Source organism: Dendrobates tinctorius, unplaced genomic scaffold (genome assembly GCF_039654945.1).
Source record: "Dendrobates tinctorius isolate UK_male_01 unplaced genomic scaffold, ASM3965494v1 ptg000095l, whole genome shotgun sequence".
Classification (NCBI taxonomy): domain Eukaryota; kingdom Metazoa; phylum Chordata; class Amphibia; order Anura; family Dendrobatidae; genus Dendrobates; species Dendrobates tinctorius.
The window spans coordinates 11839266-11911354 of NW_027361763.1; the positions used below are offsets into that span (position 1 = coordinate 11839266).

Sequence of the window (72089 nt, forward strand, 5' to 3'; positions counted from 1 at the left end):
AGTATCGCAGCTAGAAAGATTGCACCTCAGTCAATCTATCGCATCATCAAGAACTTCAAGGAGAGAGGTTCCCTTGTTGCCAAAAAGGCTCCAGGGCGACCAAGAAAGACCAGCAAGCGCCAGGACCGTCTCTTAAAAATGTTTCAGCTGCGGGATCGGGCTACCAGCAGTGCAGAGCTTGCTCAGGAATGGCAGCAGGCAGGTGTGAGTGCATCTGCACGCACTGTGAGGCGGAGACTCTTGGAGCAAGGCCTGGTCTCAAGGAGGGCAGCAAAGAAGCCACTTGTCTTCAGGAAAAACATCATGGACAGACTGATATTCTGCAAGAGGTACAGGGAGTGGACTGCTGAGGACTGGGGTAAAGTCATTTTCTCTGATGAATCCCCTTTTCGATTGTTTGGGACATCTGGAAAACGGCTTATTCGGAGAAGACCAGGTGAGCGCTACCACCAGTCTTGTCTCACGCCAACTGTCAAGCATCCTAAAGCCATTCATGTGTGGGGTTGCTTCTCAGCCAAGGGAATGGGCTCTCTCTGTCTTGCCTAAAAACACAGCCATGAATAAAGAATGGTACCAGAATGTCCTCCAAGAGCAACTTCTCCCAACCATCCAAGAGCAGTTTGGCGATCAACAATGCCTTTTTCAACATGGAGCACCTTGCCATAAAGCAAAGGTGATAACTAAATGGCTCAGGGAACAAAACATAGAGATTTTGGGACCATGGCCTGGAAACTCCAGATCTTAATCCCATTGAGAACTTGTGGTCAATCATCAAGAGACGGGTGGACAAACAAAAACCTTCAAATTCAGACAAAATAAAAGCATTGATTTTGCAAGAATGGACTGCTATCAGTCAGGATTTGATCCAGAAGTTGATTGAGAGCATGCCAGGGAGAATTGCTGAGGTCCTGAAGAAGAAGGGTCAACACTGCAAATTTTGACTTGCTGCATTAACTCATTCTAACTGTCAATATAACCTTTTGTTACTCATAATATGATTGCAATTATATTTCTGTATGTGATAAAAACATCTGACAAACATAAAAACCAGAGGCCAGCAGATCATGTGATAATATATTTGTGTCATCCTCTAAACTTTTGGCCATGACTGTATATGCAAAATATGTCAGACCTGTCTTTACCGCTGGCTGACAGATGATCAAACTTGTTACCTGTACTGGGAAGGTTATAGTAAATCCATCTATTGTCCTCACACAATACCAAGGTTAGACTGTCATCACATCAAGTGACCCTCATCCATATGCAGTAACAGGTATTGACAATACACTTTCCTCCATATTTACAACCTGCCAAACATCACTATCCATCTTGTACAATGTGTATGCGAGACCTGGACAGTCACGATACTCTGATTCTGAAAAGCTCCTGTTTGCACGATATTTTGCACATACAAACAACTTGGCTGAGAGTTTACTAGGAGAAGACCCTGACAGATGGGTCATGCCCATGAGTTGATGGTAAGCTCAGGAAAGACTGATGTGGCCACTACTAGTATTGGCTTCAACCAGTCAGAGAACCAACAGGTAGACAACATGGAAATGGTTACAGATTTCCTCAAACCCATTGAGCAGTAAAGCGTCAACAAGTTTTGGCTTGCCCCAATCAGGAGAACAAAGCCATTGTGAAACAGTGAAATATGTACAACCATTAATAAAATCATTCAAATGTACATACGTCTATGTACCGCACAGGCCTGAAGAAATATGCAAAGTCAGAAAAGTGTCCACCCTCCTGGAGCCTCTCTGCACGAGGCCTGCGGAGTCACCATCAACAGGGTGACTATTAAGCCCCATCCCGAATCCACTCAGTCAGGGTCTGAGCTGAGGCGTGTGCAGGTTCGCAGCCCAGCTGCACCCAAAGTGCTCCATCACAGTCAAAGAGGTACCCGATTTGTTGGAACCAGGCCCATTTGTTGCACGCCTGGAAGCCAGTGGCTGTACGGTCGAGGGATGGATCAGGACCATGCCTCAAAGGGGTTCCATTTCCCCCCTGTGCTGGGGGGGGAGAAATGCGCGTCGGAGGCAAACCCTTTTTCGGATGGACTCTGGGAGAGGGGCGGCGGGGCTTCTGGCCCCTCTCTGGCCCACAGAACATGCGGCATTAGTTGCTGGGAGATCAGGAACCCCCAGCTATCTCTGGCTGGATAAAATTTGGGGGTACATCTGTGTAGTTTTTAGATTTCAGCATTCGGGGACAAGAGGGAGCCCTTAATACGGAAGTGTATCGAAAAGCATCCGCTAGCAATTCTTTATTGCATTTTGATAGTGCCCATCCTTATTATACAAAACAATCTTTGCCATTTAGCCAGTTCTTAAGACTCATAAGAATCAATAGCAGCCCTATTGGCTTTAAGAGACAATCACTTGATTTGTATCATAGGTTTTTACAGAGAGCATATCCCAGATCTGTTTTAGATACTGTGGGACACCCTCACACCCAGGGCTGTGGGGTACTCTGTACCGGGCCCGATGAGCTTCAATGGGAGATGTCACAGCAGCTGTAACCCGGCCCGTGGCCCTGGGCACCCATTGTAAAAGGGGTTGTTTCAGTGTGCTTATGGTGATGAAAGTTTATAAGTGAATCGTGACGCCACCTGTGGTGTTCAGCAATGAAGATATAAGCCGACGCTGCAGTCAGATCCTTTGGGACAGATGGTGTGGTGCAGCAGTGATGTTATAGCCCTCCACAGGCAGGGCTGTAGTCCCAGGGCAGAGTACGTGAAGTGACACGTAGATGGTGTAGTGTCGGGCGCAGGGGATGTAGCAGTGCTGGGCGGGTTGGCGCAGGAATAAGTGGAGGACACCAGGGCATGTAGTTCCAAAGCTTTACACAGTCTGTTGTAGAAACAGGTGCCTGCCTCCGTGCCGTGTCCTCTGGGTCAGGGACTCAGTCAACCTCCAGGCCAGATGGAATACTCCTTTCCAACACTCCGCCAACATGTGCCTTTCTGAACGTCTCCTCTTAAAGCGCCTTTTAAACGAAGTACTCCTAGTACTGAGTTACACTGGAGTTCCTCCTGTCCGATCTTCTTATGAACTCTACTTGTATGGCAGACAGCTGTAGCCTGCTTCAGGGACTTCTTGCTACTAAGTCCCGGCTCACTATCCAGTTGCTGTTGTGCCCCCAAGTCTTGTGTGGGAATAAAGCGGTCACTACTTCTATTGCAGGACCATTAGTATCCATACAACTTTGGGGACCGGGCCCCGGCCTTGCGCTTGGAACTTCTAGGAAGGGTTCTCTTCTAACCCACGTCCTCTGTTCCCTTTTACTCCTCACGTTCTGTACTAGTCTTTCTTTCTATGGAAGATCAGGCTTTCAGTCTATGTTGCTCTCTTTCTCTCTTCCTTTCCTGTGCCAGCAGACCCAGGTCACTGGGATCTGCTGCAGCACTTCCATCCATTTATCCCTCTCTCGAGGAAGGAGTGAGAGGAAGATCCCTAAACAACTGACACCTCAACTCTTCCCGTTCTTTTAGGTAAACTCAACTCCACCCACTTCCCAGCACGTTTCGTGTTCCAAGCAGGGAGCCACCAAGGGGTGCTATGCTACACTTCAAGCAGGGAGCAGCCGAAGGTGCTTTTCTACACTACTGTATAGTGTGGGGTGCGGGTGTTGGAGTGTGGTCAGGAGTCCCCGCGTTACCTGGATGGTGGGGCACCACACCTCAGGAGAAGGTGCAGTACCTCTGTGGCAACTGAGCCTCAGGGGAGCCACAACTGCCTTAGATAGAACGGTTAATCATACACAAGTCAGTCCAGCGAGTGATTCCAGTATTGAAACAATGGGGAAAAGAAAAGGGAAAAAAAGGTGTGTTCACTTTCAAGTATGGCCCCATGGATAGGTGTATACACTCAGTGATAAAGAAGTGGCTCATTTTTGAAAAAGATGCAGACTTGTCAGAAACAGCAGCCAGGTGTCAGTTGATTGCATGTAGGTTAAGTACCAACTTGAGGGATGTTCTGGTACATAATCCTATGAAGAGTGAATGAAATAATTGGTTACAAACAGGTGTCTCTAAAGGCAATTTCAAATGTGGGCACTGTTCTTTCTGCTCCATCTCATGGGGTGCTCCTTACAAATTGGATCGATATCACATCGGGTTTGTGATTAGTAGGACCAATTGTTTAGTTTGTTTTGCCCCTGCAAGTTTTTCTATATTGGCAAAACAATATGGCCACTTTGTCAGATTCCGAGAACATTTTAATTCTATCCGTTAAGGAAAATGGGTGCCACGATTGATCCAACATATGATAGAGCATCATGGGGGGAATCCAGAGGCATTACTTTTTGTGGGGTTGGAGCATGTTGTCTTACCTGATCAGGGAGGTGATTGCCATAAGCTTCTTCTCAAAAGCTATTCCTGCATTTGTTCTTTTCTGTCTGTCTGCAGTGGTGTTATTCACTGTTTTGCACTCATTTTAAATAGTTTTTATTTTGTTTAATGTGATATACCTTTCCTTACCCAGGTGCTTGTGGATTGATTTGCTCACATTATGGTGATCAGGGAAAGGCGGAGGTATTTTGACCTGGTGCAGGTATATACCTCGTCACTTCCCTTTCTCCCATAGGACCCGTAGAAGCGCATTTGTGCGAAACGATCGTTGTCCTGCTCATTCCACATGAAACGCTCCTGTCCTTTTCCAACTGCCTCAATAAGGTGGATTTTTAAAGGGTCGGCGAGTGCGGATTGCACTGTGCATCCTCCATATCTACGATGTTAGCAGGAGTTTCCTTTTTCTTAAAGTTGTATGGAGGAGTTTTACTTAGTTTTTCCCCATAAAGGAAGCCCTCCAAGTATATAGACGCGATTCAGCTAAACCGGATGTTAGGTACCTGTTGTCTGTTAATTTGCTGCAAAAATTCTCTAATTTTGCTGGAGGTATGTTTGGATGAGTTTGAAACCTTTGTTTAGAGCAGCCTTTTTATTGGCTTTCTTTGTAGCTCTAAGAAATGGGGAATTGATGTGCCTAAACAAGAATGAGGTCTCGGGACTAAGCGCTAATGACATTAATATTAACAAACATTGTATATTTTCATAATAAGATCAAAAACCAGTCAGGGAAAGGTTCATGCGACAAACAATGCGCTGGATGATAAAACCATCTATCCTGTGTATAATATGTCTAAGTTGTTATCTGTAAGGCCAGGAAGCAACGATCCTTTATTCATTCATAAAAAAGGAAGCTTGGCTACAAAGTTTCAATATAATGCAATCCTTAAGAGTTTGAGTAAGTTGGGTCTGTCAGATTTGAAGTTTTCATCTCGCTCTTTTTGAGTTGTTGCAGCTACTGAAGCTGCGAGATTGGGATTGAGCGATGTGCGGCAGCGACCGGAGTCATGTGTGAGTGTCTCTATGTGTCCCCCAGGATGCGCTCAGAAGCGTATTAGATCTGCTGGAGTGCCTTGTGGTCACAGCAGTGTGCCTGTGACTCACAAGGCGGAATAAAAGTAAGTTGAATCTGGTAGAGTAATTTTTGACCAAGGAGTTTATTCAGGAAAACCAAGTATGGGCTTTTATTTTTTAAAATGATTGCAGGAAGGTAGTGAGGTCCAGTCTGTTTCCTCCAGCCCGGGTCTTATAAGTGGCCTGTGGCCACAGATTGGAAAAAGGAAAAAAAAACCCGCAGGAAGAGTTTTTGGGTGTGTCTGTTCTGGCTTGCACAGACACAGAGCAGTGGTCTGCAGAGCATTCCCTGTGTGAGGTAACACAGGGCCAAAAAGTCTGGCACCCCGTGCATACCCGGGAAGCGTGGTAGGTCACAGCAACTGGCCACAGACTGTTTTGTTGCTTCCTGGCTGCGGTCCGGAGGATACAGCGTGTTGTGCACTGTGTGAGTTTATTGGACATTAAACACACTTTTGTTTTTGAACTTGCTTGGGTCACTGCATAGTGTGGACACCGCTGCTTTACAGCAAGAATATGATCAAACGTCTAGCAAAATGGGGCTTGTGATGGAGCAGCCGCCATCTTAGATATGGGGCCTCATGTCTGAGCTTGGCATCCATTTTGGTCTGAGTTCAAGAATTACAGGCAGCTAATTGCTCCTATACCCCCCCAGGTGCTGTATGCATAGTGAATAAAGCAGGATTTAGTGCTCCAATGCTAATTAGAAAGGCTGATTAGTATGATAATTAGATAAGGCCCAAAACATAACTTCAAAGCTTAGGCAAAGAGCAGCGCCAGCATGGTGCAGGAAAATGCCTGAGGGCTTCAATTAGAATGTACCTGTCAGCCAGACACAGGAATACCCATCAATTGTGTTTACCAGTCGCTTTGGCTCCATCCTAGGATCATGGATTATGAACTCATCTTTCGAGTTATGGACACATGAAAATATCCGAGTGAACCTGAGGGAATCGTGCATCTGGCAATGCGACTCCCGAGTCGGTGAGGGCGCTGAGACCGGAGATAAAGAGATTGGCCCCCTAGAATGACCCATTGGGGCCATGTTTGCCCTCCACACGACAGGCAAAACAAACCGCATTCACTGGTACCTCTCATGTCCTGATCCAATCATGCTGTAGAAAGTAACCCCCTTTCTTAGATATTGTGAATAAATTCTGCAGAGAGCTAAAGGGTGGAGATTATTAGCCCACCCTCTGACACAGGAGGAGGAACCTAGCGTGTTTAAGAACTAGCAGCCCCTGGCAGAGACATTCACAAAGAAGAACCAGACGATGATGATCTAAGAAGGAACTGGGGACAGACCGGCCAAGGGAGAGCAGCGACCCCGTGCTTTGGGGGTCTGTCCAGCAACTAAGATTCTTGTACCTGTGGACTGCAGAGCTCCCCCTGCACCCACATGCACCCTACAATCTGGTAAATTGACCTCCAGCTTAATATCTCTAAGTCTTGTACCCTTATTGTTATATCTTTTCTCTGACTGCAAATCTACTGTATATTTCTGTAATTATCTAGTGCACCCTTAAGGCAATTAAACTATAAAATTAATCTGGGCTGATGCTTTTACTCTGATCACAAATCTTAGAACACCCAGCGGGTAACAGGACATTCTCCCCGGCGGCCATTTGCTCTAGGTGCAGTTCCCTTACTGACCTGAGGGAAAAAGGGTGCACCGGAGAGCTGTGTCTGTGTTACGTCACAGTGGTGATGTGGGAGGAACGGGTCCGTGTGTGTTCCTCCACAGGGCTCATAGATATAAGCTGTATTTAAGACCTAATCTTATTTAAGTTACATATCCATTTTTAGGTCCACATGTTATCTGGATTATGGGCCGTTCTTATATTCATTGGGCCCAGAAGAGGGCATCCAAGAGATCTTAATCTGAGAATTTGTGAAAACCTTGGATCTTTGAGTAATGGAGGGATTTATCCTTGATTAAAAATGTTAGTCCTCCAACAGCCAGCATACGATTTTCTGAAATAGTTCCTAGGCTGTCCTGGTCTGGAAGGAATGTAGTTTTTTTTCCTTCAAAAAATCTACACTGAAAAAGGATTAAATTGAGTGATGGAAAAAATTTACAAGGAGTATACGTGGTTTTTCTTACAGGGACATGGATCTCGAAGGAAAGGATTTTCTAGAGGTATTTTTAGATCTGATATGGTTCATTTATAGAACATGGGATTGGATATTTTAAATTTGAGTTTGCAGAATTTGGTTGAGAAGTGGCTCTCGTGTTTTTTTTTTTTTTTTTTTTTTTTAAAGGGGGGGGGGGTGGGGGGGCAGGGGGGCAGGTCCAATAATTTTGGCCCTGGCTGCTGGATAATCGCCCAGCTCTTGCTGGGTGGATTTGGTCGTTGTGCAATATGATAAATATTTTTTAAGTTATTTATAGTAACTCTAAATAAAATACATCACAGCCTATTCTTATGCCATATTTGGGTGTATTGAGTATTTATTTTCGCTTTTAGAATGTGCGAGTCTTGTGCTACCATGAATGGCTTCAACATCCCCATCGATACCTGCCAGTCAACAGCATCCAAACACCTGTTGCTTACTTCATCTTTTGGAATTACTCAGTGGTCACCCTCAACCACTCACAGAGATGACATACTTAAGAACTTATCTTCACCTGACTGCTCCCCACCTAACATCACAACTTCTCCCCCCATCTGACCATCTACTTGTAAAGGGAGTACAGAAACTCTGGTTCATGGTGTATATTTGTATAATTGTGTACAGATTGTTTACTTGTAATGTGTACAGAATCTGCCATGTAGATATGTATATAAGCATAGTGTAGACGTTAGGTCACTAGATGGGGTATTATTGGTGTACTTAGTGTAGGCATACATTTAAATTGTTAACTGTAGGAGGGGTTAGTTGGGTTTAAGGCAGGGATAGTTTCTGGTTAAGTCGGTCAGGGCTAGGTAGCCCATGGTGCTCAGGTGGGCTAAATGCCCAAGCTACTCAGCACCCTGCGACTTTCAAGGAGGAACCCAGCCATCCAGAGTCAGTGGGACAGCATAGCCTCAGAAGGGCAAAGACAGCATCTACAGGAACTTGGGGTCAGAGGAAGAGTCACCACAGGGCAGGTCGCTCGTCATGTGGCAGATCATTGCTTGGGCTGATGCCCCCAGAACTGGGGCAAAACGGCTGAGGCAACACCCGTATGCAGTGAGGCTGACCAGGGAGGATGCCGGGGAGCCATTGGAAATGGTTCAACCCAGGAATGATCAGTGTGACAGGGAGAGGAGTGCAGGGAAAGATGAAGTAACATACAAGCTGTTGAAAATGTTGTAACTGATCTGGATGTGCCGCAGTCATGAAAGTAAAGTTCTACGTTTTGAATTGCACCTGGACTGACTGTTTATTCAGAAACTGCCGGAGGTAACCATAAAGAATGGAGAACAGCCCCTGATGCAGGGGACAGAGGCAAGTAAGGCCAGGTTCAGATTGTGTTAGGGCAGTCGGTTCAACGTTTGAATGAAATGAACTGTGGATGGATGTAATGGATGCGTTAAACGCAGCACCCAAATGCAATCTGAACCCAGCCTAAGCTGACAGTAAAGCATGATTTATATGTATTGGAAGACCAGGGCACACAAGACCAGATGAACTCCGCTACGACTACCGCCCTGGCTGACCTCTACATAGTCACTTTCTCATCCCTGTCCTCACCTGCCACCCATGTCCAGCAACTAGCGGACCCCCGCAGAAACCTTGCACATGGACTATTCCATCACTGGCCTCTATATCCTCACAGCACAATACAGACACTGCTTTCTATAATGCCATTCTCACATCAGCTATTGAATTGGTCGCCTCTCACGCATGGCAGAGTGCAACAAATCAATAGACAACTCTTGCACAAAAACCTCACTAAAATGCTCCAGAAAGTGTCCAGGTTTGCAGAGCGGTGCTGGAAGAAAAACGCACTCAAGGTGACGACTTCACCGCATTAAAAAAAAAAAAAAAAAAGCCACACATTCAAATCTGCCCTCACCTCTGCTAAACAAGAATACCCTTGTATCCTTTATCCCAAAACCCCAAAAATCTATTCAACACCCTTAACTCATTCCTTGGCCCCCTCAACTCTGCAGAAGACTACTGCAAGTGTCAAATATAAGATTTATTAAACAAGACAAGTCTTCAAGCTCTTTGGAGAACTTCTCTCCAAATTACTAATCCCCACTTGACCACATGCCTCTCGACTTCATCAACCATGCTTGTCCCAGCCCCAACCTCTCTTCACTCTCATGTACAGCACCATGGAACCCATGGTGCTTAATAAATAAATAATAACCTCCAACTTATTAACTTCGGGTATCTTCCCTTCTGCTTTCAAACATGCCACAATCTCGATAAACGAGCTGACAGGCAGCAGGGACAGCGACAGAGCGGAGGACGGCGGGGAGGCTGCCGGTGTGCGAGGAGCCGCCACATACATGGTGATAGGATCCGGGGCTAGGATGACCGCTCTGATGGCGACATGCAGAGGACACCCTGAGACAAGACAACCTATTTCTTTTTGATATACTATTATTAATTTGCCAAACAAGATGGCAGAAGGTGCCTGACTACGAACTAGTGCTGAGAAGATCCCTGAGGATCAGGAACAGGATTCCGGCTCTGCTTCAAGTGCTGGCGGAGGAAGTGGCATGACCCTTAAGGAGATCGGGCTAGTAAGTGCCTGTGGTATTATTGTAGGAAATATCATCGGCTCTGGGCTCTTTGTGTCTCCAAAGGGAGTACTAAAGAATGCTGGTTCGGTGGGTATGGCCCTTATTGTGTGGATCTTCACCGGAGTGATCACTGCAGTGGTTTCCCTATGTTATGCAGAGCTTGGAGTCACCATACCCAAATCTGGGGGAGACTTCATATGTTAAGGATATCTTTGGTGGACTAGCAGGTTTCCTCCAGCTTTGGATTGCCGTACTAGTAATTTATCCTACTAACCAGGCAGTCATTGCATTGACCTTTTCAAACTACGTACTGCAGCCCCTCATCCCAACATGTTTTGCACCTGAATCAGGACTGCGTCTATTGGCAGCTGTCTGTCTACTGCTGCTCGCCTGGGTGAACTGTGCCAGTGTACAATGGGCCACTCGAGTTCCAGACATGTTTACAGCTGGGAAGCTGCGTGAATTGGGACTGATCATAATTATGGGAATTGTCCAGATCTGCAAAGGGGAATATTTCTGGCTGGAAACAAAGAATGCTTTCGAGAATTTCCAGGAGCCGGACATTGGTCTCATTGCACTGGCGTTCCTTCAAGGATCTTTTGCATATGGTGGCTGGAACCCTCTTTACTATGTCACAGAGGAGCTAGTGAATCCCTACAAGAACCTCCCACATGCCTTCTTCAGCTCTATTCCACTTGTCACCTTTATGTTTTTGCTAACATTGCCTATGTGACAGCCATGTCCCCTCAAGAGCTACTGGCTTCCAATGCCGTGGCTGACATTTAGTGAAGAATTGCTAGGTCTCATGGCCTGGATAATGCCATTATCTGCTGCTTTGTACACATTTGGAGGAGGAGTCAATGGATCTCTATTTACTTCTTCCAGGTTATTTTTTGCTGGGGCAAGAGAGGGTCATTTACCAATTGTCCTAGCCATGATCCACATTAAAACGATGCACCCCAATCCCAGCACTTCTATTCACGTGTCTCTCCACTCTACTCATGTTGGTAACTAGTGACATGTATACTCTGATCAATGATGTTGGCTTCATCAACTACCTGTTCTATGGTGTTACCGTGGCGGGGCAGATTGGCTGCTTCCATCTGAGGACAGACATCCCTCGGCCAATAAAGGTTAACCTCATATTTCCAGTTATCTACCTCCTCCTTCTGGGCTTCTCTGCTGGTCTTCAGCTTGTATTCTGACCCTGTTGTCTGCGGAATAGGCCTGGCCATCATGCTTACTGGTGTCCCTGTGTACTTTCTTGGAGTCCATTGGCAAAACAAGCCTCAATGTTTCAATAACTTTGTTGACGCAATGACACGAGCGGGCCAGAAGCTGTGTGTGCTGGTTTATCCTCAGATGGACAGTGAAGATGAGGGTGAGGAGACAAAAGAGCAGAAAGCTCCAATCTATAAGCCAGGGTCTGAAGATGGTGCTCATGCCTGAGCTTCGTTACTCCTCCATTGAGAATTCACTCCAATCCCGCTGCCCCTAAAATCCCATGCTGTCAGGACCACATTATACAGCCCTGCAGAGATCGATGGAACCTGTGTGTATTTGTGAATGTGTATGTGCGTGTGTGCCTCAGTGTGCACAGACTATGCTGGTTATTAGATTTCCTGTCTCCATTGCCCTCAGGTATTTGTGGCGTCCCAGGGTGTAAATCACTCAGTTTAAAGTCAGTGCTACGTTATTGTCTGTACTCGTAAGACCTGCAGTCGTGCATTGTTTCTCTGTAGCTCTGTCTTTTACTGTACTATGGAACTGTTCCTTATCACCACTATATACAGTGCCCTTATTTGCTATACTAGTTTTCCTGATGGGCAGAAGGAAATGCAACACTGCTGTGTCTGGTGGCCTAATGTCTATGCACCTTTGAGTGGAACTTTGAACCCCAAGTGTGTGTCTCTCATGATTCCCAGCAAACGTGCATCTAAAACCTAAATTGGGCTGAAAAATGGCAAATGAGGTTTAACACAGATAAGTGTAAGGTTATGCACATGGGAAGGAGAAACAGATGCTACAATTACTTACTAAATGGGAAACTGCTGGGGAAATCAGACATGGAAAAAGACTTAGGCATCTTAGTCAATAAGAAGCTAAATTGGAGAGCCCAGTGTCAGGCAGCTGCCACCAAAGCAAATAGGGTCATGGGATGCATTAGAAGAGGTCTGGGGACACGAGCTGAAAACATAATTCTCCCTCTGTACAAACCACTTGTCAGACCACACTTGGAGGATTGTGCGCAATTTTGGACGCCGGTGCTCAAGAAAGACATTACTGAACTTGAAAGGGTTCAAAGGTGGGCTTCTAAAATGATAAATGGAGTTGGTTCACTACAATACCCAGAAAGGTTATCAAAATTAGGTCTATTTACTCTAGAAACGAGAAGACTTAGGGGAGACCTAATATATATGTACAAGTATATCAGAGGGCAATACAGAGATCTCTCCAATGAACTGTTTTTTCCAAACGAAGAGAGTGCCCCCTTGTTCTTGTCACAGTCCTTGGTACAAAGACAATTTCTGCACCAGTATAGAAGAGGGTTCTTCACAGTAAGAGCAGTGAGGCTCTGGAATTCTCTTCCTGAGGAAGTGGTGATGGCCAACTCACTGAATGAATTTAAGAAAGGAATGGATGCTTTTCTTGTGAGTAACAGTATAGGTGGTTACGAATAACAGATTATAGGTAGATGGTTGACCCAGCTTAGGGGGAAGGAATTTTTTTCCCTATGGAGAAAATTGGCTTCTACTCTGTGGGTTTTTGCCTTCCCCAGGATCAACAATGCAGAACAGCTGCACTAAAAATAGACTGAACTAGACGGACATAAGGTCTTCCTTCAACCTTCAAAACTATGTTAAATATTACAGATTGCTTCTCATGATTGGCCACAACGGACTTTTATACCAGATCAAGGTACCTGAAAAGCTTGTTAGCCCACCGCGTTCACACTCCTTCCTTGAATCTGCTGCTTAGAAAAGAGCATTTCACATGGCATTACTAAAATAATATTCAGTGCTAAATGAAGGATTACACCTGACAATCGAGGCACACAAAAAAAAAAAAAAAAATGACTCCTTGAATGGTCTGCACCCCACATGTGGACTTTATGGTACACGGCATTCCAACAGTGCAACCTGCTACAAAGGACAGTATTCTATATTGTGGTCTCAGGTTTCCTTTCCCTGTCCATACCAAGGCATGTCAGACCTTATTTCAGTTTAAAGCTGCAGTTAACCAGAGCCCCTTGAGGGCACTCCAGTCTCCTACTACCCAAATGTCCTAGGTACAATCCAGGAGCTCTGAATAATTAAATGCCAGGTGTTTTAATTCTCCAGAAAACTCTACATGTTATATATAATTTTTTTTTTCTTATTTAGGATCTATTGTCTCTGAATGAATGCCCCCTGACGAAGGAAACGCTGAAATGCGCTTTGGGGTGGGTGCAGGCTTCAGGGCATCGTGGTCATTATTACCCGGGTAAGATTTTGGCTGAGATGGCTCTATGACCCTTATGGTGTGCTGGTCGCGCTATTGGGTAAACGCTGTATTATACATTTGTTATATGCATGATTACTTAATTGATCTGTACCTTGCAGCGTTTTTTACTTATACAGATAGATCTCTAAATATTAGACCATTCTGATGCCCTGTATTGCTTGTACCTTTTGGGTATTTTTCTGACGCACATATGCACTTTGTCTCCCCCATGTTACTGTTCTTTTTCCTCTAACAATAAAGTTTATATTTTTCCCTAAAAAAATATTGGGCTTTCTTTGATCGCTTTTTCCCTTTCCTTTTTGAATTAGTTATGTTTGCGATTAGCCCTTAATTTGGTCCTAAACTAGCACCAATATGTGTTATGAATATATGACTATTAACTGTATTATAATGGTGCATTATATATTGCGAAGTATTTGTTTCACGTCTGAATGTAATAAAATGGATCTTGTGCCTTGGGGGGGGGAAAAAAAAAAAAAAAAAAAAAAAAACACACCCTGAAGAAACTGTACCTGGACCCGATCACAACATCCAGCCATAGTCCCTCATTACTGTTCCAGTTCACCTCCAAACTCCTTGAACAGCAAGTCCATGCTGAACTGTCCTCCGACCTCGCATATAACTCAATTATGGCATCTACAGTCCAGATTTTTTCCCACTACTCCACCAAAACTGCTCTGACCAAAATTACTTACGACTAGTGTTGAGCATTCCGATATCGCAAATATCGGATATCGGCCGATAATCGCGGTATCGGAATTCCGATACCGAGTACCGATATTTTTACAATGTCGAATACCGGAATCGGAAGTTCCCATAATGCTATCAGCCAGTTGTGTTAGCCATGTTAACTAATGGCATGGCTGTGATTGGCTGCTGAAATGATGTCGTCATGATGCGCTGTCTACAAGTTCCATCGGGCTATGCCTGCTACAATGACAGTGATTAACACATTAGCCAATGATGAGACAGTAGTAGTCCCATCATCCAGCTAATGTGTTGAATGTAAAAAAAATAAAATACATACTACATTCGTACAACATACATACTACATTCATACGGCATATATACATACTACATCATACATACTACATTCATACAGCATACATACTACATATATACTACATTCATACAACACACTACATACTACATACAATACATTCAGTACATACTCACCATCACTTGGTCACTTTGATCCCGAAGCCAGTGTCATCTCACTGTAAAAAATATTAACAACAACCAATATACTCCCTGATCCACAGAAATCCACAAGTGTCCCACGACGATCTCCTGCAGTGCATCACTGAGAGGTTACTATAGTTCACTGGTCTCACTTTATGGCAAAAGCTGCGTGGGAACTTTCTCACACAGCAATGCCAGAAGTGAGACTAGGGACTATTCTTTTTACAGTGGCTGAGGAATACAGTGCAGAAGAATACCTACCTCCAGTCATTGTATTCCTGGTGCCCCTAGAGAGTGGTTGCATCAGCTGATGCTGCTGTTCTCCACGGGAGAGCATTGTGGGACACTCGTGGATTTCTGCAGATCAGGGAGTATATCAGTGGTTTGTTAATTTAATATTTTTTTATAGATGACACTGGCTTCAGGGATCAAAGTGACAAGTGTTATGAATGGGTCACCGAGGAGGAAAAAACCTAAACATGCTAAACCCAGAAAAACCAGAGAGGTTGGTAACTATGCAGATTGCAGATCCCTGATCCTAACCTCACAACTAGCAGCAGCAGTGGAGTGTTCCTACGATGAACCTAGACGCCTCGTCATGGCCAGAGGACTAAAGCCTAAAGCAAGAAAAGGGTAAAACTAACTGCCCCAGAGCAGACCCCAAAGGAGTAGACAGCCCCCACACATGTATTGACGGTGAAACAAGATGAAAACACAGGCAGGAAAATAGGCTGAGCAAACCATGGGGCCCAAACTAACTAGAAAGGAGAGGAAAGGAAAGACACTGTCTGCAATCTGCCCAAAACACTACAAAATAATGTCCAACACTTCTGATAACAAAGTTAAACCTGAAGTCACTAGACTTCTCCCACTATATCAGCACTCTGAAATATTCTGAGACAGAGCAAAAAGAGGCCAATCTAATAAGGGACAAAAGCAAATTGGCAAATACAGATAAATAAGAGTGGAAATTCAGCACAGCCCCAGCCGGGGCTGGCTGACCACACAAAAAACTGAATAGAACAACAAAATCAAGTGTGAAAAGTAGCAGAGAAACTTAGCTTGAGCTCACTGGAACAGAGCTGAGAACCAAAACCTGGCAGAAGAAATCCCCAGCACCAGAGTAGGGCGTTGGCTGTCTTAAATCCAATCTGAGATTCCTGAGGTCCAATTGCCATCCTCATTATCAGGTGGCAGATCTCTACTGATTAATATCAGCCTCACTACCTCCTGTTACCACCAGAGGGAGCTAGGAACGAGAGCTCAACTGGTAGACCAGAAAGTGAATTCACAAGTGATGGTGAGTATGTACTGTTATATGTACTGTATGTCTATATGTATGTATTGTATGAATGTATTGTATGTAGCATGTATATAGGTTGTAAGAATGTAGTATATATAGTATGTACTATGTATATTTTGTTTTTGTTTTTTTACATTCAACACATTAGCCGGATGATGGGACTACTACTGTCCCATCATTGGCTAATGTGTCAGTCACTGTCATTGTAGCAGGCATCGCCCGATGGGACTTGAAGTCCCATCGGACGATGCCTGCACACACACACACACACACCCCCGGCAGCCCCGCACGGACACGAACAGTGTCCACCCACACTCTCCCCCCCCCCCCCTCCCCAACTGGATGTGCAAGTAAAGAAAGGGTTTATTTTCATTCCGATGTTTATGCCCCATTGACTTGCATGGGTTTCCGGTATCGGAATCAGCAATACCCGATACTTTTTGGGTATCAGTCCGATCCTTCACGATATCAGATGGTATCACTCAACACTACTTACAACTTACTGCCAGAGCCACACTCAAGAAGTAGGACTTTTTCATGTGCAAGAAGTAGAGGCGTTTATTTATAGTAACAATGTGACTATACAATGTGTGTTGTAATCAAGGTAACGTTTTGACCCAATCAGGGGTCTTTCTCAAACCTCACTGCTGGTGTTTTTGTAGGTGCACCCAATTACTGGAGAGAAGGTGGTTGCAAAAGTACAATAAAGGGTATACAAAAATCCAACACTTATAATGGTGGCGCAATGTTAACCTACAAGCTGACCTTGTAGTAGAAAAGAGTAAACCAGAACAAATAAGCCAGGCCAAAAGACAGAAGTCACAGGTAGGGCTGTAGGGAGAATAGGGAAGAAGACTGTGTACCTGACTGTCTTTCATGCATTACTCTCATTCCTGAACAGTATACTAAGGGCAGTAGGAGGAGAATCTGCCGGTGTACAGAAGGAAGGTCCCGCCTGGGGCTGTGCAGTTGGCGCAATATAGATTAAAATGCTGCCGTAGTGGGGTAAAAGAGCACGTTTGTAGAGGTAAAGAGAAACACATACCAAGACATGCCTTATTTATATAACAGGGCGTTCGCCGTCTGTGGTGGAGTGTGCCTGCATTGGTGGCCAGCGGGTTAAAATTGTATACGAACTAGAAAACAGGGGTGGGGAACGAGGGATGGAAGGGGGCACATGCGCTGGAAGGAGGACTGAAAAGAGGCTTGAGCAGCAGAGGACTACGTGGGCGCGTGCACAGTATAAGGAAGTGGGACGCCTCCCAGGGCTGCGGGGTACTCAGTACCGGGCCAGTCTCTCAGATGGGAATGTCACAGCAGCAGTGACCCGGTCTGTGGCCCTGGGCGCCCAATGTATAAAGGGGAATTGAATGGTGGAATGTAGTGGATTAAATGAATAGTTCGTGACGCCACCTGTGGTGTTCGGCAAGGGAGATGTTAAGCCGACGCTGCATGCAGATCCTCTGGGACTGGTGGTATGGCGCAGCAAAGATGTTATAGCTCCCCACAGGTGGAGCTGTAGTCCCAGGGCAGTGTAGATATAGAGGCAAAGGGAAGGCGTAGGTGAGGCAATGTCGGGCACCAGGATGTAGCAGTGCTGAGTGTGTTGGCGCAGGAATAAGTGGAGGACACCAGAGCATGTATTTCCAAAGCTTTACTCACAGTGCAAACACGTGCCTGCCTCCATGCTGTGTCTTCCGGATCAGGGACTCAATCAACCAGGCCAGATGGGATACTCCTTTCCAACACTCCGCCAACATAGGCCTTTCTGAACATCTCCTCTTATGGCGCCTATATATGAAGTACTCCCAGTACCAAGTTACAATGGAGTTCCTCCTGTCCAATGTTCTTATGACAGCTGTAGCCTGCTTTGGGGACTCCTTGCTTCCTTGTCCCGGCTCACTTTTCAGTTGCTGTTGTGCGCCCAAGTCTGATGTGGGAATGAAGTATTGTTAACTTCTACTCCTCCGGTGTCTTCTGCAGGATCATTAGTATCCATACAACCTCAGGGACTGGACCCCAGCCTTGCGCCCAGAACTTCTAGGAAGGTTCACCTCCAACCCACGTCCTCTGTTCTCCTTTACTCCTCATGTCCCGTACTAATCCTCTCTTTCTATGGAACAATCTGGTTTCCTTTCTATGTCTCTTTCCTGTGCCAGCAGACCCAGGTCACTGTGGCCTGCTGCAGCACTTCCTTCATCCATCCCTCTCCCAGGGATCTTCTGTCCTTCTGCATCCTCACTCACTCCCAGTGACTGAATCCCTAAACTCATCCCGCTCTGTGTAACAAACTAACTCTACCCACCTCCCAGCACGTTTCGTGTTCCAAACAGGGAGCCACCAATGGGTGTTTTGCTACACTACTTTGTGGTGTGGGGTGCAGGTGTTGGAGCGTGGTTGGGAGTCTCCACCTTATACTGGATGGTGGGGTACCACACCTCAAGAGGAGGTGCAGTACCTCTGTGGCAACTGAGCCTCAGGGGCGCCACAGAAGCAGTATAGAGAAGAGTGTGCCGTGGACACTTGCACAGTAGGGGGCACTGGGTCATCTGCATTGTTGGCTGTGTGTGCACATGCATTGAAGATGAAGTGACTTACAGCCATTGTCTTCAAATACAACAAGGCGCAATGTTATGGAGAGGGATTAAAAAAAAAACAATCGATCATAAAATTGGAGAAGAAAGTTGCCCTACCATTATAAGTGTTCGATTTTGTATACCCTTTGTTGTACTTTTGCAACTGCCTTCTCTCCAGTATTAGCTGCATCTACAACAAATGCATGTGTATAGCACCTATTTATGTCTATGTATATATTTCTGTTTATTTTGACCCCACCACCCTTGGAAATTAATTTTCTGTATAATTTTTTCTTTGCAGTCAGGTTTGAGAAAGACCCCTGATTGGGTCGAAACATTACCTTGATTACACTATTCAGTTTGCTGTGGTGACTATAAATAAACTAGTCTACATCTTGCATATGAAAATGTCCTACTTTGAGTGCGGCGGTTTATTCTCATCTATGACTACTGGATCCACTCCAGGTTCAGCCTGCACCTACTACAGAGCACACGTCATTTACTCTTACTATTGCCTTGTGTTGACGTCTGCACCTGTGCCCTAAATGTCTTCTGAAACCTTTGCGTTTGACAAATCTGAAGCCTCTAGAATCCTCTGTAAGGTAACCAACCCGGGTGACTTCCTAAAGACTCCAGCCCTTGAAGTTGAGACAAAAGACTACGAGAGAGAACGAACGAAAGAGGTTGACATCGTATGACTTACACTCTAACGCTAGCCGAATATCACAAGTTGAGCAGGATTCCACGTGGTTTGAGGTGCCATCTAAAACCTACACTATTCTGACAAATCTGAGAATTGTGAGAAATTCAAAAGAATCCTCAACAAGTGCACGCTGGATATTATTTTACTTACTGTTGATTTTCTCCAAACAGCCATCACAGAATCTGAAGCAAGACTCCCCTCCATTGAAGAACAATCATCAACATCTTTATCAACAGATTGGAGCAACTTGAAAGCAAAAACTGACAAAGCTATTGAAAATACTGCAAGTACTTGCAGGAGAAAAAAAAAATAATAAGTTCCAAAGAGACTGAGGACTACTCCCAAGGTCAAGTCTACTGAAGGAACGACTCTACAACTTCAGGTACCAGACAAGGAAACACTGGATCTCGACGTCAAGGATCATACAGCACCGACAGCTCTACAAACAACTTTACACAAGGGCTTTTTTTTATCCAGGCGACAGAATACAAGACCCAACTCCCGATCAGGAGGGCCTCCTGCAAACAGATCCTATGATGTAAGGCCCTCATCGCCTACACCCTGAACACTGCTGATCTGTCAGTTCTCCAAAGAGGCCGATACTTCTGCCCCACCCCCCAGGACAAATTCAAGTTGTCCCAGGACCTACAGAAATTCTACCGCAACCTATATGTCAAAACCCATTTTGGACTGCAACAAGATGCAACAAGGAATAGGGTCCTCACGTCTGTGGCAGATCCTACTTCTGATATAACTTTCACAACTGGGTGGATCAAGGAAATGCTGTAGATATAGTATATCTTGACTTCAGCAAAGCATTTGACAAAGTCTCTCATACAATCCTTATTGAAAAAATGATTAAGTATGAAATGGACAAGGCAACTGTTAGGTGGATTCATAACTGGCTTAGTGATCGGACCCAAAGAGTGGTCGTAAATGGCTGCACATCCAGTTGGAAGAATGTCTCAAGTGGGGTACCACAGGGCTCTGTCCTGGGCCCTGTATTGTTCAACATCTTTATCAACGATTTAGATGAAGGAATTGAGGGTAAACTGATTAAATTTGCTGATGACACAAAGCTAGGAGGGATAGCTAATACTAGAGAAGAGAGAGAGAGGATTCAAAAAGATTTAAATAAACTGGAGAAGTGGGCAGCAACTAACAGAATGGTTTTTAACAGGGAGAAATGCAAAGTACTACATCTGGGCAATAAAAATGGAAAAAGCATATATAGAATGGGAGGAATAGGGCTAAGTGACAGCACATGTGAAAAAGACTTGGGTATACTAATAGATCACAGACTGAATATGAGTCAACAGTGTGATGCAGCAGCAAAAAAGGCAAATGCAATTCTAGGATGTATTAACAGAAGCATACAGTCTAGATCACGTGAAGTCATTATTTCCCTCTACTCCTCTTTGGTCAGACCTCATCTGGAATATTGTGTCCAGTTTTGGGCACCACATTTTAAAAAAGACATCAACAAACTGGAGCAAGTTCAGAAAAGAGCGACCAGAATGGTGACCGGTCTGCAAACCCTGTCTTATGAGGAAAGGTTGCAGGATTTGGGAATGTTTAGTTTGCAAAAGAGAAGACTGAGAGGAGACTTAATAGCTGTCTACAAATATCTAAAGGGCTGTCACATTGTAGAAGGATCAACTTTATTCTCATTTGCACAAGGAAAGACTAGAAGCAATGGGATGAAACTGAATGGGAGGAGACAGATTAGATATTAGAAAAAACTTTTTGACAGTTAGAGTGATCAATGAGTGGAACAAGCTGCCACGAGAAGTGGTGAGTTCTCCTTCAATGGAAGTCTTCAAACAGAGGCTGGACAGACATCTGACTGGGATGATTTAGCGAATCCTGCTTTGAGCAGGGGGTTGGACCAGATGGCCCAGGAGGTCCCTTTCAACTCTACGATTCTATGATTCTATGATTCTATGATAACTAGGTCTACATAATACCAGCAGTTTCAGTCCTCCACTAAGCTATCACACCACAGAGGCATACATTGATCTAATACCGAGGGACACCAATTCAATAACGCCATATGGGACACAACCCAACACATAGCAACATTACTCCTGTTGAAAAACAGGCCCTTGAATCCCTTAGAAACAAAAGGATCATTATAAAAACAGTTGACAAGTGTGGGGGCCATAGTCATACAAAATATCTGACTACACATCGGAAACTTTGAAGCAATTGTCTAACATCTATTTAAACAATCCCCCACGACCCCACCCCTGCCATCAAAACTAAAATTGATAGTATTCTTACCAAATATCTGTCCCTTAATACCATAGACTCCAAAACCGTGACCTTTATAACCAACACCCTGTGATGCCAGTCCAGTACACATTACCCCAAATCCATAAATCCCTCAATAACCCACCTGGTAGACCTATTGTCGCTTCAACCGATTCCATTCTAGCCCCCATATCCATCTTCCTTGAGAAACTACTTACTCCCCTTACCCGGAATATGAAATCTTTCATTTTGGACACCGGTCATTTTATTGAAATTTTTAAACAATTCCCCAGAGTTTCACCAGAGGGCATTCTAGTAGTCATCTTACACGTCAAAAGTCTGTACACCTCTATCAAACATGACCTGGGTATAGAAGCAGTCAGTAACCTCCTTGAACTATCCACCCTCACCAGCAATTGGAAACATATGTCTAGATATACTATCCTTAATTCTACATGAGAATTTCTTCTTATTCGGTGATCAATTCTATTTGCAGACCCAGGGCACCGCAATGGGTGCCAACGTAGCCCCAGCTAATACTTTTATATGGACACCTTTGAGCGCTCCTATATCTACAAAATCGCCTTATCACACAGTAAATGTTGGGTTCATTATATAGATGACATTTTCACCAAACCCACAGATTCCAATAGCCTACTTCACTATACCAGTTGCCATCCTCTTTCCATCAAAACAGTCTTCACAGGTCACAATTCAAATGTGTCACACGGCTAGTCTCCATCCCTAACATCTTACCTTGTCGCTTAAACTAAATGTCCAACAATTTCCTTGCTAAACAATATCCTAGAACTCTCCTTGAAAGAAAATGAAGGCCCTCGAACCCACTCCCCATCAGACTCCCAAATCAAAACCTGAACGCGTTCCCTTTATCCATACCCACCACCCAGTCACGACAAAAATTTATGATATTTGCCAACATTGGCCCATCCTCACACGCTCATACCCACATATTGAAGCCTTCAAGACCCCTCCTCTGATATGTAAAAAGACCCAACAATATAAGGGACCAAGTCATCAACGCTGACTTAGGCAGCTTATCTAGACTTCCCAAACAGACCTTTCTCAGTAGAGAGAAGCGGCACACTCCCCTGCCTAGGATGTGCATGCTGTTCCAATGTCATTAAGGCCTCTTTCACACATCAGGTTTTCGCCGTCAGGCGCGATCCGGCGCTTTTGACAGAAACCGGATCCGGCGAAATGCAATGCCGGATCCGGTTTCCCCCCCATTGACTTGCATTTGCGCCGGATCGCCATGCGTTTCATCCGGTTTTCGCCGGATCCGGCAATGTGTCGCGATCCGGCGTCTGGAAAAAACGGCTACTGTAACGTTTTTTGTCTCCGGCGAAAAAGCCGGACACGCCGGATCCAGCGCGTCCGTGTTTTTCACACAATGAAAGCCTATGAGCGTCGCAATGCGCCGGATCCGGTTTTTTTGGTCTGAGCATGCTCAGTAGCTCTGCCCACAAGACATATATAAAAGCAAGACAGTGGGACCCACAGCCACACCCAACATGCCACCCAAGAAAGCAACCTAGCGCAGCAGGAGAAGGCAGGAGACCACTGCAGCACCATCAGCACCACCACCACCCCAAATGGAGCAGCAAATGGAACATGCTGAGGAGGGGAAGCCAGCAGCAGATGAGAGACGGTAATTATCAAATCCCCCATTCCTCCAAACTAGGGCTATTGAATATCAAGATATTCATTGGCCCTTTGTTTCTCTTTATTCAACAGCCGCCCAATAGATGCAGCAGCAGCAGCAATGGCAGCAGCTGGAACACCACCCACAGGCATGGAGTGTGGCCACCAGGAAGACAGCACATCATCTTCTGGGAGCCCTCCCTCGCATCGTCAGCGTTTGACGGTAAGTTTTTATTTCCAAAATCCATCATCTCTGTAATATATGTCTATTCATTGCCTTTTATTTCAAAACAGGATTCACAAGATGAAGAGGAGCTCCCAGAAGGAGGAAGGGGTGGACAGACACCTGGAGTGGGCTCACAATTGGTAAGTTTTTTGCATCAAATGCAGAAACACAACATCACACTACACACAACACATAGAAAACAATGTTCTGCAGACCACACACAGCAAACAAATGCCTACATCCAAAGACATAACATTTTTTGTTTTCTTCTCTAGTCTTCCCAATCTGGTGCTCGGCCAAGAGGTCCTCGCAGTGCCTCCCAGGGTCGTCGGCGACAGCAACGCGGCGGTCACCAGCGTGTAAGTATAAATATTTTTGCTTTGTTTTTTTGCACTTTTTATTTCATTTCTTTTGTGGAGGCTAATTATGTTATTTTTGTCTTTTTCTTTAACAGCCTTCACAGCGTGCTCCCGACTGACGGTGAGGATCGAGGACTCGATGTGGACCACCTCATCGATCTCGTCAGAGAAAGGGAGCCGCTCTGGAATATTGCTGACCGCCGCCACGCTGACCTTATCGTTACCCGACGACTCTGGGAGGAAATCTGTTCGCTCCTTGTGGGCCGCTGGGAGGACCTCGATGTTCGGGCCCAGATTAAAGAGCGTAAGTATATACAGTACCGGTTGCTTGATGTAAACCAGTGTTTCCCAAACTCCAGTCCTCGTGGTCCCCACGGATCATGTGTTCAGGATTTCTATTTACTATGGAAATCCTGAAAACATGACCCCTGGGGACCATGAGGACTTGAGTTTGTGAAACACTGATGTTGTATACTAACCACTCCTTTCTCGTTTCAGGGAACAGAATTGTGAATCGGTGGCGGTCTGTGAGGGATCGTTTCAAGAAGGAGTTCAATAAAGAGATGCGGGCCCCGAGTGGATCTGGAGGACGCAGGAGCAAGTACAAGTACGCACAAGCCCTGTCGTTCCTCCGGGAAACAATGGTCACTAGAAGGTAAATATTACACACCACATGTGAAAAAAAATGTTAGATGTAACTTTTTTTTTTTTTTTCAGCCAGGGCCATACCATGTCAGTATTTTAATTGTTTTTTTTCTCTTTATTCCACAGCACGGTGAGCAGCACTCGGGAGCCTGCACGATTGGACCCTTCTGAGGCGATCCCTGAGGAGACCGGCACCGAGGGACACTTCGGCCGCCCCGGTACATCTGCACCTTCCCACACATTCGACCCATCTGTCCCATCCACCAGCACAGGAGCATCGTGGCCGCCTACATTACATGAAGCTGCTGGTGAGGAGATCGCTTTCCCTTTACCCCACCCTTCTGCCCCTGCCACCTCTAGTACACCTGCGGGTACTGGGCGGCAGAGGGGTCAGGAAAAGAGTTATGCGCCAGAGTTCTTGCATCTGAATGCATCTTTCCAGAACTGTCTAAAAGTCTTGTCATAGCAAATCTCCGCAGGCTTTCAGCAGATCAACTCCAGCATTCTGGAGGTGAAGACACTTCTGCAAACCATGCATTCAGAAGCAAGATCTTCGCCAAACCACACCTTTTTCAGGTCTGTTGTGGAGCGCATGGAAACGCTCTCTCCTACCCAGCAGATGCATGTAATGCATTCGTGCCACGGTGCTCTACAGCAGGTTACCTCCCAACCTCCACCTCCCACCACTGTAGTTCCTCCACCTGCACCCCCTCCAGCCACTTTCCATCCTCCCCCTCCTATTACATCTGCACCCCCTCCAGCCACTTTCCATCCTCCCCCTTTTATTACATACCAGCAACCTCACCAGTACCAGCAACCTTCCCAGTACCAGCAACCTCCCCAGTACCAGCAACCTCCCCAGTACCAGCAACCTGCCCCGTACCAAACTCCTTCCCCGTACAACTTTCCATCAACATCATCTGCTCCTACAGTCCCTGCCCAACCCTCCACTCCACCGCCCACCACCTCTTCTGCCTCCCACATGTCCACCCATTCTGCAGCTTTTTCCACACCATCACCTCTAACTGTTCCTTCCCCACCACGATCCCAGTCCTCTCTCCACACTCCCATTGTCGAAGTGTCCCGCAGCCCCTCCAGCAGTATTTCCACCCCACACCACACCGAGTTATAATGTTTTTTTGTAATAAAAATGCCCATTTGGTTGGTTTCAAACCTTTATTAAAAAAGTTTTTTTAACTTTAAAAACAGTTTACACAAAAAAAATATTTTAAATAAAAGTTAAATTATTGTTTACACTGGTTGTCTGTCATTTCTTTCTGCGGCGAAATATGTTTAAAAAAAAGTGTTAAATACAGGGTATTTAAAAGGTATTCAAAACCAGGTAAATAACTGTGGGTAAATTTTAGCTTTTTGCCACAGTTGTGTTCCTGGTTGTGTTTGAAGCAAAGTATTTCACCTGAAAAGTTGTGTTTATTGTTGGTGATTTCCTAACAATGTACACAACTTTTGTTAAAAGGTGAAATACTTTGCATAAAACACAACCAGGTACACACCTGTGGCCTAAAGCTAAAAATAGAGACCATGACAAGATAGCCAACTTTGGTTGGCAAAGGTATATACTGTTGGTCCAGAAGGTACACAAGTTTGGTTAGGGCACAAATCTTTCACACTCTGTCACCTCAAGGCAGAGTACACTGGCAGGATGACAAAGTATAGTGCAAAATTGTCCCTCATTACTGAAACCGTCACAGAACTTCTAGTGGTAATATTTCCAATGACAACATCCATCTTTGCCAGTAACTTGCTCTTCTCTCCAACCTGCACTTTCTCCTCTACAACCTGTCAAAGAAGGGCTGTAGGAACATGCTATATATAGTTTTCCAGTAGCCAATCCCGTTCGGAAGGCCACAAGGGTCAATTTTAAAAACCAGATCCGGCGTAATCCGTCGAAAAACGGATAGAAAAACGGATGAGACTGATCCGGTTTTGTCTGTCAAGAACAAGACGGATCCGGCAGAAAACCGGATCCGGCACATCAGGTTTTACAAAACATTTGCCGGATCCGGCATTCCGGCACGACGCCGGATCGCGCCTGACGCCGAAAACCTGATGTGTGAAAGTAGCCTAAGTGAAATTGTACACCCCCCACTCTGGTAAATGCTACAAAGTTAAAGGTTCTTCACGTGTGACTCCAATGTCATCTATTTAAGAAAATGCCTGTGTGGCTTACTATATATATAGGCGAAACACAACCTATCCGTGACCGAATCGCCAGCCATAAATCCTCAATCCGGTGCAAAAAATCATGGCTTCCCCTTTCCCATCACTTCATATCTGCAAATCATTCAGTTTCCCAACTACGCTTCCAAGTGAGAGAGTAGTTTGCAAGATCAAGACGGGGTGGCAATCACATAAAATTGCACAAAGAGTCCTACTGGATATATACCCTGTTCTGCCCATTCTGTGCAGCTAGATATTTTAAGTGCTGTTCCAACTATTGCCAGTAGGTGTCATAAGCCAACACTTAATGTGTTTTGAATTTTCTGTTCTCTAAATGGTTAATTGTTCAGAACCGCCCCTTCTTTCTGCCTGGTCAACAACATGTAACCATTTTTCCAGCAGTCGCAGGAGTAGCTCACACCTGCTCAGCTTTTTGCAAACCATTACTTATAAGAAGTGGATTCCAGTAAGATAATGCAATTTTGAGGTATGCATCTGTGTTAGTAGCCATAATGCAGCCCCCTATGATGTTTGCATTGCATGCTCAGCTCCTGTGATGTTATTTCACTGCATGTTTGTTATAAGCATCCTCTAGTTATGAATCTTCCGTTCAGTGAGTGTAAAGCTGGCAGCCAGTGTGTTAGTTACCTTTCTCCTTTGCTGCTGTGTATGTTATATTGTCCAGCTCTTATATAATACATAACAGCACCCTGTATCATTGCTACTGTTGTGATAATACCCTGCATTGCTATTACCTGCCAGTATTTGTGTATTGTATACTGTTTCAGTACTGACATGCTGCATTATATCCGTCTCGTAGTTTTTACCTGAATCATCCACATTTTGTACAACAATCTGCTGAATCTATAACTGTATAACAACCCCTGATCTCATCTACTGTTCTACTATACCATCTGTTATCTCTCATTGTTGTCCATATCATCCCAATAAATAGACTTAAGCACCCATACAGTCTTGTTTCTGGGAGTGGATGAAAGGTTAAGCCGTATGCTGGAATCCACACAGCGTCATACGTGGATGAAGGAAGAACACACCCTACAAATCGTAACACCAATGGGAATCAATAGGGAACTTGATTTGGAATTCAAATGATCTCCGGCAAAATCATAGCTAAAACTGTCTGCAACTGTTTGCGTGTGGTTATGCATGTGTTTATCACACAAGGCCCGGATTAATAGTCTGGCGAACCGGGCCGATGGCCCTTAAGACATCTTACTATGTGCGCGCTCTCCTTGCACGCGCTGACAAGAGCCGCTGTGGCACTTGACTGACAGTAGTGCTCGCCGCGGCGGCCCTCTGTCAGTGTGTGCAAGCAGGAGTGCGCGCACACAGGACCTTCAGTCACAAGTTTGAACGGGCCGCCCTGGCGTGCGCAGGGCTCTTCAGTCTGACGCTGGCCAGTACCAGCGCCACAGCAGATTTTTTTTCCCTGTGCTACTCACCACTAGCCCCAGCCAGGGATCCACTGCTCTGCAGAGGGAGGGGCATATGCCCCCCAGGCGGCTCCTCCAACACTGCAGCGACAGAAGACCGGCTGCTTCTTCCCCCGGGCCAGCACTGCGCCTTTAAATCTTGTGTGCTGGCGCGGCGGCATCACAGCCAGCAGACAGACATGGCCTGGCCCGTTTGCCAAAATAATATAATGCAGCAGCGCCCTGCACTGCTATCTGCTGGAGAGGAACATCAAAGGAAGGATCATGTGGGCCAGAGAAAAGTTGGGGGAATGTAAAAAAAAAAAATCCTCCCCTAATAAGTGTGTACATGTATTCCAATTCTGTATATTTATGTCTGTAGATATATACAAAAAAGTTATAAAATTCATAAGTCCAAATATGTATGTGACTGCATGTATATTTATCTGTGTATGTGTCTGTATACTGTATGTGTGTGCGTGTATGCATGTGAGCATGTCTATAAGTGTGTCTTATGCATGTTGCAAGCCTGTCTGTGGGTGTCTATCAGCATGTCTATGTACTTATCTAAGTGAGTGTGTGCAAGCATCTCTGTGTGCATGTCTGCATGCATGGCTATGAGCGTGTCTGCGAGGGCAAGTCCCACTATATACACAGCTTCACACTATATTCCTTACCACCGAATATATTGTGGAGCGGTGGATACATGTTGTAATTCTTAGTATCTGCGCTTATTATGTGAACACACACACACACACGAGGTGTCCCCGATGCTATCACATCGGGAGGGAAGAGTGCGTGTGTGTATGCCGCAGCCGCCTGCTCTCCCGGCTCCGTGCTGTCACAGCCGGCAGGAAAGAGGGTGCTGGAGATGTACGTGTGTATGTGAGCATGTACGTGTGATATATATCACTCTGATAAATTGTGAAAAAAGTGTCGGACTCTTTATTAGCCCATGTAGCAACATTTCAGATCCATAACATAGCCTTTTCTCTGCTGTGGAACTGAAATGTTGCCACATGGGCTAATAAAGAATCCACCCCTCCCCGCTTGCTCAGGGCCCCAGGCACTTGCAATATTTACCTCTTCCCGCTGCGGCGTCATCTGACTGATGTTTCAGGTCAGAGGGTGCAGTGACGTCATGTCTGTACTCCCTCTGCCTGAACAGTCACAGTGCAGAAAGCCGGAAGATGCTAACATTTAGGGGTCTGGAGCAAAGCAGCGGCCAGCGAGGAGAAAGCAGGATTTTTTTTTAATTTTTTTTTTTTTTTTTTTTTAAATGTTTTGAGCAATATATGGATCCCATCATATACTGGAGCATAATATGGGGCCCATTATGTATGGAGCATTACATAGGGCCCATTTTATATGGAGCATCATATAGGGCCCATTATATACTGTATGGAGCATCACATGGGGTCCATTATATGTGGAGCATTACATGGAGCCCATTCTGTTTGGAGCAATATATAGGGCCCATCATGTAAAGTACAGAGCATTATATGGAACTTATTCTGTATGGACCATTATATGGGGCCCATTCAGTATGGAGCAAGGTATGGGGCTTATTATACTGTATGGAGCACTATGTGGTATCCACAATGCTGTATGGAGCACTATGTGGTACTCATAATACTGTTTGGAGCATTATATGGGCCTCATTCTGTATGAAGCATTATATGGGGCTTATTCTGTATGGAGCAATATATGGGCCTCATTACACTGTATGGAGGACTATGTGGTACCCATAATACTGTATGGAGCATTATATGGGGCTCATTATTCTGTATGGAACATTATATTCGGCTCATACTGTATTTAGCATTATATGGGGCTCATTATTCTGTATGGAACATTATATGGAGCATTATATGGGGCTCATTATACTGTATGGAGCATTATATGGGGCTCATTCTGTATGGAATATATGGGGATCATACTGTATGGAGCTCATTATTCTGTATGGCGCATTATATGGGGCTCATTATTCTGTATGTAGGACTATACTGTCTGGTTTCTGAACTATTGATATCACTGATGTAATGTAAGAAGTGAAATCTTTGGCCTATATTTCTGTGCTGTATCTGTGCATTATGAATTGTGGTATGTGTTTAAGGGGTCACTGAGACTCTCACCTGGGTCCCACAAAAGCCTGAAGCCAGACCTGTATGCACTGCACTCTACCCACTTTTCCTGTCTTGTTGTCAAAGAGGCGACTTTGAACTTTGGGAGCATCAATATTGGTTTAGTATTTTCAATATTACTATTTCCAAATAAAAATAAAATGGAAAAGCTGTTTAAATGGATTATCCCGTGTAATCCCTTCTCCTCTGGATAGGGGATAACTTTCCAATAGCTGAAGATCCGACTCCCATGATCCTGAAAATCGAAGCTCTGTAGAGCACCATGTAAATACAGCTGCAGTCGATCATATGCACTGTGGTGCCATTCACATGTGGCTCTTCAAATATCTCCTTTTAGGAGAGTGAGGGGCACGACAAAGTATAGCAAAAATTCGCTGATCGGGGGTGAGGAGTGTTCTAGTTTGTGGGCTGGTGGGGTTTGTGTGGCAGGGCTGCTTTTTGTCCCAGTCCGGCCCTGTTATCACGACACATTTTACATAGACTAATGCATTGTAAGGGTATATGTTTAACATACTGACCTCTGCTACTTTTGTCTCAACTAACCCTGTTTAATAGCACAGGTGTCCCTTCCCATCTGATCCCTTCTCCAAGCCATGCAGGGCAAGTACCCGCCCCAGAACAAATTTTATTCATTATTTTTTTTTTTCATTTTCCATTCCCCATTTCTACTTTACATCTTATTCATTTTATTTCTATTTACTTATTTTTCATTTTCTCATTTTTTATTTTTTCATTATTTGTCTTATTTCCATTTAATTTCAAATTTTTGCAGCTTTTCATTTTTATTATTTTTTCAATTGCATCATTTTATTTTCTCATTTTTCCAGTTTTTCCTCTTTACATTTTTTCATTGGATTTACATTATTTTCTATATACTCATTTTTATTTATATTATTTTTATTTCGATTTCTCCATTTTTTCTCTATTTTTCATCCGCTCATTTTAATTTCATTTTCTTTTCCAATTCTCTTAATCGATGCAGTTTTTTCCATCCCTCTCCCCAACATTGCGCCTTGTTGGATTTTGCAGCCATTGCCCTCAGTCACTTAGTCTTCAGCGCATGCGCCCGTGGCACACACAGCCAACCATGCAGACGAAGGGGTCGGCCCTGTGCCTCATACTGCGCACGCACCCACGGCACCCTCGCTTCTCTATACCGCTTCCTTATACTGTGCACGCGCCCACTTAGTCCTGTGCTGCTCAAGCCTCCTTTCCGTCCTCCTTAAAGCACATGCGCCCCCTTCCAGCCCTCGCTCCACACCCCCATTTCCGGTTCGTATACTATTTTAACCCGCTGGCCACCAATGCAGGCACACTCCACCGCAGACGGCGAACGCCCTGTTATATACATAAGGTATATGTCTTAGGATGCGTTTCCCTTTACCTCTACAAACGTGCTCTTTTACCCCACTACGGCAGCATTTTAATCTATATTGCTCCAACACCACAGCCCCAGCCGGGACCTTCCTTCTGTACACCGGCAGATTCTCCTCGTACTGCCCTTCGGTACGCACTCATTCCTGAACAGTATACTGACTGTCTTTCATGTATTACTAAGTCTTGTTCCCTATTCTCCCTACATCCCTACCTGTGACTTCTGTCTTTTGGCCTGGCTTATTATTTGTTCTGGTTTACGCTTTTCTACTATAAGGTCAGATTGTAGGTTAACATTGCGCCACCATTATAAGTGTTCCATTTTTGTATACCCTTTATTGTACTTTTGCAACCACCTTCTCTCCAGTATTAGCTGCACCTACAAAAACACCTTCTCCCTCGGACGCATGGGCAGCATTATGTATATATTAAGAAAAACCAACAAAGCATTATTCGAATTTAAGGTCAATGAAGTATTAAATATACAAATACAATTAATAATAAAAGAGACAACCTTTATTTTAAAAAAATACCTTTTTTTAAATAGGGTAACAATAGTAACAGCACGTGTCCTCTGTGAGAAATAGTAAAATTACATATATAATAAAATAAAATATATAGCAGGCTGGCAATTAATCAATCCATGATATAAATATATACCAATTTATTCTTATATATATAAAACTTCTCATACAAATATGTAAAAAAAGGGGGGGAGGTAACAATGTAATCGCACAGTGTACATAATCAATAATCAACTGTGATTTTAATACAAAGTGCAAAGTGCATAAATGGTGTAACCATTACATACTATAACCAAGTAAGTGTAAAAAATGCAGTTAAAGCACTTATTGCAGAATGTGGCTTTTAGACAAAAAAAGTGCCAAGTGCAAATGTAAACCACCACCTAGTGTGGCCTTTGAATAGTCCCGACGCGCGTTTCGGAATGAATCCTTCGTCAGGGGTAGGATTCATTCTGAAACGCGCGTCGGGGCTGTGTTTCTCTGTGACCGGCAGGCTGTGCTTCAGGTATATATACTTCTCAATCCCCTTCCTATTATATTGATTCCATATACATATGCACATGGGCACTATTCAAAGGCCACACTAGGTTGTTGCTTACATTTGCACTTGGCACTTTTTTTTGTTTAAATGCCACATTCTGCAATAAGTGCTTTAACTGCATTTTTTACACTTACTTGGTTATAGTATGTAATGGTTACACCATTTATGCACTTTACATAACCAATAATCAACTGTGATTTTAATGCACACTGTGATTACATTGTTAACTCCCTCCTTTTTTATTTACATATTGGTATGAGAAGTTTTATAAATATATACCAATTTATTCATATATCATGGATTGATTAATTGCCAGCCTGCTATACATATTATATATGTAACTATTTTACTATTTCTCACACAGAGGACACGTACTGTGTTATTGTTACCCTATTTAAATAAAGGTATTTTTATAAAATAGAGGTTGTCTCTTATTAATTGTATTTGTATATTTAATACTTCTTCATTGACCTTAAATTCGAATAATGCTTTGTTGGTTTTTCTAAATGTCTTCGAATGGTCTACCATTCCTTTTAGCTGCTGCATATCATCTATGGAAATAACTATTAGGATACTTCTAGATTATATTATTTTCTAGAAAGATATATACAAATATTGCTAAATTCAGGCTATTTTGGTATTATGTATATATTGTATAGTTTTGTTAACTATATTTATATGTGTATAGCACTTATTTAGGTCTATGTATATATTTGTTTATTTTGACCACACCACCTTTAGAAATTAATTTTCTGTATAATTGTTTCTTTGCAGTGAGGTTTGAGAAAGACCCCTGATCGGGTCGAAACGTTACCTCGATTACACCATTTCGTTTGCTGTGGTGACTATAAACTCCTCTACTTCTTGCACATGAAAGTCCTACTTTGAATGCAGCTGTTTATTCTTATCTGTGACTCTACTGGATCCACTCCAGGTTCAGCCTGCACCTACTACAGAGCGCACGGCATTTATTACTTCCAGAGCCAGACAATTCAGGAATTGAAGTGCAAGAAAAGTAATATTTCTGGTGCATTCTAGGAAGTGTGAATAGTCGCCATGAGTCTGAAGATCTTTGGGAGTAGCTAGATTAAGGTGATGTAAAGATGCTCCACAGTTTGACCATTTCCTTAAAACCGATCCACAATTCAGTCATTTTGTGTAACATGGAGAATACCCATAGGGTGAGGTGCAATGTGTGCTATAGGTTTATAGACTTGTCAGAGGAATAGAAACTTTATGTGCCAGAAATGCAAGCTTGTGACTGTAAGGCCTGTGTCACACTTCAGCTTTCTGGCGTCAGTCAAAATCCGCCATTTGCACAAAAAATACACGATCGAACGGATTTGCCTGCCGGAACCGTCTTTTTCCCCATAGACTTTCATTAGCGGCTGATTAGAATGGATGGCCTTGCGTTTCGGTCGTTGGCTAGAATGGAAGCCTATGGGCGCCGGATCAGCGCTGTCCGTCAAATGACGGAATCCTGAGACTGATTCCGTTTAACACTGATTATACTCCTAATCTGTATTTAGTAGCCAATTGTCCAGACAGCCCCAAAACTATATAAAACCTGTCATGTGGCTTCATTCCTCAATGTGCCAGCAAGCATCCAGAGGAAGAAGACCGACAGCAACTCTCCTGCCATCCTGAAGCCTGCCAGCCACCAAGACTCCTGCCAGCCAGAAGCATGCCAGCCACCAAGAGTCCTGCCAGCCAGAGCGGGGTGTGCGCGCGCACAGGCGTATCTGGGGGGGCAGCCGAGGCAGTTGCCCTGGGTGCAGCTGGCAGGGGGGCTGCAGTCGGGGAGAAAGGTGCTTGAGGCAGCTGTCCCTCCCTAGGCGCTTTACGTCTCTAATTCTCTCGTGGTGCTGTCGTGGCGACTGAAAAAATGCTTAGCTACTTACCGGTAGCGGTGTTTTTCAGGAGCACACGACATCACCTTTCCATTCCCTCCCTATCTTCGTTTTCTCACGTATGGATCAGCACCTTTTCCTTGGGAGTTAGACCTTAGGCATGGGTGTGAGGAGTATTTAATTGGATTATATATGTTGCTACTAACCAGGGAGGTCCTCTCATGCTCTAATCCAACTGAAGAGAGGGAGAGGGTCGCCTTTTTGTGTCTGTAGGTTTCCGGTCCTCGAAGGGCGGATCCCCTCTCTCGTGGTTATGTCGTGTGCTCCTGAAAAACACAGCTACCGGTAAGTAGCTAAGCATTTTAGGTCCGCATGTTATCTGGACTGTGGGCCGTTCTTCTATTCATTGGGCCTAGAAGAGGGCATCCAAGAGATCTTACGCCGAGAATTTTCTTGACAAGGACAGTTTCCATATATTGTGGCATGGTGTGAGAAGCTGAGTGGGTGAATATCCTTAGCGAACTTAAAAATAAAAAAAAATAAAATAAAAAAAATTAAACGTATAAAAAAAGGGCCTTCATTTGGCCTAGTCCCAAATTTGGTTATTCTGCATATTGGTGATTAGAGTAAAGTAAAAACCTTGGATCTTTGGGTAATGAGGAGGGATTTTTCCTTGATTAAATGTTAGTTCCCCAACAGTCAGCATACCATTTTCTGAAATGGTTCCTAGGCTGTCCTGGTCTGGGAAGGATTGTAATTTTTTTTTTTTTAAGCAAAAAAACCATCAGAAAAAGGATTAAATAGAGCGATGGAAAAATTCCCAAGGAGTATACGTGGTTTCTTACAGGGACATGGATCTCGAAGGATTTTCTAGAGGTATTTTTAGATCTGATATGGTTAGTTTATAAAACACAGGATTGGATATTTTTAATTTGAGTTTGCAGAATTTGGTTGAGAAATGGCTCTCGTTTTTTGTTTTTTTTTAGGGGGGCAGGACCAATAATTTTGGCCTTGGCTGTTGGATAATCGCCCAGCTCTTGCTGGGTGGATTTGGTCGTTGGAAATTGGTTTGTGGATTTGTATGATTAAATAAATATCATATTGAACAGTTATTTATAGTAACTCTTAATAAAATACATCACAGCCTATTCTTATGCCATATTTGGGTGTATTGGGTATTTATTTTAGCTTTTAGAATGTGTGAGTCTTGTGCTACCATGAATGGCTTCAACATCCCCATCGATACCTGCCAGTCAACAGCATCCAAACACCTGTCGCTAAATTCATCTTCTGGAATTACTCAGTGGTCGTCCTCAACAACTCAGAGACGACATAAGACCTTATCTTCACCTGACTGCTCCCCATTTAACATCACAACTTCTCCCCCCATCTGACCATCTACTTGTAAGGAGAGTAAGACCGCGTCCGAGGGTCCGTCGCAGAAAGACGGCACATCGCTAACGCATGCAGATTATGACATGCGTTAGCGATGCACTCGTCTATAGCAGCCTATGGGTGTGGTAACGCATCCATTACATAGCGTTAATGCCGCTATGTAACGGATGCGTTAAACGCAGCACTCGAACGCAATCTGAACCCAGCCTAAGCCGACAGTGAAGCATGATTTATATGTATTGGAAGACCAGGGCACACAAGACCAGATGAACTCCGCTACGACTACCGCCCTGGCTGAACTCTACATACTCACGTTCTCATCCCTGTCCTCACCTGCCACCCATGTCCAGCAACTAGCGGACCCCAGCAGAAACCTTGCACAAGGACAGTTCCATCACTGGCCTCTATATCCTCACAGCACACTACAGACACTGCTTTCTATAATGCCATTCTCACATCAGCTATTGAATTGGTCGCCTCTCACACATGGCAGCGTGCAACAAATCAATAGACAACTCTTGCACAAAAAACTCACCAAAATGCTCCAGAAAGTGTCCAGGTTTGCAGAGCGGTGCTGGAAGAAAAACGCACTCAAGGTGACAACTTCACCACATTCAAAAAAAAAAAAAGCCACACATTCAAATCAGCCCCCACCTCTGTTAAACAAGACTACCCTTGTATCCTTTATCCCAAAAATCTATTCAAACGCCTTTAACTCGTTCCTTGGCCCCCTCAACTCTGCAGAAGACTACTGCATGTCACATATAAGATTTAACAAACAAGACAAGTTCTTTGAAGAACTTCTCTCCAAATGACTAATCCCCACTTGACCACATGCCTCTCGACTTCATCAACCATGCTTGTCCCAGCCCCAACCTCTCTTCATTCTCATGTACAGCACCATGGAACCAATGGTGCATTATAAATAAATATTAACCTCCAACTTATTAACTTCGGGTATCTTCCCTTCTGCTTTCAAACATGCCACAATCTCGATAAACGAGCTGACAGGCAGCGGGGACAGCGACAGAGCGGAGGACGACGGGGGAAGCTGTAGGTGTGCGAGGAGCCACCATATACATGGTGAAAGGATCCGGGGCTAGGATGACACCTCTGACGGAGACATGCAGAGGACACCCTGAGACAAGCAACCAGGAGCTGGTGAAAATCTATTTCTTTTTGATATACTGTTATTTTGCCAACCAAAATGGCAGAAGGTGCCCAACTACGAACTAGTGCTGAGAAGATCCCTGAGGATCAGGCACAGGATTCCAGCTCCACTTCAAGTGCTGGCAGAGGAGGTGGCATGGCCCTTAAGAAGGAGATCGGGCTAGTAAGTGCCTGTGGTATTATTGTAGGAAATATCGGCTCTGGGATCTTTGTGTCTCCAAAGGGAGTACTAGAGAATGCTGGTTCGGTGGGTATGGCCCTTATTGTGTGGAACTTCACCGGAGTGATCACTGCAGTGGGTGCCCTATGTTATGCAGAAATTGGAGTCACCATACCCAAATCTGGGGGAGACTTCATATGCCAAGGACATCTTTGGTGGACTAGCAGGTTTTCTCCAGCTCTGGATTGCCATACTAGTAATTTATCCTACTAACCAGGCAGTCATTGCGTTGACCTTTTCAAACTACGTAGTGCAGACCCTCTTCCCAACATGTTTTGCACCTGAACCAGGACTGCATCTATTGGCAGTTGTCTGTCTACTGCTGCTCACCTGGGTGAACTGTGCCAGTGTACAATGGGCCACTCGAGTTCAAGACATGTTTACAGCTGGAAAGCTGCTTGAATTGGGACTGATCATAATTATGGGAATTGTCCAGATCTGCAAATGGGAATATTTCTGGCTGGAAACAAAGAATGCTTTCGAGAATTTCCAGGAGCCGGACATTGGTCTCATAGCATTGGGGTTCCTTCAAGGATCTTTTGCATATGGTGGCTGGAACTTTCTTTAGTATGTCACAGAGGAGCTAGTGAATCCCTACAAGAACCTCCCACGTGCCTTCATCAGCTCTGTGCCACTTGTCACCTTTATGTTTTTGCTAACATTGCCTGTGTGACAGCCAAGTCCCCTCAAGAGCTATTGGCTTCCAAAGCCGTGGCTGACATTTGGTGAAAAATTGCTAGGTGTCATGGCCTGGATAATGGCATTATGTGTTGCTTTGTCCACATTTGGAGGAGTCAGTGGATCTCTATTTACTTCTTCCAGGTTATTTTTTGCTGGGGCAAGAGAGGGTCATTTACTAAGTGTCCTAGCCATGATCCACATTAAAACAATGCACCCCAATCCCAGCACTTCTATTCATGTGCCTCTCCACTCACGTTGTTAACTAGTGACATGTATACTCTGATCAATTATGTTGGCTTCATCACCTGTTCTATGGTGTTACCGCGGCAGGGCAGATGGGCTGCTTCCATCTGAGGACAGACATCCCTCGGCCAATAAAGGTTAACCTCATATTTCCAGTTATCTAACTCCTCCTTCTGGGCTTCTCTGCTGGTCTTCAGCTTGTATTCTGACCCTGTTGTCTGCGGAATAGGCCTGGCCATCATGCTTACTGGTGTCCCTGTGTACTTTCTTGGAGTCCATTGGCAAAACAAGCCTCAATGTTTCAATAACTTTGTTGACGCAATGACACAAGCGGGCCAGAAGCTGTGTGCGGTGGTTTATCCTCAGATGGACAATGAAGATGAGAGTGAGGAGACAAAAGAGCAGAAAGCTCCAATCTATAAGCCAGGGTCTGAAGATTGAGATGGTGCTCATGCCTGAGCTTCATTACTCCTCCATTGAGCATTCACTCCAATCCCGCTGCCCCTAAAATCCCATGCTGTCAGGACCACATTATACAGCCCTGCAGAGATTGATGGAACCTGTGTATTTGTAAATTTGTATATGCGTGTGCGCCTCAGTGTGCACAGACTATGCTGGTTATTAGATTTCCTGTCTCCATTGCCCTCAGGTATTTGTAGCGTCCCAGGGTGTAAATCACTCAGTGCTACGTTATTGTCTGTACTCGCAAGACCTGCAGTTGTGCGTTGTTTCTCTGTAGCTCTGTCTTAATGTACTATGGAACTGTTCCTTATCACCACTATATACAGTGCCCTTATTTGCTATACTAGTTTTCCTGATGGGCAGAAGGAAATGCAACACTGCTGTGTCTGGTGGCCTAATGTCTATGCACCTTCGAGAGGAACTCTGAACCCTAAGTGTGTGTCTCTCATGATTCCCAGCAAACGTGCATCTAAAACCTATTATAGATAACTTCTCTTGATTGGCCACAACGGACTTTTATACCAGATCAAGGTACCTGAAAAGCTTGTTGGCCCACGGCGTTCACACTCCTTCCATGAATCTGCTGCTTAGAAAAGAATATTTCACATGGCATTACTAAAATAATATTCAGTGCTAAACTATGGATTACACCTGACAATCATGAGGCCCACACAAAAATGACTCCTTGAACGGTCTGCACCCCACATGTGGACTTTATGGTACACGGCATTCCAACGGTGCAACCTGCTACAAAGGACGGTGTTCTACATTGTGGTCTCAGCTTTCCTTTCCCTGTCCGTACCCAGGCATTTTTAGACCTTATTTCATTTTAAAGCTGCGGATAACCAGAACCCCTTTAGGGCACTCCAGTCTCCTACTACCCAAATGTCCTAGGTACACTCCAGGAGCTCTAATTAAATGCCAGGTGTTTTAATTCTCCAGAAAACTCTACATGTCATATATAAATTTTTTTTATTTCAGGATCTATTGTCTCTGAACGCCCCCTGACGAAGGAAACGCCGAAACGCGCGTTGGGGTGGGTGCAGGCTTCAGGGCATAGTGGTCATTATTACCCGGGTAAGATTATTTTGGCTGAGATGGCTCTCTGACCCTTATGGTGTGCTGGTCGCTCTATTGGGTTAACGCTGTATTATATATTTGTTATATGCATGATTACTTAATTGATCTGTACCTTGCAGCGTTTTTTTAATTTTACTGATTGGTCTAATACTTAAAGATCTTTCTGATGCCCTGTATTGCTTGTACCTTTTGGGTATTTTTCTGACGCACATATGCACTTTGTCTCCCCCATGTTACTGTTCTTTTTACTCTGACAATAAAATTTATATTTTTCCCTAAAAAAAATATTGGGCTTTGATCGCTTTTTCCCTTTCCTTTTTGAATTAGTTATGTTTGCGATAAGCCCTTAATTTGATCCTATACTAGCACCAATATGTGTTATAAATATATGACTATTATCTGTCTATTATAATGGGGCATTATATATTGCCAAGTATTGGTTTCACGTCTCTGAACGTAATAAAACGGGTCTTTTGCCTTACAAAAAAAAAAAAAAACCACACCCTGAAGAAACTGTACCTCGACCCGATCACAACGTCCAGCCATGGTGCCTTTTTACTGTTCCAGTTCACCTCCAAACTCCTTGAACAGCAAGTCCATGCTGAACTGTCCTCCGACCTCGCATATAACTCACCAATTATGGCATCTACAGTCCAGCTTTTGTCCCCACTACTCCACCAAAATTGCTCTGACCAAAATTACTGACGACTTACTGCCAGAGCCGCACTCAAAAAGTAGGACATTCATGTGCAAGAAGTAGAGGCGTTTATTTATAGTCACAATGTGACTATACAATGTGTGTTGTAATCGAGGAACGTTTCGACACAATCAGGGGTCTTTCTCAAACCTCACGGCAAAGATACAATTATACAGAACACTTCCAAGGGTGGTGCGATCAAAACAAATATATACATAGACAGGTGCTCTACATGTATAAATATAGTGAACAAAATATACAAAATACACAATATATACATAATGCTGCCCATGTGTCCGAGGGAGAAGGTGTTTTTGTAGGTGCAGCTAATTACTGGAGAGAAGGTGGTTGCAAAAGTACAATAAAGGGTATACAAAAATCCAACACTTATAATGGTGACGCAATGTTAACCTACAAGCTGACCTTGTAGTGCAAAAGAGTAAACCAGAACAAATAATAAGCCAGGCCAAAAGACAGAAGTCATAAGTTCCCTTCTGATCCCTTCTCCTAGCCGTGCAGGGTAAGTACCCACCCCAGAACAATTTTCTTCATTTTTATTTTTCATTTTTTCATTTTCCATTCATTTTATACACATTAAATAAATGAGAAATGAAAAATAAGCAAATAGAAATAAAATGAATAATTATTTTTTCATTATTTGTCTTATTTCCATTTAATCTCACATTTTTGCAGCTTCTGTTTTATTATTTTCTCAATTGCATCATTTTTTCATTTTTCCAGTTCTTTTTCCTCTTTACATTTTCTTCATTGGTTTTACCTTATTTTCTATATACTCTTTATTTTATTTTTATTTCTATTTCTCCATTTTTTCATCCTCTCATTTTAATTTCATTTTCTTTTCCAATTCTCTTATCGATTCAGTTTTTTTCTATCCCTCTCCCCAACATTGCGCCTTGTTGGATTTTACAGCCATTGCCCTCAGTCACTTTGTCTTCAGCGCATGTGCCCGCGGCACACAGCCAACCATGCAGACGCAAGCAACGTCCCTGTGCCTCATACTGCGCATGCGTCCACGGCACACTCGCTTCTCTATACCGCTTCGTTATACTGCGCACGCGCCCACTTAGTCCTGTGCTGCTCAAGCCTCCTTTCCGTCCTCCTCACAGCGCATGCGCCCCCTTCCAGCCCTCGATCCACCCCCCAGTTACCAGTTGGTATACTACTTTAACCCACTGGCCACCAATGCAGGCACACTCCACCGCAGACGGCGAACGCCCTGTTATATAAATAAGGCATGTCTTAGGATGCGTTTCCCTTTACCTCTACAAATGTGCTCTTTTACCCCACTACAGCAACATTTTAATCTATATTGCTCCAACTCCACATTCCCAGCCGGGACCTTCCTTCTGTACACCGGCAGACTCTCCTCGTACTGCCCGTAGGTGCGCACTCATTCCTGAACAGTATACTGACTGTCTTTCATGTATTACTAAGTCTTGTTGCCTATTCTCCCTACATCCCTACCTGTGACTTCTGTCTTTTGGCCTGGCTTATTTGTTCTGGTTTACGCTTTTCTACTATAAGGTCAGTTTGTAGGTTAACATTGCGCCACCATTATAAGTGTTCCATTTTTGTATACCCTTTATTGTACTTTTGCAACCGCCTTCTCTCCAGTAATTAGCTGCACCTACAAAAACACCTTCTCCCCCGGAAGCATGGGCAGCATTATGGATATATTGTGTAACTATGTTTATAGCACCTATTTAGGTCCATATATATATTTGTTTATTTTGACCACACCACCCTTAGAAATTAATTTTCTGTATAATTGTTTTTTTGCAGTGAGGTTTGAGAAAGCCCCCTGATCGGGTCAAAACGTTACCTCGATTACACCATTTAATTTGCTGTGGTGACTATAAACTCCTCTACTTCTTGAACATGAAAGTCCTACTTTGAGTGCGGCTGTTTATTCTTATCTGTGACTCTACTGGATCCACTCCAGGTTGAGCCTGCACCTACTACAGAGCGCACGGCATTTACTCTTATTACTGCTAGAGCCAGACAATTCAGGAATTGAAGTGCAAGAAAAGTAATATTTCTGGTGCCTTCTAGGAAATGTGAATAGTCGCCATGAGTCTGAAGATCTTTGGGAGTAGCTAGATTAAGGTGATGTAAAGATGCTCCACAGTTTGACCTTTTCCTTAAAACTGTTCCACAATTCAGTCATTTTGTGTAACATGGAGAATACCCATAGGGTGAGGTGCAATGTGTGCTGTAGGTTTATAGACTTGTCAGAGGAATAGAAACTTTGTGCCAGAAATGCAAGCTTGTGACTGTAAGGCCTGTTTCACACTTCAGTTTTCTGGCGTCAGTCAAAACCCACCATTTGCACAAAAAAATGGATCCAACGGATTTGCCTGCCAGATCCGTCTTTTTCCCCATAGAGTTTCATTAGCGGCGGATTACAATGGATGGCCTTGCGTTTCGTCCACTGTGCGTCAGTCGTTGGCTAGAATGGAAGCCTATGGGCGCTGGATCAGTCGCTGTCCGTCAAATGACAGAATCCTGTTACGGATTCCGTTTTTTTACACTGAGCATACTCCTAGTCTGTATTTAGTAGCCAATTGTCCAGGCAGCCCCAAAACTATAAAACCTGTCATGTGGCTTCATTCCTCAATGTGCCAGCAAGCATCCAGAGGAAGAAGACCGCCAGCAACACTCCTGCCATCCTGAAGCCTGCCAGCAACCTGCCAGCCAGAAGCCTGCCAGCCACCAAGAGTTCTGCCAGCCAGAGAGGGGTGTGTGCGCACAGGCGTATCTGGGGGGGGCAGCTGGGGCAGTTGCCCCGGGCACAGCCGGCAGGGGGCACAGTCGGGGAGAAAGGTGCTTAAGGCAGCTGTCCCTCCCTAGGCGCTTCACATCTTTAATTCTCTCGTTGTGCTGTCGTGGTGACTGAATAAATGCTTAGCTACTTACCGGTCGCTGTGTTTTTCAGGAGCACACGACATCACCTTTCCATTCCCTCCCTATCTTAGTTCTCACGTATGGATCAGCACCTTTTTCTCAGGAGTTAGACCTTAGGCATGGGTGTGAGTATTTAATTGGATTATACATGTTGCTACTAACCAGGGAGGTCCTCATGCTCTAATCCAACTAAAGCGAGGGATAGGGCCACCCTTTTTGTGTCTGGAGGATTCCTGTGCTCTAAGGGCGGATCCCCTCTCTCGTGGTGCTGTCGTGTGCTCCTGAAAAACACAGCTACCGGTAAGTAGCTAAGCATTTTAAGTCCGCATGTTATCTGGACTGTGGGCCGTTCTATTCATTGGGCCCAGAAGAGGGCATCCAAGAGATGTTGCTCTGAGAATTTTTCTTGACAAGGACAGTTTTCATATATTTTGGCATGATGTGAGAAGTTTAGAGTGGGTGAATATTCTTAGTGAACTTAAAAATAAAAAAAAAAAAAAGGGGCCTTCATTTGGCCTAGTCCCAAATTTGATTATTCTGCATATTGGTGGAAATGATTTGAGTAAAATAAAAACCTTGGATCTTTGGGTAATGAAGGATTTTTCCTTGATTAAATGTTAGTTACCCAACAGTCAGCATACCATTTTCTGAAATGGCTCCTAGGCTGTCCTGGTCTGGAAAGGATTGTAAATTTTTTTTTTTTTTTGAAGCAAAAAAAAACAAAAAAACACCATCAGAAAAAAGGATTAAATAGAGCGATGGAAAAATTCCCAAGGAGTATACGTGGTTTCTTACAGGGACATGGATCTCAAAGGATTTTCTAGAGATATTTTTAGATCTGATATGGTTAAATTATAAAACATAGGATTGGATATTTTAAATTTGAGTTTGCAGAATTTGGTTGAGAAACGGCTCTCGTGTTTAATTTTTGTTTTTCTTTAAGGGGGGGCAGGACCAATAATTTTGGCCTTGGCTGTTGGATAATCGCCCAGCTCTTGCTGGGTGGATTTGTTTGTTGGAAATTGGTTTGTGGATTTGTATGAGTGTGCAATATGAGAATATTTTTTAAGTTATTTATAGTAACTCTTAATAAAATACATCACAGCCTATTCTTATGCCTTATTTGGGTGTATTGAGTATTTATTTTAGCTTTTAGAATGTGTGAGTCTTGTGCTACCATGAATGGCTTCAACATCCCCATCGATACCTGCCAGTCAACAGCATCCAAACACCTGTCGCTTACTTCATCTTCTGGAATTACTCAGTGGTCGCCCTCAACAACTCACAGAGACGACATAAGACCTTATCTTCACCTGACTGCCCCCCATCTAACCATCTACTTTTAAAGGGAGTAAGACCGCGTCCGATGGTCCATCGCAGAATGACAGCACACCGCTAACGCATGCCGATTATGACATGCGTTAGCGATGCACTCGTCTATAGCAGTCTATGGGTGCATTAACGCATCCATTACATAGCGTTAATGCCGCTATGTAACAGATGCGTTAAACACAGCACTCGAACACAATCTGAACCCAGCCTAACCCGACAGTGAAGCAGGATTTATATGTATTGGAAGACCAGGGCACACAAGACCAGACGAACTCCGCTACGACTACCGCCCTGGCTGACCTCTACATACTCATCCCTGTCCTCACCTGCCACCCATGTCCAGCAACTAGCAGACCCCCGCAGAAACCTTGCACATGGACAGTTCCATCACTGGCCTCTATATCCTCACAGCACAATACAGACACTGCTTTCTATAATGCCATTCTCACATCAGCTATTGAATTGGTCGCCTCTCACGCATGGCAGAGTGCAACAAATCAATAGACAACTCTTGCACAAAAACCTCACCAAAATGCTTCAGAAAGTGTCCAGGTTTGCAGAGCGGTGCTGGAAGAAAAACGCACTCAAGGTGACAACTTCCCCGCATTCAAAAAAAAACAAAGCCACACATTCAAATCTGCCCTCACCTCTGCTAAACAAGAATACCCTTGTATCCTTTATCCCAAAACCCCAAAAATCTATTCAAACGCCTTTAACTCATTCCTTGGCCCCCTCAACTCTGCAGAAGACTACTGCATGTCACATATAAGATTTAACAAACAAGACAAGTTCTTTGGAGAACTTCTCTCCAAATGACTAATCCCCACTTGACCACATGCCACTCTACTTCATCAACCATGCTTGTCCCAGCCCCAACCTCTCTTCACTCTCATGTACAGCACCATGGAACCAATAGAGGTTTTTATTTATAAAGCACCAACTTATTAACTTCGGGTATCTTCCCTTCTGCTTTCAAACATGCCACAATCTCGATAAACGAGCTGACAGGCAGCATGGACAGCGACAGAGCTGAGGACGGCGGGGAGGCTGCCAGTGTGCGAGGAGCCGCCACATACATGGTGACAGGATACGGGGCTAGGATGACAGCTCTGATGGCGACATGCAGAGGACACCCTGAGACAAGCGACCAGGAGCTGATGAAAATCTATTTCTCTTTGATATACTGTAGTTTTGCCAAACAAGATGGCAGAAGGTGCCTGACTATGAACTAGTGCTGAGAAGATCCCTGAGGATCAGGCACAGGATTCCAGCTCCACTTCAAGTGCTGGCGGAGGAGGTGGCGCGTGGCCCTTAAAGAGGAGATCGGGCTAGTAAGTGCCTGTGGTATTATTGTAGGAAATATCATCGGCTCTGGGCTCTTTGTGTCTCCAAAGGGAGTACTAGAAAATGTTGGTTCGGTGGGTATGGCCCTTATTGTGTGGATCTTCACCGGAGTAATCACTGCAGTGGGTTCCCTATGTTATGCAGAGGTTGGAGTCACCATACCCAAATCTGGGGGAGACTATTCATATGTTAGGGACATCTTTGGTGGACTAGCAGGTTTCCTCCAGCTCCGGATTGCCATCCTGGTAATTTATCCTACTAACCAGGCAGTCATTGCATTGACCTTTTCAAACTACATACTGCAGCCCCTCTTACCAACATGTTTTGCACCTGAATCAGGTCAGCTGCCAATGCGTCTATTGGCAGCTGTCTGTCTACTGCTGCTCACCTGGGTGAACTGTGCCAGTGTACAATGGGCCCACTCGAGTTCAAGACATGTTTACAGCTGGGAAGCTGCTTGAATTGGGACTTATTATAATTATGGGAATTGTCCAGATCTGCAAAGGGGAATATTTCTGGCTGGAAACAAATAATGCTTTCGAGAATTTCCAGGAGCCGGACATTGGTCTCCTTCCACTGGCGTTCCTTCAAGGATCTTTTGCATATGGTGGCTGGAACTCTCTTTACTATGTCACATAGGAGCTAGTGAATCCCTATAAGACCCTCCCTCGTGCCATCTTCAGCTCTATTCCACTTATCACCTTTATGTTTTTGCTAACATTGCCTATGTGACAGCCATGTCCCCTCAAGAGCTACTGGCTTCCAATGCCGTGGCTGACATTTGGTGAAAAATTGCTAGGTGTCATGGCCTGGGTAATGCCATTATCTATTGCTTTGTCCACATTTGGAGGAGTCAATGGATCTCTATTTACTTCTTCCAGGTTATTTTTTGCTGGGGGAAAAGAGGGTCATTTACCAAGTGTCCTAGCCATGATCCACATTAAAACGATGCACCCCAATCCCAGCACTTCTATTCACGTGCCTCTCCACGCTACTCACGTTGTTAACTAGTGACATGTATACTCTGATCGATGATGTTGGCTTCATCAACTACCTGTTCTATGGCGTTACCGCGGCAGGGCAGATTGTCCTCAGATGGAAGCAGCCACACATCCCTCGGCCAATAAAGGTTAACCTCATATTTCCAGTTACCTACCTCCTCCTTCTGGGCTTCAGCTTGTATTCTGAACCTGTTGTCTGCAGAATAGGCCTGGCTATCATGCTTACTGGTGTCCCTGTGTACTTTCTTGGATTCCATTGGCAAAAAAAGCCTCAATGTTTCAATAACTTTGTTGATGCAATGACACGAGCGGGCCAGAAGCTGTGTGTGGTGGTTTATCCTCAGATGAACAATGAAGATGTGGGTTGAGGAGACAATAGAGCAGTAAGCTCCAATCTATAAGCCAGGGTCTGAAGATGGAGATGGTGCTCATGCCTGAGCTTCTTTACTCCTCCATTGAGCATTCACTCCAATCCCGCTGCCCCTAAAATCCCATGCTGTCAGGACCACATTATACAGCCCTGCAGAGATCGATGGAACCTGTGTGTATTTGTGAATGTGTATGTGTGTGTCCCTCAGTGTGCACAAAGACTATGCTGGTTATTAGATTTCCTGTCTCCATTGCCCTCAGGTATTTGTGGCGTCCCAGGGTATAAATCACTCAGTTTAAAGTCAGTGCTACGTTATTGTCTGTACTTGTAAGACCTGCAGTTGTGCATTGTTGCTCTGTCTTTTACTGTACTATGGAACTGTTCCTTATCACCACTATATACAGTGCCCTTATTTGCTATACTAGTTTTCCTGATGGGCAGAAGGAAATGCAACACTGCTGTGTCTGGTGGCCTAATGTCTATGCACCTTCGAGAGGAACTCTGAACCCCAAGAGTGTGTGTGTCTCATGATTCCCAGCAAACGTGCATCTAAAACCTAAACATTATAGATTGCTTCTCATGATTGGCCACAACGGACTTTTATACCAGATCAAGGTACCTGAAAAGCTTGTTGGCCCACCGCATTCACACTCCTTCCATGAATCTGCTGCTTAGAAAAGAACATTTCACATGGCATTACTAAAATAATGTTCAGTGCTAAACAAAGGATTACACCTGACAATCATGAGACCCACACAAAAATGACTCCTTGAACGGTCTGCACCCCACATGTGGACTTTATGGTACACGGCATTCCAACGGTGGAACCTGCTACAAAGGACAGTATTCTACATTGTGGTCTCAGGTTTCCTTTCCCTGTCCATACCAAGGCATGTCAGACCTTATTTCAGTTTAAAGCTGCGGTTTACCAGAACCCCTTGAGGGCACTCCAGTCTCCTACTACCCAAATGTCCTAGGTACAATCCAGGAGCTCTGAATAATTAAATGCCAGGTGTTTTAGTTCTCCAAAAAACTCTACATGTTATATATAAATTTTTTTTTTTTTAGGATCTATTGTCTCTGAATGAACGCCCCCTGACGAAGGCAATGCCGAAACGCGTGTTGGGGTGGGTACAGGCTTTAGGGCATCGTGGTCATTATTACCCGGGTAAGATTTTTTTGGCTGCGATGGATCTATGACCCTTATGGTGTGCTGGTCGCTCTATTGGGTAAATGCTGTATTATATATTTGTTATATGCATGATTACTTAATTGATCTGTATCTTGCAGCGTTTAATTTTACAGATAGATCTCTAAATATTAGACCATTCTGATGCCCTGTATTGCTTGTACCTTTTGGGTATTTTTCTGACGCACATATGCACTTTGTCTCCCCCATGTTACTGTTCTTTTTACTCTGACAATAAAGTTTATATTTTTCCCTAAAAAAAATATTGGGCTTTCTTTGATCGCTTTTTCCTTTCCTTTTTGAATTAGTTATGTTTGCGATTAGCCCTTAATTTGGTCCTATACTAGCACCAATATGTGTCATGAATATATGACATCTGTCTATTATAATAGTGCGTTATATATTGCTAAGTATTGGTTTAATGTCTCTGAACATATAAAAAAAAGAAAAAAAAAACAAAAAAAAACACGCCACGATCTCACCTACTTTGAAGAAACTGTTCCTCGACCCGATCACAACGTCCAGCCATAGTCCCTTATTACTGTTCCAGTTCACCTCCAAACTCCTTGAACAGCAAGTCCATGCTGAACTGTCCTCTGACCGCGCATACAATGCATTTATTATGGCATCTACAGTCCAGCTTTTGTCCCCACTACTCCACCAAAATTGCTCTGACCAAAATTACTTACAACTTACTGCCAGAACCGCACTCAAAAAGTAGGACTTTTTCATGTGCAAGAAGTAGAGGCGTTTATTTATAGGAACAATGACTATACAACGTGTGTTGTAATTGAGGTAACATTTCGACCCAATCAGGGGTCTCTCAACCCTCACTGCAAAGTAACAATTATACAGAAAACTTCCAAGGGTGGTGCGATCAAAACAAAAATATATACATAGACAGGTGCTCTACACTTATAAATATAATTAACAAAATTATACAAAATACACAATATATACATAATGCTGCCCATGCGTCCGAGGGAGAAGGTGTTTCTGTAGGTGCAGCTAATTACTGGAGAGAAGGTGGTTGCAAAAGTACAATAAAGGGTATACAAAAATCGAACACTTATAATGGTGGCGCAATGTTAACCTACAAACTGACCTTATAGTAGAAAAGAGTAAACCAGAACAAATAATAAGCCAGGCCAAAAGACAGAAGTCACAGGTAGGGATGTAGGGAGAATAGGGAACAAGACTTAGTAATACATGAAAGACAGTCAGTATACTGTTCAGGAATGAGTGCGTACCTAAGGGCAGTACGAGGAGAATCTGCCGGTGTACAGAAGGAAGGTCCCGGCTGGGGCTGTGGAGTTGGCGCAATATAGATTAAAATGCTGCCATAGTGGGGTAAAAGAGCACGTTTGTAGAGGTAAAGGGAAACGCATCCTAAGACATATACCTTATGTATATAACAGGGCATTCGCCGTCAGCGGTGGAGTGTGCCTGCATTGGTGGCCAGCGGGTTAAAATAGTATGCGAACCGGAAACTGGGGTGTGGAGCGAGGGCTGGAAGGGGGCGCATGCAGGCTTGAGCAGCACAGGACTAAGTGGGCGCATGCCCAGTATATGGAAGAGGGACGGCCCCCAGGGCTGCAGGGTACTCGGTATCGGGCCAGTCTCTCAGATGGGCATGTCACAGCAGCAGTCACCCGGTCTATGGCCCAGGGCGCCCAATGTAAAAAGGGGAATTGAATAGTGGAATGTAGTGGATTAAATTAATAGTTTGTGACGCCACCTGTGGTGGTCGGCAAGGGAGATGTTAAGCAGACGCTGTATGCAGATCCTCTGGGACTGGTGGTATGGCGCAGCAAAGATGTTATAGCTCCCCACAGGTGGAGCTGTAGTCCCAGGGCAGTGTAGATATAGAGGCAAAGGGAAGGCGTAGGTGAGGCAATGTCGGGCACCAGGATGTAGCAGTGCCGGGTGTGTTGGCGCAGGAATAAGTGGAGGACGCCAGAGCATGTAGTTCCAAAGCTTTACTCAGTCTGTTGTGCAAATGTGGCACCCCTTAGGCTTCAGTCGACACAGAGGTACTGCACCTTCTCCTAAGGTGTAGTGCCCCACCATGCAGGTAGGGTGGGAGATCCTGACCATGCTCCACACCTGCATTACACACAGGATAGTTCAGTGGGGCCACCTAACAGCATCAGGCTGGGGGGTTAGCAGAGCACCCCTGGTGGAACCCTGCTTCATAACACGAGATGTGCTGGGAGGCGGGTGGAGCGAGATGATATAAAAGAGTGAGAAGAGTGAGTAGTTAGTTGGTGAGAGAAGAGAGAAGATGGATGTCTGAGAGACATGCTGCAGCAGGTCCCAGTGATCTTGGCTGCTGGCATGGGAAGGACAAAGAAAGACTGAGATTGATAACCTAACCTTCCATGAGAGAGAGAGAGAGAGAGAGAGAGAGAGAGAGAGAGAGAGAGAGAGAGAGAGAGAGAGAGAGAGAGAGAGAGAGAGAGAGAATATCGGAACGAAGGAGAATAGAAGGACGGTGGGAAACTGGTTGAAGAAAGATAGAGAACCCTTCCAGTCCAGAGAGCGCAAAGGCCGGGGCCCGATCCCCGAGGTTGATTGGATCTTTATGTCCGGCAACAGACACCAGAGGAGTGGTGAGCCGCTAACGCCTTGCTCCCATCATAAGTTTATATAGACTTGGCACACACCAATAAGATTCTGATGCAGAAAGGTGGTTTTAATGAATTGCAGTACATACATACAGACGTTTCGGTCTAGGACCTTCATCAATGTACTGTGAAATATAGTTAAAGATAACAAAATTAAAAATTGACAAAGTATATACAACAAATTACATGGGTTTTCAAAATGGAAAATGGATAACATGCTGAGACATCGTTCACATTATAGCACAGAATAAATGATGGCACAGGGAATAGCAAACAATCGTGAAGAACAAGATCAAGAGAAGGAGGCACATACCAATAAGTTGTACTGTGAGCTCTTAGTGACTGGGCTTTAAAGGACACACCAATGGGAAAATGAAGATGCTATAATGGCTGCTTTGGTGGCCAGAAGTAAAAAAAGAGTAAGGGATATACAAGCTGCACCACATCCATTACATACCAGTACTGCAAGGAGGCACCTGCGGCCGTCCCACTGTGGGAGGAGAGGAAATGCTAAATAACTTCATGACAGGAGGCATAAAGACTGTCAGGTTTGCTCCCATCATAGACTTGGGACACAACAGCAAAACGGATAGAGCGCCGGGATTCAGGAGGAGAAGGGAGTCCTCAAAGCAGGCTACAGCTGTGTCATACAAGTAGAGACTAGGAACACCTAGAGAGGCAGTCCAGGGTAACAAAGTACTGGAGTGCTTCACACCTAAAGGAGCTTGTGAGGAGTCGTTCAGTAAGGTACATGTTGGCGGAGTGTGGAAAGGAGAATCCTATCCTGCCTGGAGGTCGGCTGGAGCCCTGACCTGGAGAACACAGCACGGAGGCAGGCAGTTGTGTGAACTCCAAACCATGAGTAAAGCTTTGGAACCGCATACTCAGGTTTCCTCCAGTTATTCCGCACCAGTACATCTGGGTACCAGCATCTATACCATTCTGCGCCTCTCCTCATTCATTGCCCTTACACTGTCCTGGGACTACAGCTCCACCTGTGGGGAGCTATACTGTCTGCTGCACCACACCATCAGTCCCAGCGGATCTGTATGCAGCGTTGGCTAACACCTCACTTGCCTAACACCATGGGTGGCATCATGAACTATTCATATAAACTTTAATACCATTAACATCACCGCCATTGATATTGGGGCCCAGGGCCACGGACCGGGTCACCGCTACTGTGACACATCCCCCTGACACTGACCCGGTAACGAGTACCCCATAGCCCTGGGTGAAGCCAGCGTGGTTCGACCCACAACAGGTGCCTGCCTCTGTGCAGTGTCCTCCTGGTCAAGGACTCCATCAACCTCCAGGCCAGATGAGATACTCCTTTCCCACACTCCGCCAACATGTGCCTTTCTGAACGTCTCCTCTTATGGTGCCAATATATGAAGTACTCCCAGTACCAAGTTACACTGGAGTTCCTCCTGTCCAATGTTCTTATGAACTTTCCTTGTACTGCAGACAGCTGTAGCCTGCTTCTGGGACTCCTTGCTTCCTAGTCCCGGCTCACTTTTCAGTTGCTGTTGTGCCCCCAAGTCTGATGTGGGAATAAAGTATTGTTAAACTTCTACTCCTCCGATGTCTGCTGCAGGATCATTAGTATCCATAAAACCTCGGGGACCGGACCCCGGCCTTGCGCCCAGAACTTCTAGGAAGGGTTCTTCTCCAACCCACGTCCTCTGTTCTCCTTTACTCCTCACCTTCCATACTAATCCTTTCTTTCTATGGAACAATCAGGTTTCCATTCTATGTCTCTTTCCTGTGCCAGCAGACCCAGGTCACTGTGGCCTGCTGCAGCACTTCCTTCATCCATCCCTCTCCCGGGGATCTTCTCTGTCTCACTCTGTCCTTCTGCATCCTCACTCACTCCCAGTGACTGAATGACTGAATCCCTAAACTCTTCCCGCTCTGTGTAATGTAAACTAACTCCACCCACCTCCCAGCAGTTTTCATGTTCCAAGCAGGGAGCCGCCGAAGGTGCTTTGCTACACTACTTTGTGGTGTGGGGTGCAGGTGTTGGAGCGTGGTTGGGAGTCTCCACCTTACGTGGATGGTGGGGTACCACAGAAGCATTATAGAGAACAGTGTGCCATGGGCCTTTGCACAGTAGGGGGGCACTGGGTCATCTGCATGGTTGGTTGTGTGTGCACATGCATGGAAGATGAAGTGACTGAAGGCAATGGCTGTAAAATACAACAAGGCGCAATGTTACAGAGAGGGATTGAATAAAAACAATGGTAGGGCATCTTTCTTTTCCAATTTTCTGATCGATTCTGAGTGTTCAATTTTGTATACCCTTTGTTGTAGTTTTGCAACTGCCTTCTCTCCAGTATTACCTGCATCTACAAAAAATGCATGTGTATAGCATCTATTTATGTCTACGTATATATTTGTTTATTTTGACCCCACCACCCTTGGAAATTAATCTTCTGTATAATTGTTTCTTTACAGTCAGGTTTGAGAAAGACCCCTGATTGGGTCGAAACGTTACCTCGATTACACTATTCAGTTTGCTGTGGTGACTATAAATAAACTAGTCACATCTTGCATATGAAAAAGTCCTACTTTTTGAGTGCGGCTGTTTATTCTCATCTATGACTACTGGATCCACTCCAGGTTCAGCCTGCACCTACTACAGAGCGCACGTCATTTACTCTTACTATTGCCATGTGTTGACGTCTGCACCTGTGCCCTAAATGTCTTCTGAAACCTTTGCGTTTGACGAATCTGAAGCTTCTAGAATCCTCTAAGGTAACCAACCCGGGTGACTTCCTAAAGACTCCAGCACCTTGAAGTTCAGACCAAAGACTACGAGGGAGAACGAAAGAGGTTGACATCGTATGACTTACACTCTAACGCTAGCCAAATATCACAAGTTGAGCAGGATTCCATGTGGTTTGAGGTGCCATCTAAAACCTACACTATTCTGACAAACCTGAGAATTGTGAGAAATTCTAAAGAATCCTCAACAAGTGCACGCTGGATATTATTTTACTTACTGTTGATTTTCTCCAAACAGCCATCACAGAATCTGAAGCAAGACTCCCCTCCATTGAAGAACAATCATCAACATCTTTATCAACAGATTGGAGCAACTAGAAAGCAAAAACTGACAAAGCTATTGAAAAAACTGCAAGTACTTGCAGGAGAAAAGGCTTAAGTTCCAAAGAGACTGAGGACTACTCCCAAGGTCAATTCTACAGCTGGAACGACTCTACAATTTCAGGCACCAGACGAGGAAACACTGGATCTCGACGTCAAGGATCATACAGCACCGACAGCCCTACAAACAACTTTACACAAGGGCTTTTTTTTTTAACCCAGGCACCTGAATACAAGACCCAACTCCCGACCAGGAGACCAATCGGGAGGGCCTCCTGCAAACAGATCGTATGAGGTAAGGCCCTCAACTCAGTCATCATCATCTCCGACACACTGAACACTGCTGAACTGTCAGTTCTCCAAAGAGGCCTATACTTCTGCCCCACCCCCCAGGACAAATTAAAATTGTCCCAGGACCTACAGAACTTCTACCGAAACCTGTGTGTCAAAACCCATTTTGGACTGCAACAAGATGCAAAAAGGAATAAGGGTCCTCACGTCTGTGGCAGACACAACATCTAACTATTTCACAACTAGGTCTACAAAATACCAGCAGTTTCAGTCCTCCACTAAGCCAATCCACCACAGAGGCATACATTGATCTAATACAGAGGGACACCAATTCAATAACACCATATGGGACACAACCCAACACATAGCAACATTACTCCTGTTGAAAAACAGGCCCTTGAATCCCTTAGAAACAAAAGGATCATTATAAAACCAGTTGACAAGTGTGGGAGCCATAGTCATACAAAATGTCTGACTACACATCGGAAACTTTGAAGCAATTGTCAGACACATCCATTTAAACAATGCCCCACGACCCCACCCCTGCCATCAAAACTAAAATTGATAATATCCTTACCAAATATCTGTTCCTTAATACTATAGACTCCAAAACTGTGACCTTTATAACCAACACCCTGTGATGCCAGTCCTGTACACATTACCCAAAATCCATAAACCCACCTGGTCGACCTATTGTCGCTCCAATGGATTCCATTCTGGCCCCCATATCCATCTTCCTTGAGGAACTACTTACTCCCCTTACCCGGAATATGAAATCTTTCATTTTGGACACCGGTCATTTTATTGAAATCTTTAAACAACTCCCAAGTTTCACCTGAGGGCATTCTAGTAGTCATCCTACACGTCAAAAGTCTGTACACCTCTATCAAACATGACCTGGGTATAGAAGCAGTCAGTAACCTTGAACTATCCACCCTCACCAGCAATTTGAAACATTTATGTCTTGATATACTATCCTTAATTCTACCTGAGAATTTCTTCTTATTCGGTGACTAATTCTATTTGCAGACCCAGGGCACAGCAATGGGTGCCAACGTAGCCCAGGCTTATGCTTTTATGTGGACACCTTTGAGACCTCCTATATCTACAAAAATGCCTTATCACACAGTAAATGTTGGGTTCATTATATAGATGACATTTTGCTTATTGACAGGTCCCCATGATACCTTAATCACCTTCACTGAGTACAATCAGACCAGAACTTCAATTTACCCTTAACTACAATACAACTTGGATTTCCTTCCTTGATACCATGATCATGGAATGATGCCTTTCCACTGACATTTTCACAAAACCCACAGATTCCAAAAGCCCACTTCACTATACCAGTTGCCATCCTCTTTCCATCAAAACAGTCTTCCCAGGTCACAATTCAAATGTGTCACGGCTAGTCTCCAACCCTAACCTCTACCTTGTCGCTTAAACTAAATGTCCAACAAATTCCTTGCTAAATATCCTAGAACTCTCCTTGAAAGAAAAAACGATGGCCCTCAAACCCACTCCCCAGACTCCCAAATCAAAACCTGAACGCGTTCCCTTTATCCATACCCACCACCCAGTCACGCCAAAAATTTATGATATTCGCAAACATTGGCCCATCCTCACACGCTCATACCCACATATTGAAGCCTTCAAGACCCCTCCGATATGTAAAAAGACCCAACAATATAAGGGACCAAGTCGTCAAGGCTGACTTAAGCAGCTTTTCTAAACTTCCCAAACAGACCTCTCAGTACAGAGAAGCGGCACATTCCCCTGCCTAGGATGTGCATGCTGTTCCAATGTCATTAAGTGAAATTGTACACCCCCCACTCGAGTAAATGCTACAAAGTTAAAGGATTCTTCACGTGTGACTCCAATTATGTCATGTATTTAAGAAAATGCCTGTGTGGCCTACTATATATAGGCGAAACACAACATATCCATGACCAAATTGCCAGCCATAAATCCACAATTGGGTGCAAAAAATCATGGCTTCCCCTTTCCCATCACTTCATATCTGCAAATCATTCAGTTTCCCAACTATGCTTCCAAGTGTTAGAGCAGTTTGCAAGATCAAGACAGGGTGGCAATCACAAATTTGCTCAAACAAAGAGTCCTACTGGATATACACCCTGTTCTGCCCATTCTGTGCAGCTAGACATTTTAAGTGCTGTTCCAACTATTGCCAGTAGGTGTCATAAGCCAACACTTAATGTGCTTGGAATTTTCTGTTCTCCAAATGGTTGATTGTTCAGAACGGCCCCTTCTTTCTGGCTGGTCAACATGTAACCATTTTACCAGCAGTTGCAGGAGTAGCTCACACCTGCTTAGCTTTTTGCAAGCCATTACTTATAAGAAGTGGATTCCCATGAGATAATGCAATTATGAGGTATGCATCTGTGTTAGTAGCCATAATGCAGCCCGCTATGATGTTCGCATTGCATGCTCAGCTCCTGTGATGTTATTTCACTGCATGTTTTAAGCATCCTCTAGTTATGAATCCTCCGTTCAGTGAGTGTAAAGCTGGCAGCCATTAGTGTTATTTATCTTTCTCCTTTGCTGCTGTGTATGTTATATTGTCCAGCTCTTATATAATACATAACAGCACCCTGTATCATTGCTACTGTTGTGATAATACCCTGCATTGCCATTACCTGCCAGTATTTGTGTATTGTATACTGTCTATCAGTACAGACATGCTGCATTATATCCGTCTCTTGTAGTTTTTACCTGAATCATCCACATTTTGTACAACAATCTGCTGAATCATCTATAACTGTACAACAACCCCTGATCTCATCTACTGTTCTACTATACCATCTGTCATCTCCCATTGCAGTCCATATCATCCCAATAAATAGACTTAAGCACCCATACAGTCTTGTTTCTGGGAGTGGATGAAAGGTTAAGCCGTATGCTGGAATCCACACAGCGTCATACGTGGATGAAGGCAGAACACACCCTACAAATCTTACCACCAATGGGAATCAATAGGGAACTTGATTTGGAATTCAAATGATCTCCGGCAAAATCATAGCTAAAACTGTATCTGTCCGCAGCGGTTTGCGTGTGGTTATGCATGTGTTTATCACACAAGGCCCGGATTAATAGTCTGACGAACTGGGCAGATTCCCGGTGGGCTGGCGGCTATGTAACAAAGTGGGCCGCTGGCCCTTAAAACATCTTACTATGTGCGCGCTCTACTTACATGCGCTGACAGGAGCCGCTGTGGCACTTGACAGACAGTAGTGCTCGCCGCGGCGGCCCTCTGTCAGTTTCTACAAGCAGGAGTGCGCGCACACAGGACCTTTAGTCACAAGTTTGAACGGGCCGCCCTGGCGTGCGCAGGGCTCTTCAGTCTGACGCTGGCCAGTACCAGCGCCAGAGCAGATTTTTTTTCCCTGTGCTACTCACCACCAGCCCCAGCCAGGGATCCACTGGTCTGCAGAGGGGCATATGCCCCCCAGGCGGCTCCTCCAACACTGCAGGGACACAAGACCGGCTGCTTCTTCCCCCGGGCCAGCACTGCGCCTTTAAATCTTGTGTGCTGGCCCGGCGGCATCACAGCCAGCAGACAGACATGGCCTGGCCCCTGTCTGCTAAAATAATATAATGCAGCAGCGCCCTGCACTGCTATCTGCTGGAGAGGAACATCAAAGGAAGGATCATGTGGGCCAGAAAAGTCGGGGGAAGGTAAAAAAAACCTCCCCTAATAAGTGTCTACATGTATGCTAATTCTGTATATTTATGTCTGTAGATATATACAAAAAAAGTTATAAAATTCAAATATGTGACTGCATGTATATTTATCTGTGTATGTGTGTCTGCATGCGTGCATGAGTGTGTGTGCCTGTCTGTAAGTGTGTCTTATACGTGTTGCAAGTGTGTCTGTGGGTGTGTATAAGCAGGTCTGCATGCGTGTTTATCATCTTTTCTATAAGCATGCCTGCAAGCCATACTGCATATCTGCTTGCGTGCCTGCATGCATATCTGCATGCGTGTTTGCTTGCGTGTCTGTGCTTACGTGCGTGTTTGCGAGTCTCCGTGCGATTGTCTATAAGCATGTCTATGTACTTATCTAAGTGAGTGTGTGCGAGCATCTGTGTGCATGTCTGCATGCATGGCTATGAGCGTGTCTGCGAGGGCGAGTCCCACTATACACAGCTTCACTCTATTCTTTACCACAGTATATATTGTGGAGCGGTGTATACTTCTATCCTGTATACATGTTGCAATTCTTAGTATCTGCGCTCATTATGTGATATATATACACACACACTAGGTGTGCCCGATGCTATCACATTGGGAGGGAAGTGTGTGTATATATATCACAGCTGCCTGCCCACCCACCTCCGTGCAGTCACAGCCGGCAGGAAAGAGGGTGGTTTGCGGCCTGTGCTGGAGATGTACGTGTGTATGTGAGCACGTACGTGTGTGTGATATATCACTGATAAGTTGTGAAAAGAGTGGTCGGACTCTATTAGCCCATGTAGCAACGTTTCAGATCCATAACCTTTTCTCTGCTGTGGAACTAAAATGTTGCCACACGGGCTAACAATTAATCCACCCCTCCCCGCTTGCTCAGGGCCCCGGGCACTTGCAATACTTACCTCTTCCCACTGTGGCATCTACTGTCATTTCAGGTCAGAGGGTGCAGTGACATCATGTCTGTACTCCCTCTGCCTGAACAGTCACAGTGCAGAAAGCCAGAAGACGCCAACATTTAGGGGTCCGGAGCAAAGCAGCAGCCAGCGAGGAGAGAGCAGGATTTTAGGGTTTGGTTTTTTTTTTTATGTTTTGCGCAATATATGGATCCCATCATATAGGGCCAGTCATATACTGAAGCATAATATGGGGCCCATTATATACTGGAACATAATATAGGGTCCATTATATATGGAGCATCACATGGGGTCCATTATATGTGGAGCATCACATGGAGCCCATTCTGTTTGGAGCAATATATAGGACCCATCATATAAAGTACAGAGCATTATATGGAACTTATTCTGTGTGGACCATTATATGGGGCCCATTTGGTATGGAGCAAGGTATGGGGCTCATTATACTGTATGGAGTATTATATGGGGCTCATTATAGTGTTTGGGATATTATATGGGTCTCATTATGCTTGGAGCAATATATGGGGCTCATTGTACTGTATGGAGCACTATGTGGTACCCACAATGCTGTATGGAATATATGGGGCGCAATATACTGTATGGAGGACTATGTGGTACCCATAATACTGTATGGAGCATTATATGGGGCTCATTCTGTATGGAACATTATATGGGGCTCATACTGTATTTAGCATTATATGGGTCACGTTAAAGTGAAATCTTTGGCATTGTATACCTATATTTCTCTTCTGTATCTGTGCATTATGAATTCTGGTATGTGTTAAAGGGGCCACTGAGACTCTCACCTGGGGCCCACAAAAGCCTGAAGCCGGACCTGTATGCACTGCACACTACCCACTTTTCCTGTCTTGTTGTCAAAGAGGCGACTTTGAACTTTGGGAGGGTCAATATTGGTTTAGTATTTTCAGTATTACTATGGCCAAATAAAAATAAAATATTGGAAAAGCTGTTTAAATGGATTATCCCGAGTAATCCCCTCTCCTCTGGATAGGGGATAACTTTCCAATAGCTGGAGATCTGACTGCTGGGACCCCCATGATCCTGAAAATCAAAGCTCTGTTGAGCACCATGTAAATACAGCTGCAGTCGATCATATGCACTGTGGTGCCATTCACATGTGGTTCTTCAAATATCTCCTTTTAGGAGAGTTAGGGGCACGACAAAGTATAGCAAAAATTCGCTGATCGGGGTGAGGAGTGTTATAGTTTGTGGGCTGGTGGGGTTTGTGTGGCAGGGCTGCTTTTTGTCCCAGTCCAGCCCTGTTATGACACATTATACATGGACTAATGCATTGTAAGGGTATATGTTTAACATACTGACCTCTGCTACTTTCATCTCAACTAACCCTGTTTAATAGCACAGGTGTCCCTTCCCATCTGATCCCTTCTCCTAGCCATGCAGGGTAAATACCCGCCCCAGAACAAATTATTAATTTTTTTCCATTTCTTTTCATTTTCCATTCCCCATTTCTACTTTACATTTATTTTTACACCTTATTCATTTTATTTCTATTTACTTATTTTTCATTTTTTCTCTTTTTATTATTTTTTTTTATTTGTCTTATTTCCAATTAACTTCAAATTTTTGCAGCTTTTCATTTTTTCAATTGCATCATTTGTTATTTTTTCATTTTTCCAGTTCTCTTTTTCCTCTTTACATTTTCTTCATTGGTTTTACCTTATTTTCTATATACTCATTTTTATTTATATATTATTTTTATTTCTATTTCTCCATTTTCTCTCTATTTTTCATCTGCTCATTTTAATTTCATTTTCTTTTCCAATTCTCTTACCGATGCAGTTTTTTTTCTATCCCTCTCCCCAACATTGCGCCTTGTTGGATTTTACAGCCATTGCTCTCAGTCACTTAGTCTTAAGCGCATGCGCCCGTGGCACACACAGCCAACCATGCAGACGAAGGCGTCGGCCCTGTGCCTCATACTGCGCACGCACCCACGGCACTCTCGCTTCTCTATACCGCTTCCTTACACTGTACATGCGCCCACTTAGTCCTGTGCTGCTCAAGCCTCCTTTCCATCCTCCTTAAAGCGCATGCGCCCCCTTCCAGTCCTCGATCCACACCGCAGTTTCCGGTTCGTATACTAATTTTATCTGCTGGCCACCAATGCAGGCACACTCCACCGCAGACGTCGAACGCCCTGTTATATAAATAAGGCATGTCTTAGGATGCATTTCCCTTTACCTCTACAAACGTGCTCTTTTACCCCACTACGGCAGCATTTTAATCTATATTGCTCCAACACCACAGCCACAGCCGGGACCTTCCTTCTGTATACCGGCAGATTCTCCTCGTACTGCCCGTAGGTGCGCACTCATTACTGAACAGTATACTGACTGTCTTTCATGTATTACTAAGTCTTGGTCCCTATTCTCCCTACATCCCTACCTGTGACTTCTGTCTTTTGGCCTGGCTTATTATTTGTTCTGGTTTACTCTTTTCTACTACATGGTCAGCTTGTAGGTTAACATTGCGCCACCATTATAAGTGTTCCATTTTTGTATACCCTTTATTGTACTTTTGCAACCACCTTCTCTCCAGTAATTAGCTGCAAAAACAACAAAAACACCTTCTCCCTCGGACACATGGGCAGCATTATGTATATATTGTATAATTTTGTTAACTATATTTATATGTGTATAGCACTTCGTTTAGGTCTATGTATATATTTGTTTTTATTCGGACTCCCATGACAGCACCACGAGAGAGGGGATCCGCCCTTTAGGAACAGGAAACCTACAGATACAAAAAGGGCGGCACCTCTCCCACGCATCAGTTGGTTTCCTGTTCCTGAAGGGACGGGATCCTACAGAAGACCAGGATTCCAGGCCGATACAGGTAGCAGGGGGGGGGGGGGGGGGGGGGGGTCTCCTACCTCAGCCTGGTGCGGATCCCTGGAAGACGCCACGGTGGCCCAGGATGGGTAGCACGGCGGTGGCGTAGTCAGCAGGGAGCGGCGTCCGGAGGATGTCCGACTCCAGAATAAAGGCCGCCGCCGGTGAGTATGTTTCCCCGAGGGCCCTCGGATCCGGCGGCGCTGGTGCGGTGGCCGGCGCGCTGCGGGGGACGCTGCGACCGGGGAGCGCGGTATCCCGAAGCTCCCGGGCGTCCCGCGTGACTTCCGGTCGGGCGGGGTCGCGGTGACGTCAGGGGGCGGCCGGAGGAGGTGCTTCCGGGTCGGCGGCGCCACTGCGCATGCGCGAGAAAAACAAGATGGCGGCGCCCATCGCAAGCGCCGATGAGCGTCGGCTCTCCGGCCCGGTGCGGCGCCAGCTGGGGAAGGGAGCCCTATTAGGGGGGGAGGGGCGCGGCACGCATACTGCTGTCCGGAGGAGGGGTATATAGGCAGGACCCGGGCAGGGTGCCTTGCCTTGGCCACATTATTGCGATCAGTAATGGAGAGCGAGCAGGAGCAGCAGCGTCAGCAGCAGCAGCAACGACGGCAGCAGCGACAAACCTCTCTGCCGCCCCTGGATGACCTTCGGCAGGTCAAGCAGAAAAAGAAAGAAAGAGTCACGTGACAGTGAACGTGCGGGACGAAATGACCAGTCCAGCCATAAAAGCTCCTCTAAGCAGACAGGAGCATCGTCTGAGAAGAATCCCCCTCATCCTCCGGTACTTGATTGTGGCACTGGTAAGTGATCTTCGTGAAAGTTCACTCAGTGACTGGGCCCCCCTTCTGTGCTTTATTCTAGGGGAAGAAGGCTTCAGGTCAAACTAAACACAGGGAATGTGCACTCTGTGCATGCCCATTACCGGACTCATGCCCCAAAAGATTGTGCCCCCTGTATTCAGCAGACAGTGGCGGAAGAGTCGCCCGCGGTAGCAGCGAGTTTGAGAGACATTGTTAGGGCAGAAATGAAGGAAACCCTAAAGTCACTGTCCCAGCCAGAAACTATAAAGGGCGGGGTCCCGGTTGGGTCCGATTCCTCGGCAGAATGGAGGAGAAGTAGAGACTCCCAGGCTTTATCTCCCTCGTCCTCCTCAGAAGAGGACTCTGGGCGGTTTTGACTGCCTCTTGACCAGGTAGACAAGCTGGTCAAAGCAGTCAGAGGGACAATGGAAGTAGAGGAGCCTAAGCCCCAATTATCCATTCAGGATGTCATGTTCAGGGGGCTGGAGCAGAGGAAGCATAGAGTCTTCCCGTTAAATCAGAAGATCCAGGATCTAATCCACAGAGTGGAAAAAAAACGGATAAAAGAGGGTCGCTACCACCAGCCCTCAAACGCAGATATCCCTTCGACGATCCGGCAGTAAATACTTGGGACAAGGCCCCCAAATTAGATGCGGCCATTGCAAAGGCATCGAAAAGATCCTCGCTGCCCTTTGAGGACATGGGATCCCTTAAAGATCCCCTAGACAGGAAGGCAGACACCTTCCTTAAGAATACTTGGGAGATGGCAGCCGGTTCCTTAAGACCAGCAGTGGCGTCAACATGCACAGCCAGGTCCATGATGGTCTGGTTGGACCAGTTGGAGTCACAATTAAAACAGGGTACGTCAAGACAAACAATTCTTGGGGCCCTACCAACAATCCAAGAGGGAGCAGCCTTCCTAGCAGATGCCTCGGCGGATGCAGTAAGAATGGCAGCCAGAGCAGCAGGTCTCTCTAATGCGGCTCGTAGAGCCCTGTGGCTAAAGTGCTGGCAGGGAGACATTCAGACCAGGGCGAAGCTTTGTACTATTCCGTGTGAGGGGGAATATTTGTTCGGCGCAGTCCTGGACGAACTGCTTGAGAAGGCTGGGGACAAGAAAAAATTCCCAAATCTCTGGCCTACATCCTACCGACGCCCATTTGGTAGAAGGAGATTCCGTCTGGGGAGAAGGCCCAATTCTTCGCCTACTAGAGACCGTCCCAGATGGGAAGATAGGAGAAGAGGTACGGGCTACATGTTTAGACGCTCGTCTAGAGATCAAAAGACAATCAATGACTAGCAATTCCCGTGGGAGGTAGACTATCATCCTTCCTTCCGGCATGGTCACAGATTACAAATAGTGACTGGGTGCGCAATGTAATATCCACCGGGCTTAGATTGGAGTTAACCCAGGTCCCGCGGGATACCTTTAAATCCACTCCTTTAAGATCTTCACCCCTTGAACAAGCAGCTTTAGAAGCGGAGGTCTTGAGCCTATGCCAGAAAAACGTCTTGATAGAGGTTCCGGAAGCTGAGAGGGGAAGAGGGTTCTACTCTCCCTTATTCCGGATCCAAAAACCTGATAAGACATTTAGAACGATCATTAACTTACGTTTCCTTAATAAGTTTTTGGTGAACCGTACTTTTAAGATGGAGTCCATCAATACGACAATAAAAATATTGTTTAAAGGGTGTTTTATGGCAGTCATAGATTTGAAAGATGCATACTATCATGTACCTATCCATGCAGACTTCCAGCAGTTCCTGAGGGTGGCGGTTTCAATAGACGGCACAGTCCGTCATTATCAATATAGAGCCCTTCCCTTTGGTCTCTCAGCAGCGCCCCGGGTATTTACAAAGATAGTGGCCGAAGTGATGGCGCATTTACGGGAGGTGGACATCCTGATTGATCCATATTTGGATGATTTTTTAATTGTAGGAAAATCAGGGGGCCATTGTACATCCCAGATAGAAAGAGCTAAGTCCAGGTTAGAAAACCTCGGATGGATATTAAACTACGAGAAATCCCGACTTCAGCCCTCAAAAATACAAAAGTTTCTAGGCTTACTATTAAATTCAGAAACTCAGCAGTGTCTGTTGCCATTGGATAAAATGCAAAAGATACAGCAGCAGGTTCTTCGGGCGGTTGATAATCCTTCTATGACCCTCAGACAGGCCATGTCCCTGTTGGGATCTCTAACCTCATGCATCCCAGCAGTTAGGTGGGCACAATTCCATACTAGAGCCCTTCAGAAGGATGTCCTATTTAATAGCAGGGCCTTAAGACACTCCTTACAAGGTCAACTGTTGCTAAGCCCCTCGACTGTCACATCGCTTAGATGGTGGCTCGATGATGAGAACCTAGCCTCAGGGGTGCCCTGGATAACGCAGATAACCCGTGTTATAACCACAGACGCTAGTCCCTTCGGTTGGGGGGCCCATATGGGGGACATAGTGGTACAGGGACAGTGGGATTTGGATACGGAGATCTCATCCAACCAAAGAGAGCTATTGGCGATAGAGCAGGCAGTCAAAAAACTCATTATGTACCTACAGGGCCATCACGTGAGGATACTCTCGGACAACCAGGTAGCGGTAGCATACATCAACCACCAAGGTGGAACCCGCTCCGACGCCCTGATGCGGACAACAGAATGTCTCCTTCAAATAGCAGAGGGAAGTTTTCTATCTTTGACGGCGCTCCACATCAGAGGGAAAGACAACGTAAAGGCAGACTTTCTAAGCCGCAAGGCTCTAAAGCAAGGAGAATGGGCTTTGAACAGGGATATTTACCACCAGATTGTCTGCAGATGGGGTCGGCCAGAGGTAGACCTCTTTGCCACCAGAGAAAACAGAAAAGAAAAATCATTCTGCTCTCTGAATCCCAGGGAAAATCCACTAGCAGTGGACGCCCTCCTGATAAGATGGAACTTTTCTCTGGCATACGCCTTCCCGCCATTAAATCTTCTACCTCTGGTAGTAAGGAAGATCAGGGAAGATTGGGCAAGAGTCATATTAATTGCCCCCTTTTGGCCCAGGAGGACCTGGTTTGCATGGTTGAGGACCATGTCTGTATGCGATCCCTGGGTGCTGCCGAACCTTCCGGATCTCCTCTACCAGGGGCCAGTCAGCCACCCACAAGTAGCGAGACTCCATTTGACGGCGTGGTCTTTGAAAGGTCACTGTTAGAGGATAGAGGGTTCTCCAAGAAGTTAATTGATACCCTCCTAAAAAGCAGGAAATTGACTACCACTAACATTTATGCTAGGACCTGGAAGCGATTCCTGTCCACCTTTCAGTTTGACGCCAGAGACGGAATTCCCACGAAACATATTCTGGAATTTCTACAGAAGGGTCTCGAATTGGGTCTCTCCACAAGTACATTAAAAGTACAAGTTTCAGCCTTAGGGGCCTTGTTTGCATGTGATATTGCCAATAACTATTGGGTAGCAAGGTTCATCAAAGCAGCGGCTAGATCGAGACCCATACACAAACACAGATGTGTACCTTGGGACTTAAATTTAGTCCTTACGGCCTTGACAGAAAAACCATTTGAACCTCTGGATTCGGCCTCATTAAAGATTATATCTCTTAAGGCAGCTTTTCTAGTGGCGATAACATCCGCACGTAGAGTGAGCGACATACAGGCACTTTCCAGATTGCCCCCTTACACAGAGTTCTTACAGGATAGAGTAATCCTAAGGCCAGATCCAGCATACCTTCCCAAGGTAGCATCACAATTTCACAGGACACAAGAGATAGTTCTGCCTTCCTTCCTCCCTAATCCAACCAACCCTAAGGAGCAAAAACTTCAGGCATTAGATATTAGGAGATGCTTACTTAAATATTTAGCAGCCACGGATCCTTGGAAGAAGGAGAATGCATTATTCCTATCCTTCCAAGGTCCCAGGAAAGGTTGTAGGGTATCAAAACGCACATTAGCGAGGTGGATTAGGGAGGCTCTCTCTTGCCTACACAGCAGGTGGAGGTCCGGCTCCGCAGAACCTGAGGGCGCATTCCACTCGTGCCATGGCATCATCTTGGGCAGAAAGATCTGGAGTGTCAATTGATCAGATATGTAAGGCGGCCACCTGGTCATCTCCTTCCACCTTTTTTAACCACTATCAATTAGATATGGGTGCCTCTTCAGATCTCACCTTCGGGCTAAGGGTGCTGCAGGCTGTAGTCCCGCCCTAAATTAGTTTACATCTCTGTAATTCTCTCGTGGTGCTGTCATGGGAGTCCGAATAAAGTATTAAGTTACGTACCGGTAACGGTATTTTTCGTAAGCCCATGACAGCACCCTTAGTTCCCTCCCTTGTTCACATATAGGGGTGCACTCCTTTAGAAGATTGTCCACAATTTACGGTATGTGGGAGATGGTGTAAAAAAATATATATATATTTCTGCTATATAGGGTAGATAGGTTGTATATATTATATGTAGTGTACTAACCATGGTAGCCTCTCAAGCTCTGTAAACCAACTGATGCGTGGGAGAGGTGCCGCCCTTTTTGTATCTGTAGGTTTCCTGTTCCTAAAGGGCGGATCCCCTCTCTCGTGGTGCTGTCATGGGCTTCCGAAAAATACCGTTACCGGTACGTAACTTAATACTATTTTGACCGCACCACCCTTAGAAATTAATTTTCTGTATAATTGTTTCTTTGCAGTGAGGTTTGAGAAAGACCCCTGATTGCGTCGAAACGTTACCTCGATTACACCATTTCGTTTGCTGTGGTGACTAAACTCCTCTACTTCTTGCACATGAAAGTCCTACTTTGAGTGCAGCTGTTTATTCTCATCTATGACTCTACTGGATCCACTCCAGGTTCAGCCTGCACCTACTACAGAGCGCACGGCATTTACTCTTATTACTGCCAGAGCCAGACAATTCAGGAATTGGAGTGCAAGAAAAGTAATATTTCTGGTGCATTCTAAAAAATTTTTTTGCAGGATTGAGAGTCCTCAGTAGGGGCATCACAACACAACTAGACCCCAATCAGAGGACAATAAAACTTCCGGACTCCTTATCTGTGAACTGGTCCAATGTTTATATTTATGTTTCTCCCTCTCCCATATTGATAGTTCTGCTTCACGTCACTTGTCTTATCTATTGCATTTTTTCTAGGCTGTATTGTGCATAAATATGTGATTTCAGATTTTGTATTAGTCTAGCCTGATGAAGAGACCCGAGTAGTCTCAAAAGCTTGCAATGTGTTACCATCTTTTCAGTTAGCCATTAAAAGGTATCAACCACTGAGGACTCTCAATCCTGAATATTTTTCTATCTACTGGCTAACACGGTACAAAGATATAAATCTTTCCTGTATCATGGTGCATTCTAGGAAGTGTGAATAGTCGCCATGAGTCTGAAGATCTTTGGGAGTAGCTAGATTAAGGTGATGTAAAGATGCTCCACAGTTTGACCATTTCCTTAAAACCGATCCACAATTCAGTCATTTTGTGTAACATGGAGAATATCCATAGGGTGAGGTGCAATGTGTGCTGTAGGTTTATAGACTTGTCAGAGGAATAGAAACTTTATGTGCCAGAAATGCAAGCTTGTGACCAAGGCCTGTTTCATACTTCAGTTTTCTGGCATCAGTCAAAATCCACCATTTGCACAAAAAAACGGATCCAACGGATTTGCCTGCCAGATCCGTCTATTTCCCCCATAGACTTTCATTAGCGTCCATCGTTGGCTAGAATGGAAGTCTATGGGCACCGTATCAGTCGCTGTTCGTCAAATGACGGAATCCTGTGACGGATTTTTTTTTTTTTTTTTTTTTTTTTTTTTTTTTTTTTTTTACACTGAGCATACTCCTAGTCTGTATTTAGTAGCCAATTGTCCAGACAGCCCCAAAACTATATAAAACCTGTCATGTGGCTTCATTCCTCAATGTGCCAGCAAGCATCCAGAGGAAGAAGACCGCCAGCAACACTCCTGCCATCCTGAAGCCTGCCAGCCACCAAGAGTCATGCCAGCAAGAGCGGGGGGGTGTGCGCACACAGGCGTATCGAGGGGGGCAGCCGAAGCAGTTGCCCTGGGTGCAGCCGGCAGGGGGGCGCAGTCAGGGAGAAAGGTGCTTAAGGCAGCTGTCCCTCCCTAGGCGCTTCACATCTTTAATTCTCTCGTGGTGCTGTCGTGGTGACTGAATAAATGCTTAGCTACTTACCGGTATTTTTCAGAAGCACACGACATCACCTTTCCATTCCCTCCCTTTCTTAGTTTTCTCACGTATGGATCAGCACCTTTTCCTTGGGAGTTAGACCTTAGGCATGGGTGTGAGGAGTATTTAATTGGATTATATATGTTGCTACTAACCAGGGAGGTCCTCTCATGCTCTACTCCAACTGAAGCGAGGGAGAGGGCCGCCCTTTGTGTCTGTAGGTATTCTGTCCTCGAAGGGCGGATCCCCTCTCTCGTGGTGCTGTCGTGTGCTCCTGAAAAACACAGCTACCGGTAAGTAGCTAAGCATTTTAGGTCCGCATGTTATCTGGACTGTGATTTTGGCATGATGTGAATTTTAGAGTGGGTGAATATCCTTAGCGAACTTAAGAATAAAAAAAAAAAAAGAAAAAAAAAAATGGGCCTTCATTTGGCCTAGTCCCAAATTCGATTACTCAAATCATTTCCACCAATATGCAGAATAAAGTAAAAACCTTGGATCTTTGGGTAATAAGGAGGGATTTTTCCTTGATTAAATGTTAGTTCCCCAACAGCCAGCATACCATTTTCTGAAACAGCTCCTAGGCTGTCCTGGTCTGGAAAGGATTGTAATTTATTTATTTTTTTTTTTAAAGCAAAAATCAGAAAAAGGATTAAATAGAGCGATGGAAAAATTCACAAGGAGTATACGTGGCTTCTTACAGGGACATGGATCTCGAAGAAATTTCTGGAGGTATTTTTAGATCTGATGTGGTTAAATTATAAAACATAGGATTGGATATTTTTAATTTGAGTTTGCAGAATTTGGTTGAGAAACGGCTCTCGCGTTTTTGTTTAGGGGGGCAGGACCAATAATTTTGGCCCTGGCTATTGGATAATCGCCCAGCTCTTGCTGGGTGGATTTGGTCGTGGGAAATTTGTTTGTGCATTTGTATGATTGTGCAATATGATACTCTAAATGAATAACATTAACTCTACGGGCAGCACGGTGGCTCAGTGGTTAGCGCTGCAGCCTTGCAGCACTGGGTCCTGGGTTCGAATCCCACCAAGGACAACATCTGCAAGAAGTTTGTCTGTTCTCCCCGTGTTTGCGTGGGTTTCCTCCGGGCACTCCGGTTTCCTCCCACACTCCAAAGACATACTGACTAGGGAATATATAGATTGTGAGCCCCATCGGGGACAGTGATGAAAAAATGTGTGCAAACTGTAAAGCGCTGCGGAATATGTTACCGCTATATAAAAATAAAGATTATTATTATTATTAACTCTTAATAAAATACATCACAGCCTATTCTTATGCCATATTTGGGTGTATTGAGTATTTATTTTCGCTTTTAGAATGTGTGAGTCTTGTGCTACCATGAATGGCTTCAACATCCCCATCGATACCTGCCAGTCAACAGCATCCAAACACCTGTCGCTTACGTCATCTTTTGGAATTACTCAGTGGTCGTCCTCAACCACTCACAGACAACATGCATAAGAACTTTTCATCTAACCATCTACTTGCAAGGGGAGTAAGACAGCGTCCGAGGGTCCGTCACAGAATGACGGCACATCGCTAACGCATGCCGATTATGACATCAGTTAGCGATTCACTTGTCTATATCAGCCTATGGGTGCATTAACGCATCCATTTCATAGCGTTAATGCCGCTATGTCACGGATGCGTTAAACACAGTACTTGAACACAATCTGAACCCAGCCTAAGCTGACAGTGAAGCAGGATTTATATGTATTTGAAGACCAGGGCACACAAGACCAGATGAACTCTGCTACGACTACTGCCCTGGCTGACCTCTACATACTCAAGTTCTTAACCCTGTCCTCACCTGCCACCCATGTCCAGCTGTAGGGAAGGTGACCTGATGGACGGACAGACATGTCAGTATAGAGAAAGATAGGTCTGCACAGTGTAGGTAGGTGTCAGTTATTACAGTGGGGAAACAGCTAGGAAAGTGTAGTGGACATGCAGTACCTTGGGTTGACCATTAGATGGCAGGGAGGAATGTGAGCAAAGGACTTGACATCAGCTTAGGGCTTTAGAAACCGTTGGTCATGGGGGGCGGGGTTACAGTGACAGGGGACCGGGAGTGCTATAAATACTGAGGGAGGGTTCCAGAAGGTTCCAGTCCCCAGGGGGAGCTCCAGTGACAGGAGGACTGACAGTCTGTGCGCTGTGAAGAGAATCCAAACCAGGGGGACTGAGGAGAGAGAACATCAGGGGGGTGGTCCTGACAGGAATACCGCAAAATAGACGAGACACAGAGGTTACGGATACAGTGTTAAGAAAGACGGTGTGTTCAGTGAAATTACTGCTGGTTTATGGGCCTAAGGCGGCCACAGTGATGGCCCTGTCAAAAGCGTCAAGAGTAAAGGGACGGTACGTATATATATATATATATAAGTCCCTGGCGAAAGTACGGTGTTCTGTGGTGTATTGTAACCAGAGCGCCTTGAGGAAAAATTGCGGAGTGCTGTGAGGCTGTCAGGCGGACAGTGTGAATAAAGCTTGGACCTGTTGCACCCAGAATCTGTCTGCATATTGTCTGTTTCGTCTCTGCGCGGTATAAAGAGGGACCACCCCCCCAGCTCGGCCACCGACTCTACACTCTTCCTTTTGGAAGTGCATTGAGAAGCAAGGTGGTGTGCTGGTGAAAGGGGAAAAAAAACAAAAAAACTCTTAAATCTTCTTCCTGAGCGAGTGTGAATGAGCCGAGTGTGACCTGAGCGTAAGTGCGAACTGTGGTAAGTGTGTGACTTGAGATTCTGTGACTTTGGATTCAGGGAGTTTCCAAGGGAGGTCTTACTGAATTGCTGTTATATTATATTAATACTTTTTTTTAATTTATTTTTTGCTTATCTTATTGTCTGGTGCAATCCCCATTAGGATGTGCTCCACTATTGCCAATGCCATCCAG

At 44.9% G+C, this 72089-nt stretch overlaps 3 pseudogenes; all 3 read left to right on the forward strand.

The window, feature by feature from the left end:
* Nucleotides 1–9615: 9615 nt before the first annotated feature.
* On the forward strand, nt 9616–12305 carry LOC141098758 (large neutral amino acids transporter small subunit 2 pseudogene; annotated as a pseudogene).
* A 24805-nt stretch (nt 12306–37110) lies between these two features.
* LOC141098759 (large neutral amino acids transporter small subunit 2-like) lies at nt 37111–40490 on the forward strand (annotated as a pseudogene).
* Nucleotides 40491–45975: 5485 nt separating this feature from the next.
* On the forward strand, nt 45976–49701 carry LOC141098760 (large neutral amino acids transporter small subunit 2 pseudogene; annotated as a pseudogene).
* Nucleotides 49702–72089: the final 22388 nt, after the last annotated feature.